The sequence below is a fragment of the Salvia splendens genome, chromosome 4, assembly GCF_004379255.2.
Source record: "Salvia splendens isolate huo1 chromosome 4, SspV2, whole genome shotgun sequence".
Taxonomy (NCBI): domain Eukaryota; kingdom Viridiplantae; phylum Streptophyta; class Magnoliopsida; order Lamiales; family Lamiaceae; genus Salvia; species Salvia splendens.
The window spans coordinates 11,831,363-11,903,451 of record NC_056035.1 but is presented as its reverse complement, the minus strand read 5'-3'; the positions used below and the strand labels follow the sequence as shown (position 1 = coordinate 11,903,451).

At 37.6% G+C, this 72,089-nt stretch overlaps 5 protein-coding genes, 1 non-coding gene and 1 pseudogene across 7 annotated transcripts; 3 read left to right on the top strand and 4 right to left on the bottom strand.

The window, feature by feature from the left end:
* Window positions 1–14,677: 14,677 nt before the first annotated feature.
* Window positions 14,678–15,500, bottom strand: LOC121800663. Its single transcript, XM_042200185.1, has 2 exons — window positions 14,802–15,500; window positions 14,678–14,746 (listed from the first exon to the last, which is right to left on the bottom strand). Exons 1-2 carry the CDS (start codon window positions 15,498–15,500, stop codon window positions 14,678–14,680), a joined length of 768 nt encoding a protein of 255 aa, XP_042056119.1.
* A 2,198-nt stretch (window positions 15,501–17,698) lies between these two features.
* Window positions 17,699–19,299, bottom strand: LOC121797944 (probable inactive patatin-like protein 9). Its single transcript, XM_042196729.1, has 2 exons — window positions 18,100–19,299; window positions 17,699–18,028 (listed from the first exon to the last, which is right to left on the bottom strand). Exons 1-2 carry the CDS (start codon window positions 19,030–19,032, stop codon window positions 17,831–17,833), a joined length of 1,131 nt encoding a protein of 376 aa, XP_042052663.1. The 5' UTR covers window positions 19,033–19,299; the 3' UTR covers window positions 17,699–17,830.
* Window positions 19,300–27,290: 7,991 nt separating this feature from the next.
* On the top strand, window positions 27,291–27,956 carry LOC121800662 (protein FANTASTIC FOUR 4-like). The gene has a single exon (XM_042200184.1). It carries the CDS (start codon window positions 27,291–27,293, stop codon window positions 27,954–27,956), a length of 666 nt encoding a protein of 221 aa, XP_042056118.1.
* Window positions 27,957–37,753: 9,797 nt separating this feature from the next.
* On the top strand, window positions 37,754–44,787 carry LOC121798595 (preprotein translocase subunit SCY2, chloroplastic-like). 2 transcript variants are annotated; one of them, XR_006050074.1, is made up of 14 exons: window positions 37,754–37,886; window positions 38,153–38,668; window positions 38,768–38,856; window positions 39,447–39,526; window positions 39,652–39,741; window positions 40,015–40,106; window positions 40,471–40,554; window positions 41,069–41,210; window positions 42,385–42,501; window positions 42,838–42,967; window positions 43,063–43,186; window positions 43,266–43,372; window positions 43,646–43,886; window positions 44,014–44,787. XR_006050074.1 is itself a non-coding variant. In XM_042197670.1 (13 exons), the coding sequence occupies exons 1-13, from the start codon at window positions 37,841–37,843 to the stop codon at window positions 43,733–43,735; spliced, it is 1,707 nt and encodes a 568-aa protein (XP_042053604.1). In that variant the 5' UTR covers window positions 37,754–37,840; the 3' UTR covers window positions 43,736–44,787. The 2 variants fall into 2 exon arrangements, 1 of the variants encoding a protein (XP_042053604.1); XM_042197670.1 differs by having other exon boundaries at window positions 43,646–44,787.
* A 1,909-nt stretch (window positions 44,788–46,696) lies between these two features.
* Window positions 46,697–46,769, bottom strand: TRNAF-GAA. The gene has a single exon. It is a non-coding gene; the product is annotated as a tRNA-Phe (tRNA).
* Window positions 46,770–47,394: 625 nt separating this feature from the next.
* LOC121798594 (protein trichome birefringence-like 11) lies at window positions 47,395–51,134 on the bottom strand. The gene is made up of 4 exons (XM_042197669.1): window positions 50,481–51,134; window positions 48,848–49,237; window positions 48,348–48,506; window positions 47,395–48,058 (listed from the first exon to the last, which is right to left on the bottom strand). The coding sequence occupies exons 1-4, from the start codon at window positions 50,876–50,878 to the stop codon at window positions 47,698–47,700; spliced, it is 1,308 nt and encodes a 435-aa protein (XP_042053603.1). The 5' UTR covers window positions 50,879–51,134; the 3' UTR covers window positions 47,395–47,697.
* Window positions 51,135–63,329: 12,195 nt separating this feature from the next.
* The window catches only part of LOC121798591, a 12,220-nt pseudogene continuing 3,460 nt past the window's right edge, over window positions 63,330–72,089 (top strand).

Genomic DNA, 72,089 nt, shown 5'->3' with positions numbered 1-72,089 from the left:
GTTCGACAATGAAAGCGCCAGTTGTTAAGGACGTACTCCTTAACCTCGCACGAATTCCTCCGTGAGGTCGCGGGAACGTTTGCCTGTCGATCGCACACGACAAGAACTAGATCAATTCCTCCGTGAAGTCGCGGGAATCTTTGTCCGACGATCAACGACGATAGGAACTAGGGTTTGATATTGAAGAAGAAGAGAAAAGCTAACGTAAATACTGTTCTATTTCATTGATTGCATAATATGAAAGGTTACACACATATTTATAATATGTGGGATGCGATAATATCTTAACAATAAAGTGTATCAAATCTAATAATATCATAAGCAACAAATATGGTAAATTAATACTAACTTAATAATAAGATATGTCTCGTATCACAGTACGTATATTGTCTTTGAGAAACATGACTCATAAACTGACTATTATTATGCTTTTCTCTATTTTAGTTTATTTGCAATCTCAATTTCACAGTTCCATTTTTATGAACTTCCTTTTCCTTTTGTGTTGTTTTGGGATTGTACTACCCCCGAGAATTATAGATTTAATGGTTGATTTGTTGGTATGTTGATTTTATTAATTTTAATTTTGTTTATACTTTGAACTACTCTTATACTATTTGCTCGCTATTTTTTTGATTTGAACATTTGTTCTATGTAAAAAATATTTGAAGAGTTAATGTTTTCATACTCAACACTGGTATAAAATGTTAAATTTCTCGGATTCATAAAGTTGGAGGATAAATAATTTCTTTTTTAAAAAGTTTGCATCACAATGAACACGAATTCGAGACTTTAGGCCTTGAATATTAATTAGTATTGGGTTTAATTGGTTTAGTTCGACTAAGTGCAGTATCTCCTTTTGGGGATAGCTAATTCCAAATTAATTTTATTACAAGAAAAATGTGAAATAATTGCTGATATATTATGAAATTAATTTGAGATGCATTTTATTTTGTCCCTCCACAAAAAAAAAGTACTCCAATATGTCCGAGTATAATTATATCTGCAGTTAGAGGAGACATACCAAGCCGTGCATTTGGAAACACTAGAGTTAGGTATTTTTATCCAACTTATTACTTATGAGGGGCGTTAGGGTGGCACCACTCTTAAAGTGACAACGTGACAACAAGTAACATGCAATCTGCAATACATATGCAAATAATATGCGATACACACGCAAACAATTTGACATATGATTCCAAGCAATATGAGATATAAAATAAAAGCACTATGGTGACACCATAGTTGAAATGACAATCTAGGCAAGGAATCTGCGATACATAGGCAAACAGTCTGCGATACATAAGAAAGCAATACGGCATATGGTTTCAAGCAATATGCGATATGGAATCAAAGCTAATCAAGCAATCTACGATACATAGGCAAGCAAGTCTGCCACGTGGCAGACTAAGATTGAATCTGCTCCTAAATCTAACGTTGTCCTTAATGGTACAGTGTCATCTTAAATGCGGTTGTCATTTTAACACAAACCTATTACTTATTGTTCAACTTTCTCGTCAACAATAAATATGCCTTAATATAAAAAATAAAGTTTAAATTTATCGACATAAAATTTTCAAATAATTTCTTTCTTATTGCTGCATAGTAATATAGGAGTATTAAATACTAATAAAATTATTTTTTATTTAATTTAATTAAATCTAAAAATTAATGATATTATCTACGTGTACAATTTTTACATATATATCTTTATTCTAAATAATTACGTTTATGATAACGAATGTCGAAGAATAATTGCTATAAATGAAAAAGAAATGACATCATGATAATATATTAATATGAATACGAACTTCTTATTATATAATAGTATTATTTTAGTATTAAAAGTGGTGGTGCAATGTGTTGTTTGAAAAACTGAAACGTAAATTTTTTAAACCCCACTTCTGCCTCTGTTAATATAAAATATTAGTAGTAACATTATGTTTCATCATTTGTTTCCAAAACATGCACACATTAACATAACGATTGTAGAAACGCCAAATATGATAACTATGGAGTGGCCTGTGAGATTAAATAATTTCAAAAAACTTACTAGTACTACAGTATTATTTACTATTACACGTCTCAACCAAACAAATTGAAAAACATTGTAATTTGTGAACCATACAGTCGTCCCACTAGCCAAAAACATTCATTCTCAAATCTCAACCAACCTACGTCATAGAAACAAAATATACTAATCTCGTTCATGGAGGATTAACTAATTATATTAAATTTATATATCCTGAGACTTCTTTGTTTGTTATATTGTTGGTTATTGTCAAGGCAATAATAGTAGTATTAAATGGGACTAATGATTTGCAAAGCAAAAAGGCTATGCGAAACGCTTTAGTTTGTAGGGATGTCAATCGGGCCGGCCCGTCGGGTTTCGGGCCAACCCTACTCGGGTTGCGGGTCAATCGGGTGCGGGCTAATCGGGTTGTGATTTCTTTCGGGTTATAAAAGCTCAGCCCTAACCCTAAAAGCTCGGGTTTCGGGCTAGCCCAGCGGGTTGCTACCGATAATATTAACATGCGATAAATCCAATAAATAATGATTAAAATTACTAATATTCATACAAGGTAAAACATTTAATTATGATATATTTGAGATATATGCTTAAACTCAATCATAAACATGATCAAATACTAATATTTGAGATATTTCGTAGAATTTTAAAGCATGTTTTAGAAATTAAAATTTTTTTTGTGTTGAAGTTTTTAATTTATTTATCAATTATTATATTAATAAAGATTCAATTTTTTCATTTATATAATTTGTATATTTAATATAAAATTGAAAGTTATTTTTTAGTTAAAATTAATCAATGAAATGTCGAATTAGGAGTAAAAAATAGAATAATAGAAATTTTATCGGGTTTTCGGGCCAGCCCATCGGGTTTTTGGGTCTGGCCCTAATGGATTGCGGGTTAATCGAGTGCGGGCTAATCGGGTTTTGATTTTATCGGGCTACAAATTTCCAACCCTAACCCTATAAATTTGACGGGCTATTCGGGCCAGCCCACGGATTACGGGGTACATTGACATCCCTATTAGTTTGTTTGGTAGGAATGATGAATTCTTGATATAACCAATTACTTTAATTTGGTCTTAACCAAGTTGTTCATTTTGTTTGTTTGTTTATTGTCCCATGTCCTAGAGAATGTTTTTTTGGCTAATCTGTCGGTTATATTGTAATCTTGTTTGAATAAGGTTTGTTTGTGCTATTATCCTTCTATTTTAGAAATAATTAGCTCCGCATCAATGTGACAAGTCAAATTCTATTAATCCAAATATTAAACTTAGGTATGTTGGAATTCAAATAAAAATTCATTGTTAAGGTGATATCTTCAATATTCTATGTCGAATATTCAAGTTTTTAATATAAATATTTTATTCAGCTCATGACTACCGTCGGACAACTTTATCAATCGACTTCTTATTTCTCAGTTTCTCACAGTAGACATGCCTCCGATTCAAACCTTTATCTTTTTATTGTGTGATTTTTAGGGACCCTTTCATGGTGTATGATCAAAACATGTTGATTTCCAAAGCCTCACCATGGTTACGATTTGAAAATCTGGAATCTCATTATTCAGATAACTATTAATTAAATCATCTTCTAAAACATTCACTTAAACCTTTTGAGCTCGCCATCCCCTCTTGTAGATAGAGATACTCATCATTGAATGTTTTATTGTAGTTTTTTATGTTAATTCATATTCTTTGGATATTTTTTTTTCTCTCATACTAAAGAAGACTCATATTGAATCTATAATAACTTACTAATATTCATTTTCTTTGTTGACTAGAAGGAAAAGACAAATGAAACAATGTCACACAATTATTGAGATTATTTAATATAATATGATATGTAAAGAAAAATACCCCTCCTCCATCCGCCATTAAATGTTCAACTTTTTCTTTTTCGTCCGTCCGTCAATAAACGTCTTATTTCGCTTCTATTATATTTGGTAAGTGGATCCTATATTCCATTAATTCATTCCACTCACTAAAAATAAGTTCCACATTCTACTACTTTTTCTACCATTTTACTTTATAAAGTCAAAAAAAAAATTAAATCCTTACCGGTCAAATATGATACATTTAATCATGGACGGAGGGGGTGGTAGATTTTAAATTGAGTTTTTCATGTAAAATTATTTGCTATATGGAGATAAACAAAGAATTTTATATGCAAGAAAATAGAATTTATTGTTAGTTTGAGGAAAAGCCTTTTGGTATTTAATACTATTATATTTTTTAAAATTCCTACATATTATTGCATTAGCTCTTGAAGGGAGTTACATTTCACTAGAGAGAGATAGAGACACAACAATGAAAATAAGAAAGCGCACTTCCTTAGCGCAAACAATGTCAGACAACGTTGGCGAGTTGTTAATGATTCTATAAACCCAACATTAATTACTTTCACAAGCGATGAGGATATTGAGTCCGCAACAAGTGTTCCTTAATTTACTGTTGATTATCAATTATCATTATGACCGAAGATTATTTCAATGGTTTGGATTCATTTACCCAATTAAACTACTCTCACCTTAGTCCTACTCTCTTGACTTTTGCCAAATTACATACATCATCTTCATAGACTCTTGCTTTCAGGATTTACTTTTTTACTTTTTCGTAAAGGGTATTTTTTTTCATATACATTATTAGAGCATGCGCAGCGGTGGCGTCCGTCGCCACCGCCGTCCGCGCCGCTGGCATGGACGCCATCCGCCGCCGCTGCGCTCGCGCCGCTGGCACGGCGCTGCTCGATGTATCGAGCACGTCCGTGCCAGCGGACGCACACGTGGCGCGCTCCCATTCGTCAACGGCTGGACCGTTGCATTTAAACATTTTTATATTTTTTTAAAAAAATCGGTTTTTTATTAAAAAAACCGATAAAAAATAAAAAAAAATTTCACTTCCCCAAAAAAATATATCCGTTTATAACCGTTTTTTACACCTTTTTAATTTTTTTTTCATTTTTTTTACCCCAAAAATACACACTTTCATCTATAAATACCCCCAATTTCACCCCAAAAATTCACATCAAACTACACAACTCTCATCATCATTCTCCAATATCCATTCTCATCTCCATTCTCTCATATCCATTTTCATCTTCATTCTCTCATACCCTACAACATCACTATGTCCGGCCAAGACGATAACCCTTCGGGCTCCCACGGTTGGAACCCCGAATGGTTCGGTTCACAACCGTTTCCTAGTCCGGAAACGGAATATTCGGCCCCTCCTCAAACCCAAGATTCGGCCGTTCCGGGTGGCTACCGTCCATACCCAATCGACGACCAAGGTGCCTCCGAAGGGCGCTACGGGTGGACACCGGAGCCTAGGCCTCGCGCCCCTTCCCAAATGCCGATTCCTCCATCTCGCGCCGGTGTCCGCACACCGTACTCACCGGCGGAGATGGAAAGATTGTTCAAGGCGTACTTGGAAATCTCCGAAGATGCGGTGGTTGGAACGAACCAATCCGGCGATCACTTTTGGTTGCGCGTCTCTAGCCGGTACAATGCAAACCGGCCGCCCGGAACGATCGAGCGCAACGAGAGTATGGTGCGCAACTGCATCGGCCGAGCCAACGAAGAAATTGGCAAGTTCAACGGCTATTTCATCCAGGAGTCCCGGAATGCCGGGAGCGGCCGAAGCGAGGTCGACATCATCACCGCCGCGCTGAGCACCTACCAATCCATGAACGGTAAGTCGTTCAAACAATTGGGGTTGATCCCGCCGGATGCGTAGTCTTATTAGGAGTTTAATTATGTAATTTTTAATTTTTAGGATTTTAATTATGTAATTTTTAATTTTAAGGAGTTTAATTATGTAATTTTTAATTTTTAGGATTTTAATTATGTATTTTTTAATTTTATTTGTAATTTGTAATATTTATTGTGTTTTTAAATGGATTTTAATATTATGGAAATGTTATTGTTTAATTGAATTTTATATTAATTGTGCTCGTCCTTGCGGAAGAGCACAGTTGTGGGTGTTGTGCTCTTGCCAGAGAGCAGGCATGAATAGTACCGCCCGGGCCCACAACCGTGCCGCTGGCAAGAGCACGGTTGTGGATGCTCTTAATGTATTTGTCAGTGTGGCACCGATACCCTAATTATCTCCGAGAGCATATAGTCTTTCCTAATAGTGTCAATAGTATCATAATTGTCGATTAATGGATTCGAAATATTACTCCCTCCGTAAGCCAAAACCTAACATATTTTGTCATTTTGGGTTGTCCGTCATTTTAAGACACATTTATATTTTTTAAAATTCGTGTCTAATCAAAATGCATATTTAAATGGCAGATAGAGGGAGTAATACCTTTTCATATTAATAGAAATATTCAGAGATTATGATATTATACTACAATTAGAAAATAGTATAAAATAATTAAATAAATTATAAATAGAAGATAATACAATATTTTATTACTTTAAATGCAAACATTTAATGACTTTATAAAAATATAAGAAGCTTTTTTAAGAATGAATAAAATTTTAAAAATTAAAAATATCCCTAGAGTCTCGTGAGATTAGATTACTCCAAAAATTGCCAAAAAAATTAACAAATAGAAATAGTAGTAGAAAACTATTTTTTTCTCTCTCCTCTGCGCACCCCCTCTTCTCTCCCATTTCCGCCTCCCCTTTCTTTCTGCACTGCGACCCTCTCCCTTCCCCTGCCACCACTTCAACTCTCCTATGTATAAATGGGCGGCCGGTGCCAGGCAAGCCCCCGCTGGAGCGGGGGTTTGGCCCTATGTTGGTTCCGTCAGTGGTTGGATATATAAGGTCTGATCTTTATATGACTAGCTGCACATATAAAATGATTATTAAAATATCTAAAAAAAATTATAGCCTTTCAATAAGTTGCATGTTTGGCACTAGAAAAAAAACTCAGCCAAAAAGATGAATTGGACTGACATTTTCTCCACGATTAATACATAGTATGATCAAATGTAGGAGAAGTATCTGAAAATAAAGGTTGGAAACATTAAGGATACAAATGATATGACTGTGATATACTATTCTAACTTTATAGACCTGACATGCATACAGTAAAGATATTGAAGCCACTAAAAAAACAGATTTCATGTATGTTACCTACATATTTATGGATTTTTTTCATGCACAAAATACTTTAAATTTATGCGTAGTATCAGACTGGGCTCTCAATATATTCTTCTTGCAAAAGGTTGAAACCTCAATCCAAAGGACCCCACATCCCAACTCGACAGTATTGTGTGGAGTATTTAATAGAGTACGCAGTGACCCGCTAAAGGGGATGGCCGTAACCCACTGTTATGCCAGGAGTCTCTAGATATATTCTTGTATACACAACAAGCACATTTTAACTTTGAATTCTTTACTTCTTTCCTTTTCTATTCACTTCTTTGTTGTATATCATTATGAGTTCTTTGGGTACTATAATAATCAAAATTAAATTGTGACTAGGTTAGTCTATAGTATTTAGTAATAGTAATATTCAAAATCCTCTGCTTTTAGCCAAGAATTCACACATCGACGGTAAATTTTGGAGGCGTGGCTAGAGTCCTAGTTCATGTATGCGATAATACACAGACAATTCATAACATCAAGCGACTTATCTCATCGTGGTGTTTGTCGGGGAAATCGACGAAAAATGAATTAATTTATAAGGTTTAGGATGTTAAGCTATTAAACATAATGTTTTTTTACAAAAATTATAAATTGAACATATATTCATGACAAAAAATGAACTTTAGCATAGTAATGTACCCATTAAAATGTTTACTTACTTTCTAGTAGTATTAAATTCTACTGGTATACAGTATTCGATCAGTTTTTTACATGGTTAATTAATTTTCAAACAATGTAGCAAACGGGTGATAATAATAGATCAATTTTGAAAAATTAAACAAAAGGTTTTTAAGGTGGCCGTTTTTATTTTTAAGTAGAATTGAGTATTTGTGCGAATTGTTCGGTTCCAATGTTCATTTGTGTTGGCAATTGAAACTAAAAATATAACATATAACTGTCCTACATTGATGTCAAGATAAAACTGAAACTAGTATATAAGTCTAATGAGCCCCTCCTCCTATCACCAATTGGTTTTATAATGGAACCTATGGATTTCTATCATGGTATCAGAGCGGGTCGCCGACTGTGGGTCAAATTTAACTGACCCAGCAGTATATCTGGGCAGAAACAGAAAAAATGACTGACCCAGCAGTGTATATGGACTTAAAAATTTGGGCCAAGTGGTCCAACCGATCGAAAAAAATTGGGCCGATTGTCCAATCGATTAGAAAAAAGTCCAACCCCTCCAAGGTTCACCTTGAAGGGTTTGAGGGAGAGTGTTGGCAAGTGAAACTAAACATATACCTATGGATTTCTATCAATTTGTTTGTGGTCCAAAATTTCAATTTCGGATATATTTTAAGTTTGCTACTACTTGTCTACCTCTTGGATTCCCCCAAATTAAACCATACAGATTATCTCATTAATATACTCAGCAGTTATTTATTCATATCCCTTCATATGGTTGTGAAACATAACTTAAAAAATTATATCGAATCTACATATTGTTAGGTAATCGAATTCGAATCGGCTGTTGGGTGTTTTCTGACACGTCATTCTCAAAATTATTTTTCCTTAATTTTTAATATAAACATTAATTTGGAACACATTTCCGCACATTTTAATATACTCGTAAGACCTATATATGTCACGTGATGAATTTAACATATATTTTTGTTTAAATAATTAAATTGAAGTAATGAATTTATTGATTGACTCATCATCCTAAATATATTACGTGAGTAATAAAAATTGATAACTTTAATAGTTTGATTGAGTATGAACAAACTGATTATAAGATTATTGAGTATATTGATCTTCCTAATCAGTTTTTCACTTTTCGTAGATATGTCTGAAAACTTTAATGGAATTTTGATTTGTGATTAGTAGATATAATAGCGTATGTTATAGATCTCAACATGAAAGTATTTGTATATTAATTAAATTTTGTTGTGATATAAATGATCATATCTCGATTTGTATATTAATTAAATTTTGTTGTGATATAAATGATCATATCTCGCTATCAACCAGTACTAACTATTTTCACGCTTATCTAATTAACTCAAATTTTAATTTTTATTAAACACTCAGGAAGGAAACGAGGTTGAAATATCGATTCAAGAATATGAGTGTTTATTTTAAAACTATCCACAAAGCTATAGCATATTTTCTTTTTTCTCTTATTTGTTTTCAAATTAATTCAGTTCTAATATCGATTTAAAGATTATTAGAAAAATGAAAATTTTATTCATATTGCTTGTTATTAACTTATAAAATTTTCTTTTTTCAAATAATTTCTGATTCAATATTACAAATCAATTAATTTCAAAATAAACAAAAAAATAAAAAGTTAATAATAGTACGAAGTTCATTAAAATAATCCAACCAAATAACCTCTTAAATTAAAATATAGAACAACTTAATGAACAAAAATTTGTAATAAGACCTAATAAAATAAAAAATTATTAAAAGAAATAATAAATAAAATGTATTAGTACAAAATCTACCTCTCTGTCCCTCTGAAGATGGCTTATTTTATATTTTAGTTTCACAATTAAAATGACTTGTTACTAAAAACGGAGGCAATTTTATCTATACTTTATCTCATCTCTCTCACTTTATTATCTCCACTTAACATGAAATAAAATTGCATAAAATCTTGTACCGCCCAAGGAATGAGTCATCTTCCTTGTGACAGAAGGAGTAGTTAAAATATAAATTTGTAAAAGAGACTTAATGAAATAAAATATATTACTAAGACTAAAGACCAAATGTAGTCCTAAACATATGGCGTTTTTACGATTTTGATCCTAGACATTATGTTTTGAATTATTGCATCTCATACATTTGAACTCGGGTCAAAATCAGTCCATTTTGGATGGCTCCCGTTAAAAGTAACGCTCCACGGCTGTTTAGCCAATTTTGACCGGATTAAGCATTTTTATAAAAAAAATTAATTATTTCAAAAAATAAAAATTATTATTCTGAAAAAATTTAAAACTTGATAATCAAAACCTTTCCCCTCAAACCTTTCTCCCATGAGCCACCACTACTCCCGCAATGGAAAATCGTAATAGGCGTGTCACACAGGCTATCCCACCCCAGATTCACAGGCCAAAGGCTTCTCAGCTGTCGTCGGTCCACCGCCGGCCGGCATCGCTTATCCTTAACGGACAGAAATATAATCTCCACTAATCTCTATCACCTACAACCACCACATGGATTAATCCACCACAGATCTAAGTCCTAAGCTCAAAATCAAACACATGAACGCTCAAAAAAAGATAAGTAAGCTTTTTCGAATTGTTTTTCCTTTCTACTCCCCTTCATTCCAGTACTGTTCCGCCAAAGTGTATGCTCCTTTCAAACTCTAATTCAATGGAGTAGTTGGGGATTTAGCACAAACTCTAATTTAAACCCAAACTCAGTCTAAATGCTGGAAATTAATTAATGCGAATTTGAATTGTAATCGACCGGTGTCGCCGTCGATGATGGAGGTGAGGGTGGTGCCAGAGGCTGATGGGAGTGAGAGCGCGGTGGTGGGGATGGACAGAGAAGCGAGGGTGATGACGTCCAGGAGAAGAGGAAGAAAAGGAGGTTCGAGAAGATGATCAGGTACGCATCGAGGAAGGCGTACGAGGCCGAGAATCACGGGGAGATTCGCGAAGCGGTCGGAGCTGGAGGTGGAGTCCGCAACGTATAGTGTCGTTCCAAGCTTCTAGTGATATCCAATCAGATGATCTTCAGCAAGGTTTTTTTGAACCACTGAAGATGATGATGAAGAATAATTTGCGTTTGTAAATATTGTACTCCTCTTTTCAGAAGTTTTCTATTTCTATGAAGATGATGATTTGATGATGAAGGTTTTTTTTGTTTCGCCTTTTTTTGTTTTAATTCATTTTTATGTATTTTAATTTCATCATTTTGCTAATAAAAGTTAAGAGATAATTAGGGTAATAATCACACTTAATAATTTAATTGGGTCAAAACTGGTTTAACAGCCGTTGACCGTTACTTTTAACAGGAGCCGTCCAAAATAGACTGATTCTGGCTCGAGTTCAAATGTATGAGATGCAATAATTCAAAACATAATGTCTAGGACCAAAATCGTAAAAACTGCATATGTTTAGGACTACATTTGACCTTTACTCTATTATTAATATAAATACCTATTTTAGAGCTAAATGAATACTAGCTCGCATATTGTAAAAGTAATTGATATAAGGCCATGTTTGGTTGACGGGAAAGTAAAGTTGACAAGGAAAATGATTCCTAGGAAAATGAATCTCGGGAATATGATTTCTAATAACTTTACTTTCCCGTGTTTGGAAAATATCAAGATTTAAAAGTATATATTTGATTTAAACACTAAACTAAAAATATACTTATCATTTTTTATTTATAAAAAATAATAATACATATTATTTAATAAATTATTAATTACAAATGATAATAATTATATTATTTTATTTATTATTACGATGGATAGTTTAAATATGGATTATACATCATAATATATAATAATATAATAATAAATAAGATTATTATTATTATCATTATATTTAATAATAATAACAATAATGATGATGATAATAATAATGATAATAATAATAATAATAATAATAATAATAATAATAATAATAATAATAAAATGTACTATATTGCATTAAATATGTAAGAATCCTAAAACTGGGAAAAAGAATACCAAAGAAAAGTTAGGATTCAGAATCCTAGAAAGTTGTACTAACTTTCCTTGTTTCAGGATTTTGATTACTTTCCCAGTTTGATTAAAAACCGAAACAAACACAGGTATTTAAAATTTAAGGAATCAGATTACTTTCCCAGACAAAATCCTAACAACCAAACATGGCCTAAGTGAAGCATGGGTTAAAAGCCAGAAACACAACAAATCCAAGAGTGAAATACTGTAATAATTAGCATAGAACAATCAGTGGGCCTATCAGTTACGAGCTCTATTGAAAAAACAAAGTGTACAACTCAACCAACACCATGTACAAAAGACTAAACTGTGAAATTTGACATATTTTTTTTATAGACAACTTTAAATCCCAAATAGAACAATGAATTTTGCACATATTTTTATTGCAACACCAATTCGGTGATTTAGAAAGCACAGTAGTGTTTGTGTATATTTTTTTAAACCATGATGTTAATTGAAAATATATAAAAATCGTCAATTCATACGTAATTATCCGAATGTGGAATGCTCGTACGAGAAGTAACGCTACCCATTCATGTACAATTGGAGTGGAGAGCAAGAGTAGTAAGAATAGAAATAGTAAATGGTTAAGTAAGATTTTGATTGATTCTTCTGATCATCTCCACAGTTTTTTACGGTCCGTCTATTCAATATGTTCATTTTTAACTGCCATGTCTCATTTGCATTTATTTGTGTTTTTATTTACATTTTTATGTACTAATATAAAGCCACTAATTATTCAGAGATTTAAGGTATTTTATGCACAACAATTCTACAAGCTTAAACTAAAAGAGTAATAATGTAATATGGTCTCAATAAGTTTAGAATATCTTTAATTAAGTTAGTCTCATTAATGTTTCAACTTTTAGGTTATTGTTTATTTCTCTTTTATATACTTCTCCCTCGGTCCCGGCTAAGATGACACATTTGAAAATCGGCACGGGATTTTAAGAGTTGTTGATTAATGTGTATAATTGAAGAGATAAAAAGTGGGTGTAAGTAGTACTCCCTCTGTCCTAGTTTTAGAGTGACATTTTGCCAAAAAAGTCTGTCCCAGTTTTAAAGTTACATTTACAATTTTCCATTTTTGGACATAGAAATTTACCCTATTATTCAACGAAATTACACTCAAATGCCATTATAAACACAAAAATAAACCCAAAATAAAAAACAAAAAACATAACCCCCCCACCCCACCCCCAACCCCCCTCATTTGACTTTCATCTATCTCTCGCTCTCCACCATTTCCCGTCTCCCCCATTCCCGAACCCTAATCGCCTCCTACTCCAATCGCCGATCTAAATTGTTGGACCCCTAATCGGCTCCTACTATTATCACTCCACCATTCCCGTCTCTCTCTATTCGCTTCTCACGGCTGAAGGTTGGGATCCATTGTCGGAGTGTGAATCCGTGCTATCTTTCGATGCACCTCCCGAAACCCTAATAGTCCCTGATACACCACCGGAAGTGATTGAACGGTGGGAAATCGACCGTGTGGTCGATTGTTACCACCGATCTGGACATCGGAGATGGTTTGCGGGCGTTGATGGGTCTGAGGTCGTCCATGAATCTGAGCTTTCCCCACCGGCTTGTTTCTTCGACGGATCTGAAATCCAGCCACCGTCTGAGGGCTTTGACGGGTCTGAACGCCAACCGCCGGCTGAGGGCTTTGACGGGTCTGAACGCCAAACACCGGCTGAGGGCTTTGACGGGTCTGAACCGTCCCTCCCCTGTGACGAATCTGGACCTCAACCAGCTTCTTCATCAAAGGTGGAGTACATCGAGAATGAGAAAGCTATGCTGCTTATTTTTTTGCCTGGCATGAAAGATCTCATCTAAACTGTGGGTATTTTCTCAATTCTGAGCCACCCCTTTGCTTGGTTTGGAGGCTGTTTTGGCATGAATTGATCTTGTTTGATGTCATATGATGAAGTTTTTGTGATGAATAACATCTGATTATCTGTTTATTGACTGGATTGGTTGGTTTTTGTGAACTTAGCCACCCCTTTGATGGTTTGGAGGCTTTGATTTGCAAATTTGTACCTCTGTGATGATGTTGTTCTGAGAGTTATGCATGCTCAGCTATGATGTCTCTGTATTGGTTGTGTTTTTGTGAACCTAGCCACCCCTTTGATGGTTTGGAGGCTCTGATTTGCAAAATTACAGCCTTTGTTTGGTTTGTTGGGTCTGATTTGCAATGTTGCTCCTCTGTGATGATATTTTTCTGAGAGTTATGCATGCTCAGCTATGATGTCTCTGTATTTATTGTTTTTTTGTGGTGTGAGTTCCTCAAAAGAACTCCAGACATTACCCAGTAATTCATCTATGTTGGTTGCTACTTTATCATCTTGTAGTGATTGAATGGCCCTAAAAAAGCCTAGGTCCAATACATTGGTGTCTGGGGAGTTGGCTGGTTGGCTGATTAGATGGAACTTAAATCCATCTGAACTTGCAAGCTCATCAAATTGTGAGTCAAAAGATCTTAGGTGAGGTTTGGCATTATCTTGTTGGATATAGATATCCTTGCTTGCATTGGCTGGCCACTTTGCCTTGATTGCTGGAATAATCTGTGCATTATGAATGAATCAATGTAAAAAATCCTAAATGATGACAATATCAATGTCTGATAGGTTGTGTTTTTGTGAATCTAGCCACCCCTTTGAAGGTTTGGAGGCTCTGATTTGCAAAAATGCAGCCTTTTATTGGTTTGTTGGATCTGATTTGCAAAATTGCAGCCTTTGATGAATGAATCAATGTAAAAAATGCTAAATGATGACATTATCAGTGTCTGATAGGCAGGTGAGGTGATAAAAATATCCATACCTGATTCAAGAGACATTCTCTCATTGCTTCCTTGTTAACTGATGGTATAGGTTTAGTCTTTAATGTCCCTCTTGGCCTATTCTTGGACTTCCTTTTGGCTGGAACTTGTTCTGTGAATGGGAATATGCCTATTTTACCATCAAAGATGGTCTGACCATCTGTGCCAAACTGTGGCCTACTTACAGCACACATGAACATCACCTTTGTGATAAATCTTTTTGACTTGCAAGACCTGTAAGGCTCATCCTCATCCGGCAACAGGTAGTATCTGTCTGAAGCTTTTGTCATGTAAAACCATTTCTCATCAATATGAATTGTATTGTGCATAGCATGATAAAAAAGCTTTCCTTCATCCAAAGCTGGCTGAATATGAGTAAGACACCATCTCATTCTACTGATTTTGTTTGCTTCAGTGAGTGCTGGTTTTATGGCATTTGTATATGGCCTTATCAGGTGACTCTTTGCCCATCTACCAACTTTTGTCTTGCTAACACCCATTTTACATGCAAGCTTTCTATAGCAAGATCTCTCAAGAAAAGACAATTGTTTGAACTTTTCATCATCAAAATGTACTTTACCTGTTTTCTTTTTATATCCTGATGCTCTGCCCCTCATGATAACAGGCTGCCCATCTGACATTTGCTGCTTGGCTATCCCCCATAATCGGCTCACTATAATTCTGTGCACTTTGAATCTATTGGCTGCCTCTTGAAATGAACCATGTGGCAGTGCTCCAGCTTGGCATTGCTGTTGTAGGAACTGTACAATATGGTTCTTCATTTGGCTGCTCAACTTCAGGCCTTGTCTCGGCCCTGGCTCCAGTTCTGCATCCTGAATATTCTCCTGCTCCATCTGTTGCTCCATATCTTGATCCATTTCCATTCCCCTATGATGAAATTGCTCTGAGGGGAATTTACATATAAATACCTTTTGGTTGGTGTGTTGGTAGGTGGAATTGGCAATTGTTGGTGTAAATGTGGAGTGAATGTATTTATAGAGGTAGATTACCTTTATTTTGATTTTGGATTTTTCCCTCCATGGGATTGTAAATTATTTTTCCCTCCTTAATTTGGAGGTTTGAGTAAATGAAAATGGAATGAATTCCCTCTTCAAATTTGTGTTGATGTGATGGCTGAAAATTAGAGGATTGCTCCTTGTTCAAATTTTAGTTTAAAATTTAATTTTGGCATAACTTAATTTTATGTAAAGGAAATAGAGTAACCAAGGTGTAAAATTAAAAATAATAAGTCTAACTTATTTAAACAACCAAAATTAAATAAAGTGAAAGAAGAAACAATTTTAAACTAAAAAAGTCAACCTATCTCACTTTCCACCTACTCACTTCATTTACTACACACTCTACCTTCTCACTTCATTAAATACACACTCCACCAATTTCTTAAAACCCCGTGCCATAACTAATTGTTACTCTAAATGTGGGACGGAGGGAGTATTAAATAGAGAGAGAGAAAGAGAGTTGAATATTTAATTGAGAAGAGAAAAAGTGGTTGAGTGTATTAATTGGAGAGAGAAAAGTTGACAAAAATATAAATGTATCATCTTATTTGGGACAAACTAAAAAGGGAAGTGTGTCATCTTAAGTGGGATAGATGGAGTAGTACTTGATAAGTAATTAAAATATTGTAACACTTCTCAAGGGAATTTTTGCAATGAATTTGTATGCATGGAAAGTGATTTTCTTGGTGTGGCATGCATGCACTTAGAGATTCTCTCTAGCACGTTTTTAACTATTCATGTTTCTCAATTTCGCTTTTAATTTTGTTATTCAATTCAATTTCTTCAAGTTTAAATTTTAATTTGTACATATATCAACTATGGTCGATTATGACAAATTTTATTTAGTTGGTGTGACGAATTTTCTTTGATTAATACTCCGTATATTGAAAGTTTGAATGGTGAGATCTCCTCCAACTGATATGTTGGAAGTTCGAACTTGAGCGCATGCAATAGTTCAGAATTGAAGTATTTGTTTTGGCTAATGTAAAAATATGTTGTTATGTTGATACTGATACTCTGGGTAATTACAAAAAAAAATATGTTAATACGGTAATATAACTAATATTTCTAGCCAAATGTGTAATAAAAATTAACATAAAAGATGTATGTATTTACTAATGAAATTCATGAAATATTTGTGTCTTTTGTAGTACTCCATTCGTCCCACAATAAGAGCAGTAGTAATGGGGGCCGATCGACTGGCCTTGCTAGCCAAATGTGTAATAAAAATTAACATAAAGATGTATGTATTTACTAATGAAATTCATGAAATATTTGTGTCTTTTGTACTACTTCATTCGTCCCACAATAAGAGCAGTAGTAATAGGGGCCGATCGCAAGGGCCAATCGATCGGCCCCGATCCCCCATCGGCTTCCACCGGCTCCCATTGTAGAGAGGGAGCCGATGGCCACTCTTGTCGGCCTCTACGCCTCGGCCGATGCATCGACGAGGGCGATTCTCTTTTTTTTTAATTCATTTTTTATACTCTATATATACTCCAATCCCCATCAATATTTACATTTAATCCCATTTTATTTTATCTCACTCTACATTTTACTTCTGTCTAGTCACAATATTTTAATGTTTTTATCAATATTTTTAGTTTATTTTATTCTGTATTTTTATGAATGTAGGATATTTTCTTTTTAATGAAATTTGTTTTTTATTGAGTTATCTTTAATTTATTTTTCTTGCTATTTTATACTATCATTTTATTAATGAAAGTAGCACATGATGTGATAAAATTAAAATAGAACTACCTCATTTCTTGAGTTGTTATTAATTACGACTCTTTGTTATTCGGGAGTATTAAATATACACGCTCGTAACATTAATTGGAAATTGTACAATAAAATTTCGTTAGATGAACACAAATTTATAAGTGTCAGTATACATTTGTAATCACGAATTATATATCCGTTCGATTATTATTAGATAGTCTACCTCAAAGAAAGATACCTATAATATCAAAGAAAGATACCTATACTACTGCATAATGGTAAATAATGAACGATAGCAAGAAAATTCGAGATTAGGATCTAATTAGATGCTAAACAGTCAGTTGTAGCATTAGCCTTTTTATTATTAATTATATTGGCTACAGGTTAAAGTCGAGGGTAACACTAGCCCCACTAATTAAAAACTGAAATTAAGAAAAAGACAAACACACGAAATTCATTTTCAAAACAAAAAACTAACGGCCGTCAACTAGCGGAGTTTCTTTGCTTGGGCTCGGCGGTAAGCTACTCTTTCCCGTTGCAACGAGCCGCTGCACAAACCCCACGATCCTCTCTCCGTTAGTCTCCGTCAGCAACCGCTTCCCGCCAAACGGCAGCGACTCTACCCCTCTCTCCGCCAGCACCTCTGCCGCGCTTGAAACCTCGACGTTAGCCTGAAAGTCAAAACAGTTAGGCTGTTGTCATCAGCGGTCAATGAATTTGTGATTTCGAGAGATATTTTTACCTGAACTCTGACGTAATCATTCGGATTCCAGCAGAATGCGTTGCCGACCAATTGATCGATCGTCTCGGAGACGCCGTCGCGGACGATGCCGACTAGCGCCGCCGTGGAGCAGTCGCCGTCGCGGCGGAGCTTAGGGGTCTGCGGGCTGCTCGAGTGGCCGTTGCCGATCGAGAGCACCAGCAGATCATCGACGCCGGTTACCGACGAGAAGTCTCGCTTGTTGTGCAGGACGTGAGTGACGGCGGCGGCGGTGGGGTTGTTCATGACCAGTCCGCCGTCCACCGCGAGGCAGGAGGTCTTGCCGTCGTACGAGGTCAGACTGACCGGCTTGAACATCGACGGCGTCGCTGACGTGGCACGGATGACCTTCCACAGCTCGAAGTCGAAGCTCGGCGACTCGACGGCGTCGGCGCGGGAGAACACGAACGGCGCGGAGCTGTTCAAGTCGAAGCACGGCACGAGGAGAGGCTTGCACGTGTCCTTGAGCGTCAAATCCTTCCCGTCGCTTCTCCGCCGGAAAGCCGCCCGCAGGACTGCGTCCATGCTCTTGCCGGAGTACCTAATCTTCCGCCGGAAGGCACCGCGGCGCGTCACTCTAAACATCTCCCTCTGATTCTCGTTGACGAAATCGACGGCTTGTCGTGCGGTGAAAAGCGGGCGGCCGGAGCCAGCGTCGGCGAAGAGCATCGCGGCGAGGAGGGCGCCGATTCCAGTACCGACAGCAATGTCGAAGAAATCAGGGATCCGAGCAGAGGAATCGCCGGTTCGGGCTTGGATCTGGTCTTCGAGGTGAACCAATGCGGCGCCGGCGACAATGGCAGTGGTTCCTCCGCCGTCAATGCTCAATAGGCGCGTTTTTTTGCCGTGGCATTGGTAGAGCCAGTTTAGCTCCAACTTGGAGAAAATCTCCAGCGTCATCTGGCTTAACTCCATGGAAGAAGGTAGAGAGGTGAAGAGCAGAAACGGAGAGAGTTTAATTTTGTGCAGTTACAGAGAAGAGTGTGAGAGTGGTCATTTTTTGGAGGGAGGAAGAAGCGGAGGTTTCGTGTGTGGTTATATATAGATCGATTCTTTATTTATTGAGCGAAAGATATGAGGAATTTACGATGCCTGTTTGGGTAAGTAAGTGTAGTCGAATATATTACTTCTGATGGCTGATGCGCTGTTGTGTACTCACTTGATTACACACGCGTTTTCACTTTTACTAAATGCTCAACGCAAAGAACATGACGAGATTGATGATATACGGCAGATTAATAGGTAACATGCATTCCATCTAATTACTTGATTCATAGTTCCACTAATGATAAATGCAATTATTATTTATCATTATACTATAGTACTCCCTCAGTCCATCATTTGAGTTCGTCCTGAATTTTAAGAAATGTAAGAGAAAGTGGATTTAAATAGATAGTTTAATGTGTAGTCCATTTTTATATATTGGTTTCATAATAGAATGTGAGTGAAATGAGTTAGTGACAAGTGACGTCTACATACCATTTACAGTTAAACCAGGACTCTTATTGACGGACGAAGGAAGTTGTAATAAAGAAAACGACGGGATTATTTATTCTAAGATCAATATTTTCGACCAGTTGCGAGATTGTAGTCGCAGGACATAACTAGAGTTTATAAATACTTCCTTCGTTCCTAAAATTTTGTCACCATTTCACCCGACACGGGTTTTAAGAAACGTAATACTCTTTCCATCCGCCATTTATAGTCTCATTTTGACTTGATACATGTTTTAAGAAATTATTTAACTTTGCGAGGAAAAATGTTGCAATGAGTTAGTAGATTATGGAACTCACTTTATATATTGAGTTTTTAGTGGAATGTGAGTGTAATAATTAAGTTGAGTGTTGGATCCACTATCTAAAATGAAGAAAAGCAAATGTAACTTTAAATTACAGACATATCGAAATAGCAAAATGAGACATTTTTCTCGAACAGAGATGATAGAAAATAGGTTAAAAAATTAGTAGAACATGGATCCTATATTTATCTACTCTCATTGGCTTTTATTATAAATATCCATATTAACAAGGTAGCCATGCATTCAATAAGGTTTGATTTATCAAAACTAACCTTTAAAGTGAGTTAAAGTTCGGTTGGGAATTCAGAAGCAGTTGTCCGTCTGTTGACCGGATAATGAATTCGTGGCATGTCCAATGATCTTTTTCCACCTCTATTAAAATGGATGCTTGTATTATAATGTGGGTATTTCTTACATATTTTTAATTTCCACCCTCAATTCATTATATCAATCTTATTGCTGTATCGATTTCTTAATGTACTGAAAAAATTCATGTTATTAAGTAAGGTAATGATTTATGATATTAGCATGATTAAATTATGCCCCATACTCTGTCTAATCAAAAGCCCGTGCATATAATTTTAAAACTTAACGCTCTCAAAAAACAAATACTTGGTATCGAGCCTCGATCTAGCCTAATATGTATTGCCAATTTTACAACAAATGATTGATTTGATCTTTTTAACTTAGGTTATCATATATGTCAACAAATAATAATGCACGTTCTATTATGTCAATGACATAATTTGCAATGTGGGGGCAATAGCGAGAAAAGCATTACTTATTTATGGCTCAATTAGGTATATTATTTGTTTGAAAATTAGCTTGGTAAGTTATTTGTGCTTTAAGCAATATATGGCTTATATTAGCCATTTCCAAACGTTAACCGAACTTGGTAACCGAAAAAAAATACTGTGTGTGATACTTTTGCAATAAATTAATACTAATGAAGTTTTTTTTCTAAACCAAAAATGGGAGGATGTTAAACAGAATTTAATACTATTGATGTTCATAAGTCATAACTCATTGTATGACGAAAAAAAACTACAATCATTATTCAAAAAATCATGAGTGTTAATTGTAAAATTAATGGTATCCCTCCAATTCGTAAAGGGTGAGCGATAATCTCAATCTATTTCATCCCAAATGAACATTGAAAATTAAATAGTATGTAGCAAGACAAATATGAATTATACCTTGGCGTGGGGCCTAATTAATCTAGTAAATTAGTAGTAGGTTAAGAGACATCGATATGAGTCACGTCAACATGGTATAAATGGAACTATGTAAATTGCACTCATAATCCGTGAGTAACAATCTCCAGGAGCCATTTGGATTTGTCAACAGTATTCGAGTAAATATTGGTATTATCAAAAGGTAACTACTTTAATTATGCGATTAGCGAAAAGAAAACAGTTACAGTATATTGCAGAATATTATTCCATTTTCTATCAATACACAAGAGCATAATTTTGTTTATTCAAAATTCAACCATGACCCATAAAATGTTAAATGTTTCTAGTTTCTACTAAAATGAAATGTATATATGGGGTGGTTTTGTGAGTTTGTAAGGTTATATTGCAGCGATATTTTTTAGCATGATTGCAGCAGAAAATAATTACAAGAGGCTGTTTGTCTCATAAATGAATAGTTGGAACTGAGCTTTTAAAATCAAGGGCATGACAGTCAATTGAAGGCTTGAAGCACAAATCTTTGAGCTTTCCAAATCATGCAATAACTGTTACGTAAACGTTGCAACAAATCATTTAGATTGAAAACTTTTTTTGACTATTTATTGCAAACTTCAATTCATTGCGTACATTGTGCTAATAGCATCAAACTACGCAAATAATTACCAGGTTCAGAGCTTCAGTCCCTGTGCTATCATATTCAGTACGTACTTTAATCATTTAAAAAAAAAATTCATGTTATGCCATTATCATAAGTAACATTAGTATACTAAAACTTACACTTAAAACAATTATACTGTATATCTTAATTATTATCTAATTAATCAAATATAACTATACTTATTGGTTAAAGAATATTGCTAGCACTAATAATAGTGGGAAATCAATTGATTAGTTAACACATCACATAATGTTACATTCCTTCACCTCTAAACTAAATTGTACTCCATTTATATTTGTTTGATTCTGCTCTCATAGTTTGGTAAAACTACCCACCATATTTTTGTCCCATTATTGACAAATTAAAATGTTACGTTCAAAAATGGTGCAAACTGAAATGGCACTTTAGTCGTACACAAATTTTTTCGTTCTTATCGATTTCACGTGAAAAATACTACAGTATAAAGTTTCGATATCTTACATCGTCTTGTTAGCACTAACACATGAATTAACTAACAAATCCATACTAATTATTTTTGGTAGACAATGTTCAACGGTTCCAAAATTTGGCTAATAATAATAATAATAATAATAATAATAATAATAATAAAGCATGAAATAAGACACAGCATAATAATAATAATAATAATAATAATAATAATAATAATAATAATAATAATAATAATAATAATAATAATAATGCATGAAATAAGACACAGCCCAACACTTGGCCCAATTTTCGATCCAGTTAAATTCTAAGCAATTTACATTTTAAAAACAAAAATTCACTTAGCCCAATTCCCCAATTTTTTTCACATCCTCCGCCATAGAGATAAGGTTTTGGGCGTTATAAAAAAGTCACCGTGACATCGATTGTCGATTGATTAACATCATTTAGTTTATGTGTGGCATCAAAATTATAAATTCATTTGGGAGAGAGTTTTCCGATGCTTTAAGATAAATTTTAGAGTTACTTTTATATATTGGTTTTATAATAAGATATGATTGGAGGGTCTACTTACCGAATATAATAAAAGTGAAATGTGACATTTATTGATGGACGGATGGAAAATGAAAAATGAGATATTTAATGGCGGACGGAGGGAGTAGTATTACTAGTATGTACTCCCTCTATCTACGAATATGAGTCCCGTTTTACTATTTCAGTCCGTCCGTGAATAGGAGTTTCGGTTCATTTAGACTACCACATTCCACTTACTAATTCCACTTACTTTCTATTACCCATTTTTCTTAACATTTTTTTAAAATTCCCGCTAAAAAGAAATGGATTCCTACTCGCGGACCAAATGGAAAACTATAAAATAGAGTAAAAGGCCAAAATTAGTCCTGAACATATGTCCATTTTATGATTTTGGTCATAAATATTATTTTTTGATTTTTTGCATCTCAAACATTTCAACTCGCATCACAATCGGTCCAAAATTAAATATTCCGTCAAATTTTAACTGTCAACGTTTTAAATCCAGATTTTGACCAAATTAGGCTGTTAAATATGATTACTAGCTCCCTAATTATATCCTTAATTATTTTAAGAATAATGCTATGTAGCCATAATGTGGCCAGCCACACAATGGCATTTTTGTAAATAATTATAAGAGTCAATGTAATAAATTAATAGTAATAGTTAGTGCTAAGATAATTTTACTTAATTACCCTTTTCTCAAATTTCACTTCAAATTTAAAGTCATTCTTAATTACCAGTCCTATTCATTCTTACCGTTGATAAAGTCAAATATTCATTCTTCACGGTCTATCAATATTAATTTCCTCACCCCCAATTTATTTGAACAAGATTCAGCCATCCAAATTTTTGTAAACCTAATTAATTTTTTCATCAGTTTTTGTTATTTAAATTTACATTTTAATTAACTTTGTAATTAATAGTATTAGTTTTTATTATATTACACCAACTTAGGATACATAATTATTTTTAAAAAATCCATTATCACTTTTATAAGATAAAATTGATTATTGGAGCTGATAAATTTAAAAATAAGGTATGTCGTTTTTTTCAAATAAATAATAGTATCATATATTATAAAATTGGAAGACTAAATCTCATTGGTTAATATTCAAGTAATAAATTACTCCAGTAGTATATATTAAAAAATTACGTGACACCGTGTTATGGATCTTCAAATCGTATACCACAACATATTAGTATAATTTAATTGGTGGAGTACTTTAATTGTTTTGTATCCAAATTTCAAACCATAACTCATCTTAATGATTTTAAAGAAGTTGCACCACCCTTTGCTATACCACGTACGTAACTCTAATGATAAAAGGATTTTTTCTAAAAAGATGATGGTCGAATAAATATTTTTAGAAAATTATGATTAAGTGGAAGTCATTTGTTTGTGCTAAACTCATAGTCCATAAAGTCACATTAGTAATTTGATAATTTGATGTAGTTCGCAGAGATAGAAGTTGATGGTTAGGCCAAAAAATTGGACACTAGAAAATTAGTTTTACGTAGTTATACAATAGTATTGCGGTCAAAGACTTAAAATTATCATTCTATTCTATGCAATGGGAATGGGGTAAATTAGTCTTTAAAATTTGATAATTTTAAGATGAACCAATTTCAAGTAAAATAGCATTAAATACATAAATTTTTATTAATATTTTATGTTTATGGCTGGCCACATTATGACCATTTAGCATCACTCTTAAGATTATGATGTATTTAGATATTTAATAACTAGTAGTATATTTTTATTATTTATACCATTATAAAAATTAATATTGTTATTATTATAGAGGAATCATTTTTATGGTCAGTAAACTTGAGAGGGATGGAGGTGTTGCAGAAGGGATATGAGCTGGCATGATCGTTTGTAGGTGCCGGTAGAGTGGGAAAGGCAAGTCAACTCGATGAGGAAGAGGAAGAAGATGATGTTGTTGATTAGTTGGAGATAATGTGAAACTCAAATTTAGTATTTTCTTAATTAATATTAACATGTTGATGTAATTTTGATTCTCACATATATATTAATTTCAGATCTAGGAGAAAAATAAAAACTTATGTTTTTGTATTCAAGTTTTAAAAGTTTAAAAGAAAAATAAAAAAATATAAAGTTCATGTATTTACGTAAAAATAACACATATCAATATTTATTTCGAAGGTTCAAACTAAATACATGCTTTGATACTTATTCCATATATTGCATACTACTCCCTCCGTTCCTAAAAAATTGCACTTTGGGGTCGGCACGAGTTTTAATATAAAATTGATAAAGTAAGAGAGATGCAAAGAGAAAAATTAATTAAAGTATTGTTAGTGGAGAATGAGTCTCACCTCATTAGAGAGAAATGATTTTCTAAAATTAGAAGTGTATATTCTTGTGGGACAAACTAAAAAGGAAAAAATGGATATTCTTGTGGGACGGAGGGAGTATATAGTACTCCCTCCGTCCCTCTGTAGTAAATGCGTTTCATTTTGAGCACTCGTTTTGAAAAAATTATAATAATTAGCTAAAGTGTAAAACAAGTAAAGTAAAAAAGAGAATAATATAGTTAAGAGTCTTCTCTATATTATTTTTTCTCTTATTTTACATTTTTTATTTTAATTATTTATTATCATTTTTTCAAAACGAGTACTCAAAATGAAACGCCTCTACTACGGAGTGACTAGTATTTTCCATAATATAGTCATCCGTATCCAAGATCTTGAGACAAAACAAGATTTTAAATTTTGTACTCCATCATTATTGTAGAGAGTTGATATGAAATTAACCTTAATTAGTAGTCCCTCAATTCCATTCAAGATATACACATTTCCTTTTTAGTTTATTTCATTTAAGATGACATTTTCTATATTTGGAATATTAAAATTTTCTCTCTCTCCTTTCTCCTCATTAAAATATTCAATTACTTTTTCCACTCTATTTTATCACAAATAACTATTCTACCTAAAACTCTGTGCCCCTCAAGTTTGTGACCATCTTGAGTGGGACAGAGAGAGTACTCCTATATACAAATACTCCATCTGTCCCATATGAGTATGCGCTTTTAGTTAGACACATAAAATACACAATTGGTAAAGTAAGAGAGAAATAAATAGAAAAAATAATTAAAGTATTATAAGTTGAGAATGAGTTCCACTCATTAAAGAAAAGACTTTCTAAATTTAGAAAGTGCACACTTTTATGGGATGAACTAAAAAAGAAGAGTGTATACTCTTGTAGAACGAATAAAATAAATGATTTTAAATATGTAGGGGTAAAAAGGTATATGTACAAAATATAAATTTAAATAAAATAAAATATAATGTAAAAATTTCTATTTAAATCCTAGTATCATGGTAATACCAAAATATCAAAAAATTATTTTTCCTATTTAAATTGTTGTCATGCTGATGCAATATTGTAAAAAAATCATTTTCCTATTTAAAATGCGATGTCACCAAAATTTGGTGATGGTATTGAAATTATAAACTTGCCGTCAAAATAGAAAAAATGGATATTTCAAAATAGAAATAAATGAATAAAAATATGTAGTACTCCCTCCATAGGTTATTAGAAGTCTCATTTATATTCGGCAAGTATTTTAAGAAATACTCCCTCCGTCCTCCAAAAATATGCACTCTTTCCTTTTTAGTCTGTCCCACAAAAATATGCAATTTCCAAATTTAAAAGCTTTTTTCACTCTAATAAGGTGGAACTCATTCTCCACTAACAATATTTTAATTATTTTTTCTCTCTACCTCTCTCTTATTTTTTCAATTTTGAATTAAAATCCAAGCCGAAACCAAAGTGCCATATTCTTTGAGGATGAAGGGAGTATAAAAAAAGTGGGTAAAAGAAGCTAGTAAAAAGTGAAACTCATTTATAGTATATAATTAATTTTATAATACTAATAAAAAGTGAATAAATAAGTTAGTGGAAATGTGAAATGTAAGGTCTACCTATTAATTATGGTAAAAATTAACCGAAACTTCTAATAATAAATTGACTGAAAAGGTAAAATAAAGTATGATTACATTTCACATTTACTGTAATAACGCCATGCAATACTTTGGATCAATAAAGATTGCGTGCATAAAATCAAATATTTCATATTTTTATTAGGGTTCGGGTTATGTACGGAAATTAATATTTAAATAAAAACAGGCAGCCTAAATAAGTGTACGTATTATCGACTTCATTTGTATTGTTGACTGTCGTCCTCGTCAGCCAATTTGGTATGGAATGTATCGATGTCTATTTTTGTGGAGAATAAACCATGCAATTTAGTGGAATTTTATGCGACAAATATGGCCATAATTTTATTGGATTTTCTTGTTTGTTGTATCCCCTAATTTAAATATGTGTGGCCGAGTAAAAGCTACTAAGATTCCAACACTTTTTGCACCTATATATTCAACCCTCATCCCCTCCCACAATTATTTCCCACCATCTCTGTCCATCCTCTGTTTTCATCCTCTAAAAATAGGCAAGTCTCCCCTGTTCCAATCTCTTCTCCTCTCGTTTTCTTCAAACTCTCCTTTCAACGAGCGAAAAATGTCGTCCAACTCGAGAACATCCCAAATCTCAAAATCCCGGTGGGAACCGGAACCATACTCCACGGTTTCATGGGCTCACCCGGACAACCAGAGTACTGGTTGTCCGGACAACAACATGAACGACACAAAGGCCACCGGGTGCTGGGATTTCTTGCATAATGCCAAAAACACTAATACACATGGATTCAAACAGGCAGCCACAAATCCATCAATATTCTTACTAAGCACTAAGGGCTTAGACATGTGCACAGAGATATTAGGGAGTGAAAGTGGAAGCCACATTGATCCAAGTCTCGACATATTCTCGGACAACACACAAGAGCGACAATATTCGAGCAACATCAAGCCTCGGGAAATTGGCAAGAAAACAAAACAGACTAGCAGTTTCCCACCACCGCTCACCTCCATCACCAGTGTTAAAGTGGAGGCTCAGCGTGGAGGCGGCCGGCTAGTGATCACGGTCCTCGCCTCCTCATCCGCCTGCAGCGTGGAGCGCAAAAATGGGAGGCTGAGGGTGTTTCTGCACAAGGATTATTACTACATCCCTAGTGACCAACGAAACATGAAAGAATGTGGAAGGAAAATTAGGCGCAATTATAAATGTGGAGATGAGAGTGACAACAAAAGCCTAACTAGTTTGCCACTGCGTGTCGCTTTTACCTAAATAAAAATCTATTGTTAGATCTTATTTCAGGTTCCGCTGTTACAATTGTAAAATATTGTAAGTACTTAATAGGAGATAATATTATTACTACTATTGTTGTGTTAAGCAAATAATAAGCTCAACCATATTTTCCGTATGTATTTAGTGGTTCTAAATTTGTAGGAGTAATAGTAAAAGACAAGAATGGGTTAATTTATGAAATTAACCATTTTCATATACCATAGTTGTAAATATTCCTAGGTCTATATTTAGGGGATGTCAAATCTATTTTCTCGTATCTTTTTCCTTGTTTTTTTCCCTTTTCGTCATTTTCACGATCACAAGAATTTGGAAGTTGAGAATGACAATACATATAACCAACTAAAAAAACATGTTGCTACTATATGGCCACCACCATAATACCATCCAAATATCCAACAGTCCCTCGTTCCCATAAAACATGCACAGATTTTTTTCACATGAGTTTTAAGAAATCTAGTGATGTTTCTATCATGGGTGAATCAAGAATTCACTACACTATTGTTTGTGTCTAGTGAATGGAGAAAAGAATTCCACTTCAGAGGCATTATTATTTAGTGAGTAATTAATAGATTGTGACGTATATGAACTATTCTACTTAGGGTATCTCCAGTGGCTTTCGCCCAACAATAATCCCGTAATAGCCCAGCCATAAACTCCTCCTGCCATATCATCAGCACTAAAAATCCTCCTACCACATCTTCAAGACAAGCAAATAGCCCAGCAATAGCCTAGCCACATCACCCCCTAATTATATAAAACAAATAATTGACAATCACACAAAATACGAAATTAAATGTACGACACAGATACAGGAAAATTCAATAATATTATTTAAATTTAAAAAAGTACAATAAAAAAATACATTAATTTTTAAAAAAATTACATTAAAAAATACATTAATTTTAAAAAATACATTATTTAAAAAAACACGACCTTCGCCTTACTCCTCGTCTCCGTCGCCCCCCTCGCCACCGTCACCGTCGCCGCCGCCTCCGTATCCGCCGGAACCCCCCGGTGCCCCCCCGGTCTTCAAATCGTCACGCATGCTCACGAGCATTGCGTGAAGAAAACTCTTCTCCTCGGGGTCCGTCGCCGTTCGCCATTCGGCTAACATCTTGGCCATCTGAGCGCGCGTTTGTTGACGCGCTAAGAATTTGAGATCCTCTGTCGACTAGCCAAGGGGGAATGCCTACTGTACCTCCTGGGACCCCCCGGCGCCCCCTCCCGTTGCGCCCGCCTTTGACCAACCGGGTGAGTTCGGCGAGCGAATGATGGCGGGGACGGGAGCTCATCCGCATCCTCGGGGAGGTCGTGGGAACCGCCGCTGCTGCCGCTGTAATCACCGGTATAGTTCAGTCGTTGCTTCTTCGGCCAGCCTGTGTCGACACCTGCCCGGAACTTCTCGGAGTCGTTCAGCACCTCGTAGCAGTTCAAGTAGGTGAACTCCTTATACAACCCGGGCTGGGGGAAGGCTTTCTCCGCTATCCTCCAGCAGTCATCCTCCGTTTGGCCACTGCTCTGCATGCGGAGGGCGTTGGCGTACAAGCCCGAAAATCGGGAGACCCCAGCCTTGATTCGGTCCCACCCCTTCCGGCACTCCTCCCCGGTGCGCGGCCTCCCCTCCGGACAAAATCTCATGTAGGCTGCAGCAATTTTGGCCCACATGTTGACGATCCTCTGATTGTTCGAAGTCAGAGGATCATCACAGACACTCACCCACGCCTTGGAAAGCGCGACGTTCTCCGCGTCCGTTCACTTCCTCCGCACCAAGGGGTCGTCCTCAACCGACTGCGACGACTGGCCGACCCTCTTGTCCTTCCCCTTGCCCTTCTTCTTTGCAGGGCCCCGACCCCGCCCTACTCCCCCCGTTTGAACGGGAGTTTCCGGAACACTGAGAAGATCAAACCCCAACTCCTCTAAGGAGAAAGTCTCATATTGCGCGAACTACGCCTCTGTTGGGGTCGATGTGTGCGAAGAATCAGTCGAAAAATCAAAACTGGGGCGATAGACGTTTTTCCCCCGCGGCGTCCCCTGCATCGCCGGTACCTCCCGCGGCGTCCCCTGCGTCGCCGGTACCCCTCCCGGCATCATCTGCATCCCGGGACCCCACCCCGGCATAGCCGGTAACCCCCCGGCATACTCCCCCCGGGTGCCATCCTGGGCATCATCTGCTGCCACGGGTACATGTTGTAGTACCCGGGCATCGGACCCCATCCACCTCCCACGGGTACCGGGGGAGTTTGAGACCCGCTCGTCACTGGAGTACCTTCGTTGTTGTTCTCCATTTCGCGTTATTGATCTTGTACAGAAATTAAGATAGAGAGAGTACTCGTTAAAACAAGTGATGTGAATGAAAATGACGTGCAAATCGCGTATATATAGTGTTTCGAAATTTTTTTTTAAAAAAATTAAATTCGCTCGCCGAACGCTCGCCGGTCCTGAGGCTGCAATGGCGGAGAGCGGACCGGCGAGCGCTCGCGAATCGGCCAGCGCTAGCCGATTTTTTCACCGAAATGGCGCTCGCCGGTTCCAATGGTCGGCGAGCGCCGAAAATCGGCTAGCCCGCCCGCTCGCCGCCATTGGAGATGCTCTTAATAATTTGTGGTGGGATAGTGTTAAAAAATGAATACGAAATGGAAGTGTGCATGTTTCAATAGAAAGGAGGGAGTAGAAGGTGCAATGTCGGAGACAAACTCATGTTTTATTGGAAACGAGCAAGTATTGTTTAGTAAGCATGTTAACAAAGTACTCCTATAAATAATTACAAGCTGCAATGTCGAGCCCAATATTTCGGTTTTGCTTGAATTTATTAGTATTAATTAATTATATATGCGCAATGTGATAATGACATAAACTCATGTCTCTAAATTTAGAGAGCTCAATATTTCTAAATAAATGTCTGTTTTATTGAGCTATGTTATTCATAGCAATTTTTTAATATAATTATATTATTGTGACCAACTTCCAAATAATACTCCATCCTATAGACCGTAGTAGTCTTTTTCATTTGTCATATTTTAATTCGTCCTATAAAATTGATTCACGTCTATTTTTAATAAGTTTCCTTGCTCACAAGATAAATCATATTTTTCACTAACAACACTTCACTTTTTCGTTCTATCTCTATGTAGTATATTGCAAAACCGTATGAGAGTTTTTACGAGGGAAGACCCTCGATTTACTTTGGTACTCCTATAGAATGAGAATTATTAATTTTATAGTTGAAATAAAAATATAGAATCATTTTCAAGAGAATCACGATAGATGTATATTCTGAGATGATTACAACGAAAAATTTCGAGTGTATCACATAATAAACTAAAATTTACATTTAAATATTTCGAGTATAGTTACTTTTACTGTGAATACATTGATTTTAATGTAATATTTTAAATTTATAATACCGCCAATTCTTTTTATTTTACATTATAGGTGAATAACACAATATTTTGAGAGAGAAATAAATTTAGTTTTTGAACTATGCAGTAATATAAACGTGGTCCCTATTTCTTAAAAATATCCCCAGACGAATGTAACTTTTGTTATAATATCGCTATAAGAGCATAAATAACGCTACAGGCCGGGCCGCAAATCGCGAGTCCCGGCCCGTCCCACGCGTTACACGGAGAAGCGGCACGGCCTGAGCCGGTCCCGGGGCCGCGTTCCCAGCCTGGTGACCGTCCCGTGGCCCGGCCTGGGCGCGCGTTACACGGCGCGGGACGTGACGCGTTGCGGCCCGGCCCAGGATTATTTGTGTTCGTGCCGGGCCGCAACCTTTTTTTTATTCAAAATTTTGTGTCTATAAATTTTGTAGTCGTGGCCCGGGTTTCTAGTATTTTAAATTTGCTTCGTCTAGTAATGTAATGTTAATTTCTAATGAACAATGCATTTTCCCGGTTTCAATTGTTCAACGAATTGCGTTTACGAGTTACATATGTTGAAGTTGTGAATAGTGTCATTTATTAGTTATGGCCCGAGTTGCGGCCTGCAGGGTTAGAGCAGTTGGGGCCTGGGCCGCAACTGTAGAGGAATGATGACGTGGAGGGGACTTGGGGCCGGAACTGGGGACGGGGTTATTCATGCTCTAAGAGCATCCACGTCCATGCATGGATGTGGGTCCGGACCCACTTTTATTTATTTTTTATTCCCTGCTCTTTGGCAATAGCACAACACTCACATCCATGCTCTTCCGCAAGAGCATACTCAAAGGTCCCACCATTTTATAATTTAATTTAAATATTTCAATTACTAAAAACATTTCCACAATATTAAATGCATTAATAATACCCGAAATACTATTACAAATTACTAAAAAATTAAAAATTACATAATTAAAATCCTAAAAAAAAAAATTACCTAATTAAATCCTAAAAAATACATCTGTGGAAATTTAAAGAAGACTAGCCCGATGGCGGTATCCCCAATGTTTGTCGAAGAGCTCGTATCATTGCAAAATGTGGATCAAGTTGCTTGGGAGACATCCGAGACGTATCGGCCATATTGGCTTGAGCCAAAAGGGCCCACAACGTGTTGTTGGGGGTGGAGGCAACACAAAGGGAGCGGGAGGCTGGGGTCGCGGCGCAACGGCGGTTGGCCGTCGCCTGTTTCCATCCTGGTGGCCGGCGTTGGGAACCGCTCGGGCCGGCGTCGGGGCTACCCAAGTGAGCTCCGGCAAGCTGGCTAGGCACCTCATCCTCGCCGGCGTCGGATAGGGATACCGACCTCGACCGTTTGCTGGAGGAGCTGGAGGAGGATCCGACGTCTCCCTTATACTTCGGATGATGACGCACCTCGTGCCAAGTGTTGAAATGCTTGAATGGTTTGTAGTGCATTGAGTGGTAGGTCTTCATGGCGGCCATGATGACCGTCGACCTCACTTGTGCAGCTCCCTGCCGACGCTTGTTCCCTGAGGTAATACCCCTGGAACTTTTGTATTTCTTCGTTGGCTCTTCCGATGGCATTGCGCACCATGCTCTCATTGCGCTCGATGGTTCCGTTCGGTCAGGTGGCATTGTACCGGAGAGCGACGCGGGACCAAAACCTGTCTCCGGTTTGGTTCGTGTCTACCTCCGCATCTTCGGAGATTCTCAAATAGGCTTTGAATAACTTCTCAATCTCCCCCGGAGTGTACGAGGTGCGGACGTTGGGGTCACCGGTACTGCCATGAGTACGAACACGGGTGCTACGAGGAGGAGGAGCGTCGGGACGGTTGGAACCGCCCTCCGGAATTTGGGACAACGGTGGTGTTGAGGCGCTCCTTCCCGTGCCTATTTCGGAGCCCACCCGTATTGCCCGTCGGAGGCATCTTGCTCGTCCATCGGGTAAGGCCGGTACCCACCCGGAATATGCGAACCCTGGATTTGAGGAAGGGGCGAGAAATCTGTATCCGGGTTAGGGAATGGTGTTGGGCCGAACGATTCGTGGTTCCATCCGCAGGAGTCGGAGGGGTGATTGCCGTAGTCGGACATTTTTTTGCAAAAGTGAAAGAGTGAGAATTTAGATGGGAATTGATGAGAGAATTGTATTGTGTAGTTTGGTGGGAAATTTTTTGTGTGGAAATTGGGGGTATTTATAGATGAAAATGCGAATTTTAGAGTAAAAATAAATTAAAAGTGGAGAAAAAACGGACATATTTATTGGGAAGTGGGAAAATATTTTTTTTTAAATTTAAAATCGAATTTTCATTTTTAAAAAAAAAAAAGAAAATTGCCAACGGCATTGCCGTTGGCCAATCAGCACGCGACACGTCAGCCTGCTCGTCGGCACAAAGGTGCTCGATGCATCAAGCAGGGTCGTGCCGACGGCAAGAGCACAACGGCGAGCAGATGCATGCCACGCCGTCGGCACAACGGCCCGCCTTAGCATCGAGCACCGATGGAGGTGCTGTAAGTCATTTTTCACTATTGCTTGGTATTTTTAATTGCAATTAAAAACTACTGTACAAAATTTTCCCTTAACCATCCAATAATATCAAACGCGGTCTACATTTTTTTAAAAAAGATCTCCACATAGCTATGCATTTGATGTAATATAGCTGAAATGACTTTTCTACTATTTCATGTTCTTTTTACTGAAAGGGCAAAAATTTAACGAAATAGTGAAAAATGATTTCCAATGATATTCTAATCAAAGTTAGACAATTACTCCGTATGAGATATTTTTAGAAAATAGAGATCACATTAAATATCACGTATACAACAGTAGTTCAGAAACAAAATATATACTAGTATTTTTAAATAGTGATTTTTAGACTCTATCAATAATTTTGTGCATAAATTCATGCCCATAAAGACAGGAATTGATGCTTGAGTGGTGAGATTCATCTTGCCACGGCGGTAATGAAATGGATTAGCAATTACTTGTGGTGGTGCTTCACCCTCCATCCTTTGTCTCCTACTTGGTTTTGGATGTATTTCATTGCTTTCCACAAATACTTACCACTTTCTCTCTCACTATATATAAATATATATGGATACATTTTGCACCTTTCCTAAGTCTTGGGATTATAGCCATTCATATTTATACATAGACGCACTATGGTGTCACCTATCTAATCCATTTCTTTTCCTAATTGATGATCCATTTGCGAATTGTGTCATCATCACTACGAGTATCTCATCTTTCATCGTGTGGACTAATATTCTATAGCATCTGGTGTGTTATGTTGGTGGAATGAAACAATGAACTTTTTAATTTGGATTGATATAACACGATCTTGTATAAATATATACCACTAGTTATCATATATTCACTCCGATTCATAAAAATAAGATTTTTTATTATTATTTTAGTATGTCCTATAAAAATTGATTGATCGGATTGTCGACTACAATAGACGTTTGATATTGTCCGTTTTGAGTCAAGACCGCACGGATTTATTTTTGAGTCACCCCAAAAGGCCTCAAACTAATTAAGGTTGGACATGATTTATATACACCTTCCAACTTCCCTCAGACTCCTGATGTGGGATGAGTCTGTACATAACATTGATAATATTTTATTTTTGTATTTCTTTTCCCTAATGAGGTGTGTCTCTTATTTTCTATCTTTAGCATACTTTAACAATTGTGTATTAAAACTCGTGTCATTTCAAAACTAATGTGCTACCCATATTGGACAGATGAAGGTTAAAATATTCTATAATTAGTACTCCTACATTGCTTGTTCTATTAATTTTGTTCACACAGAGACGCATCGATCGACTTTATAGTTTTTATTCAGTTAAGATTTTTCATTATATCATACTATTTTGAAATTTGAATCATGGTAACACAAAAGACTTTTCCGGTTTAGCTAAATATGATCCGGATGCTATCAAAATATATTACTACTTTCCCCGTCCCATAAAAATATGTGCATTTTACATTTTTGTTTGTCCCATTTATAGAATATTGTCATAAACTCATTACTCTTACACATTAATTTATTTACAACTTAGATGACTATGATTCACTATTACAACTCATTAAACCCTAATAATAATTGAGATTTCACTATCTACTAAACACTAATATTTTAACTATCATTTTCCATCTATCTCTTACTTGATCAATTGTTCATTAATTCTCATCATGTCAAATGCACATTTTTTTGAAAACTCTATTAAATGAATTAGAACCTAGAGGTGGAGGGCCCGCAGTTGCCTCCTCCCACAAATTTTATCATCAAGTGTATCTTCGCCACTTGACCAAAAAATAAAAAAAATTTATTGTTTGTACCATTTCATATATATGCATGCATGATTATAGATAGTCTTCGGATTTCCACTGGTTGAATATTGAAATATTTTCTGACTGCATATCTCAAATATTCAGAACGAAATCCTGCTGAAATAAATAGGGCATATATGATTATATTCACACTCACATGTGCATGCATATAGATTCAGTATGCGTGTGTGTGTAGTGTGTACGAATCCAAGTTGGATTTTCTTTTCCAGACCTGGCTTCGTAGTATCCTGCACTTTTTCAATCTGAAGATTTCACGACAATGATACTTAGATTTATTAATCCCACTTACAATTTAGTGTATACACTTTGACTATATTATCATACAATTTCCATTAAGTTTATTACCGTACTAATAAAAGGAGTTCAAAAAACAAATTCTTAAATATTGTGAGAAAGTAAATTTATTTGTGGTCATTAAATTCTATAGCAGATACACCTCATTGCAAGATGAGTAAATTATAGAGGTTCAGTAGATTAGAACATAACGGTTCTACCAATGGATCTATATTGATATTGTTCTTCGTGCTTTAGGTCGATGAAACCTTGTTGATTCGAAACAACAAGAATTTTATTAGAACACAAATTCGCCATAAATATTTGAGACATGATGCACACATTGTTCGAATCAGAGTTTGCCATATTCGATCCACAAGATTGTTGTGTTTTTCCCAGGAATCTTACAAATATATAATGCTCAAGCAGTTTTAGATAAAGTAAATTAATTAGAATGAAAGATTAAAAAAAAACACTACTATAAGAAAAATTAAGAAGGGGAGGAGAGACAAGGATATAATAAGGTGAACGTTCATGATTGGAGGGTGTTTGAAACCCAAAAATATTCAAGTCATATATTCCAGTGATATTAATATATCAAAATTTAGAGCCGTGCATTGATATTGTTAAAGTTTGGGGACTGTAAATGTGCAAGATGCAAATTATATAGAATAAAAATGTAGTCCTCTCTTTAATTAATTTATTTTCCAAGAGCTTTGCAACCATTATTTATAGTAATAAATTTCAACTATCTATGTTTCTTTACAATAAAGTCTTGTTCATATCATCTCTTGTGGACAATATGATCACCAGTGTGTGACTTCACACAATTCTATATAAAGTACCACTCTTCTTGTATACTGACTACTACTACTAGAAAATAGTACTCCCTCCATTTTGCGCCATAGTTGATGCGTTTCTTTTCGGTACGGAGTTTAAGAAAAAAATGTTAATTGAATAAAGCGTTCCAAAAAATATAGCATTCAACGTATTTCCACTGTCGAATCTATAATATACTATAATTGACTATTTTGAACGTTGCAGACTTGATAAGAAATTGACGAAACTAGATCCAACAATTTTCCTAAAAAGAATTGGGCTTAGAAGTGGGCTGGAAATGAAGCAGTGCTGATATTTTGCTTGAACGATATATAGTGAAGCCCACAATCTTCTCTATTTCCCGTAGTGCTTATTTCATATGTCCCCTTCAAATTTCCGATAAAAATAAAAGCTACATTTATGAGCAATTAAAGAAAGATATTTTTCGTTTACCCTGCAATTAGAATGTAAAATTATCATAAAAAGTGTCAATTATAATGTTTGTGCCTGATTTATCCGCATTTTATGAGCATATACTCACTGGCATAAGTCCATCTCTTACTAAAGAAACTTATTTAAATCAAAATTTTAACCGCCTATCTAATTATAATCCAATACGTACTTACATTATTTTAAATTAATTAATAAGTACTCCGTGTTGTATATGTAGAATCTCAATGTTCATTGTGATTCAATATGTTCTTGCGTACTACTATATACTAATATTAAAACTTAATCGTATGATAATAAGATGTGCACGCTAAATAAACTTAATAGTATAATTTGCATGTGTGCCCGAGTCAATATTTACCAATAATTTAATTAAATTCAAGCAAAATCGAAAAAAAAAACAAAACTAAAACAGGAAAACCCTAAAACCCGCCGGAGCAGAACGATGTCGTTTGACTTCTAATACTTAAAATTTTGAACCATTTAAAGATTTTATTTTGGGGAGCACGTACTCCAGAAGCATCGGATTACTTGAACAGATAAGTAGCCGATTTCTTCGATTTCTTCCAATTCCATAAGTTTGCCAGCTCCATGGAAGCTACACTTCTTAGAACTCAACCTCATTTCTACGTTCAAGGTTAATTTTAGTTTCCAAGATTGTATTTTTTTTTATTTATATGACAAAAAATGGGCTGCTAATACTGGACGAATAATTTGCGTTTACTGCTACTTTAACTGTGTTTGCTGATATAGTTTATTGAGGACTCATGGTGTTCTTGGCCCTTTGCTTGGCAATATATATATTTTTTTGTATGGTGCTCGGTTTTAATATTATTGAATGTTGTTATGCTTTCCCCCAGCGCTTTGTTTGTAGCCAATTTGTGGTTTTCATGCTTTTTGCAGGGGGTAATTCGTCGTGCAATTCCCAATTTCACAACACTGGATTATTCCGAAACCGTATATGTGCTAAACCAGTATCTCTGCAATTAAGCAGAAAACGGTTTTGTTCGTCAAGAGATCACGTGTTGCTGAAAGAAAACAAAGGGTTTTTGTCATTGAATTGTTTTCGGCAGAATTCTGCAATTGTTCGAGCTGCTTCTGCGGATCCAATAAATTATGAACAGTTTACTGATACATCAGAGAGCAGGGAAAGTGCTTTGAATGTGAACGGTTTCGAAAATTCAGCAGCATTGGATCTGAAGACTGAGCCATTCAGGAATCGGTTTTTGAATTTTTCACGGTTTGGAGCAATCCTTAACAATGCTTTGGAATCCTTTTTTAAGAGTGAAATAAGGACAAGGTTGTTTGTGACTGCTGTCTTGTTATTTGTGAGTCGTCTTGGCTACTTTATTCCCTTACCAGGATTCGACAGGAGGTTGATGCCAGAAAATTATCTCAATTTTCTCTCTGGCTCTACTGGTGAGAAGAATACCTCCTTCTTACTTGCAGACAGTTGAATATTGACGTGATCAATCTTGTCGGATTTTATAACATTAGTTGTGATTTCACTATTTGCAGAGGAGCTTGGTAATCTCACACCGGAACTTGAGCTTTCTCTTTTTCAGCTCGGGCTTAGTCCTCAAATAGCGGCATCTATCCTTATGCAGGTTAACATTTAGATGTACTTACTGTTAAGTGAAAACATAAACCTATGAATTGCTCGATAACGTCCACCATAAAAATGATCTTGTAACCTTTGCTGAGTCTCTGTGCTCTGTCAGATAGTTCTCTATATACAGGAAACCTTTCCTACGCTTATTTATTTGCAGAGAAACCTTACTAACTCAATGTTGCAAAGATGTCACCTTTTGGTAGATAACTGTCATGCCCAATCCCAAGATTTTTAAAACTCAATCAATAATCATGTTGCACGAATATTTTCTCATACTGTTCATGTTAAGCAAAAATACATATTTTCCAAGCTGAACCAGTTTGCTTGTGGTATTTAGAGGGAAAAGGTTTGCTACAGAGGAAAAGATGGCTCTCCTAGAATCCATGATAACTTGAGGACCATGTTGATAAAAAAATCTGCGATCTTTAAATTTAGAGATCAGTTTTTATAAAGAGGTGGAATAGCTAACATCATATTGGCTCCTTTGTATGGATCTAATTATTTTTAGCGATGTCACAATGTTATGTCACTGCCTCACTTTGATCTATCTCTTATATCATGCTAACTACAGTAATTTTGATTCAGATCTTATGTGTCCTTCTCCCCCCCTTAGTGAAGCTTCGGAAAGAAGGCTTAGATGCTAATGAGAAGATCAAGAGATATATGTGTGTCTAGTTATTCATCTCAAGCAGTGAGACAAGCCCTTGTGAAATATTTTGTTGGTTTCAGAACATATTTTAGTAGCCACAAAATGATTTGAGTGTTTACTTGTTTCTGATCTATTTTTCAGATGGTGGATTTCACTAGGATTTGCTCTCATTCAGGCTTTTATTCTTTCTTGTTATTCACTTCCCTATTCTATATATGCAGCTAGCCACAGGTAATCATGAGAGAAGACATTTGTTCTTGTTCTTGAGCTCTATATTTGCAATATAACATAGATTTGCTAAAACCATGATATAATGAAACTCAGTGTTCACCTCTAAATGGAATTTCTCTTTAAAAAATCTCAAAAAGGTGACATATCACCATCATATGATGCTCCTGACTGATCACTGCATGCTGTAATCAGTCTTACAAGTTGTGTTGACACTAGCACAATTTTTTCCTTGTTCTTAAAGTGATGGGATTTCCTCTGACCAAAAATATGCAGGGTAAAGCATGTGATGATCACTACTTTATTTCTGGTGTGTGGTGCGATGACCATGGGTTGGATATCTGACAAGATATCAGAGTCCGGATTCGGTATTTATGTTCCTTTATGATGCATTAGTGCATTTTCGATATCTGCATGGTGCAATTCATTATATTTTCCACTATTTCTATTTAAGTATCTTCTCTTCGTTTGTTATTTGAAATTTTGAATGCACTTTCTCATTTGTGGAGTTCTTTAGGCATAAATTATCTAATGACATGTAAGAGTCCTTTGACCTAAAACCATAAAGAAATAAAAGAATGTAAAGAAACCCAATAACTAATAGTGAAGCGCATTATAGTATCATGATGGAGACACAATATGTTCTGATTTCTTAGAGTAGTTCAGAAATTAAATATTTACATGGCCTAAAATTATGTTTCACTGATTTTATAACCTGCTATGTATGGCCAGGTCAAGGATCATCTTTAATTATCTGTGTCAACATCCTGACTGGTTACACTGATACATTGTACAAGATGTTGGCTCAGCTCTCAGGTGAGCCTGGAGAACAAAGTCACTAAGATCTATAATGCTCTCAGTTCATTACGCTTTGGTTTCTCTCTCTAGTTATCTGGTATTATCATATGACATGTCTATCTGTGAGCCTTTCCTTTCCTGTTTTGTTTCGTCTTAGTTCAAGAATTCCCTTAAATTTTCTTGTGAAAGACTAAAGATATATATTTAGGTGTCGTTTGGTTGCTATGACTCATTATCATATATTATCCATCTAGGATTAAGTTATGAGATTATTTTAGTTGGAGGAGGATTACTATGTCTCGTTATCATATGATTATTCATCAAGGATTAAGTTATGAGATTCAATCTCTTGAACCAAACATAATACATATTCAATCATGAGATATAATCTTTCAAACCGAAGGGACTCTTAGGAGATCAAATCATTTGGGGCGACACACACACACACATTTATATATTCATAGTATATGTTACTAATGCAACTCAAGTTGATAACGGTGATTCCATTTTGGGGCTTACTACTCAACTGCAGGAAGTTCTGTGAGCTGGTGGCCATATGTCCTTGCAGTATTAGGTGTCTTCACCATAGTTACAATGTGGGCAGTTGTTGTAACTGAGAGCTTCCGAAAGATCAAGTTACAATATTATGGTTTCAAACTTGCTTCCGCCACCAGGTAACCATTGTGTTTTTTCAGAGAATAAGTCTTGAGTTGGGTTGTAACACAAAATTTCATATTTAATTCAACAAACAAGAAATTGGATACAAATCAATATTTTTTTGATAAAAAATGTGTGTTAGTTAGATCTCTATCTGTCATCTGATTCTTCCCTTCGATTTGCTTCTTGGACGACCTTTGAATGCTTGTTGAGATGCTTGAATTTGACAACATCAATTAATAGGACTATCTTGTTTCCGGACTGAACGCTATAGTTGATCAAGAACGCATTGATGATCTTCAAATATTTTGGATTTCACAACATCAATCAAGAGGACTTTTGTCTTGTTTCCTGATTGAGCTTTAGATTTGGTTTGGTTAGAATAATATAGATGGTTTTCACCTTACTTCCTTATTGAACATCATTCTTTATATGATTTTGAGAAGATTTAGACGAATAATATGATGATTTGCACAAAGAACGCCATGGATGTTGGAGGAAATACTTGAGTATTAGGTAGAGAGCTCCCCCCTTCAATTGGGGAATAAGGTTGAGTATTAGAGAAAACTTGTAGAGGTCGCCTTCCTCTTCAATATTTCACCCCCTTCACTTATCATTTATGCTCACCCAACACCCCTATTTGTAGATGCATAAGAGTGGGGGCTTGTGGGCTTTGGGCCACCATGTCATTGGCCTTTAGGGCTTATATGGCATTTGGTGCTTAGTTGGCACAATTTTCAATGGCTCTTCTTCTCCAAGTTTCATTGCCACGTGTCGCTCTCCCATCGGTCAATAAAAATTCATAAATTAAATATTAACTATATATCTATTTATTCTTTGGAATACATTCCATTAATAAAATAGAAAATATGATTGAATATTTAATGGCGCAAACAAATCTTGATGCCTGACCTGAGTCACCTGACCAATGTCCCAAACTTAAGATGAACAACAAAATTTGTCGGTGACAATTCTTTTGCTTTCTTTTTCCTTATTTTGTCTGTTTAGGGCAGAGCTACAGCTACTCAACATTGCTATCCATTATTTTATTTAGTTTTATTTTCATGTAAAACAAATGAAACACACAATACAGTGATACAGAGAAAGGGTTTAGTTTGAATCTTATATATTCTGAAAAAGTTCTGGCTATTAACTGGACCAGTTTTTTATTTTTCTTCCTTCTCTTTGCAGAGAAGATTCTCCTATAACCGAAGTTGAGCCTTATCTTCCGTTCAACATAAATCCTGCCGGGATGCAACCTGTACTCACTACTTCATATTTTCTGGCATTTCCAAGCTTGATTGCAAGGTAGTGTGGCTCTTATTTCTTACAGTTTCTCCTATTTTTTGTTTGGTATGTCAATTCAATTAGAAAGAGGTGTCCATGATTTTTGTTGATACTTCATGTTAGCATGTGGGGTATTTCATGGCTTCAAGCAATTATCTTATTAGACCATCATGCATTGCATAAATATGCACGCATGCATGTTGATTTAATGGGCTAGGGACCTGCTTCAGACTACTCTCTCTCTTCCTAAATACTACTTGCATGTTGAACTGATTGTTGTTCTATCCACTCCCTGGTTATGTACATTTTATTGTTTTTATGTGTTTTAAAAAAACTTAATATGTGGTTTTTTCTCAGTGTTTTTGGCTCACGCTTATGGGAACACGTGAGAGATATCCTGAATCCTGATACATCGCGCGGTGCAGATCCTTGGGTTTATTATATGATATATGCATTTTGCGTCTTCATCTTTAATATAATCGACATAGTAAGCAAAATTTAAGGACCTTTTCACACATGATAATTTCCATATTAGGTCGTTTATATGGGTTTTAATTAACGGAATGTTACAATCTCATTCAGGCCAATGTGCCAAAGGAGATTGCTGATTACTTGAATAAGATGGGTGCAAGAGTTCCAAATATAAAACCTGGAAAAGCCACTGTCGACTTTCTCACGAAGATCCAAGCTTCGACACGTTTTTGGGGTAAAATGCTTTTACTACATTATTCAGTGTGTGCGCTACTACTATTCATCTTAACTGTACTCTGGCAATTATATTGCAGGTGGTGTATTGCTAAGTCTTTTGGCGACTACATCAGTCCTTCTAGATCATTATTTACGTAGAATCAATGAAGGGTTTCCGATTGGTTTCACTTCAATTCTCATCATTGTAAGTATACATATCTCAGATGACTTCTCTTTGCTAGTAAAATAGATGTTCCCAATCTTTCTCTGAACTTTGGCCAATGCATATTTAGGGCCTCTTACTTTTGAATTAGTTGGTGTAAAATCTGAAGTCCCCTTAGGTATATTTATGTTGGAATTGGTCCTTGTACGACATGAGAAACAAAGACCTAAGTTTAACAATTCGTAAAAGTAGATGGGTTAATTAGTTTTTGCAAACAAAATAGAGAGTTGATGTTCTTCGACATGGTATTTCCAGGTGGGTTCGATCATTGAACTGCGAAGATCCTACCAAGCATACAATGTAATGCCGAGTCTTGCTAAGGCATTGCAGCGCTATGGACTATGATTATCACGTTAAGGAGAACGAGGCCTTGTGATGTTGAAAAATTCTTGATTGCATAAATGGATGGCGAGATCTGCTGTTTCAACGAGATTAGAATCATCAACGGTTAAATCGAGTACTCTCGTTGTAGCAACCAATCACCGTAGATTGGCAGGTCAGTTTTTGAACAAGGTAGCAAGTTTGGGAGCTGCTGATACAAATGCATTACATTGATTCTTGTAGAAATGTAACTTCAGTTCGAGTCTCTACACACTTGTAATACTAATTTATTGGATATGTAGATGTACAACAGCCGAGGGACAAAAATTTGTTAGGGTCACATGATTTTTACAACACTAAGGAGCCGTTCAGTCTGGCGGATATAGTCAGTTAATAGCCTAAATCTGAATATTTCTGGTTGTTCAGTGTACATGTTTTTAAAAGGGTCAGCCCTCTATTACCAACATGGCCCGGCACTGTTCACCAGAATATGACCGGATGTAAATCTTCCACAAAAGGTGGTATTAATTTCTGACTCATCCAGATTACTTCATAATAGGTTGTTTTTTGACTACTTTACCCCACAAAATTTGATTTCCCCCAAATTTGATCGTCATCCCCTCAATCCAGCCCTAACTCTCTCTCTCTCTATCTCGCACGCCTCTCTGCGATCGACCTCGGAGGAGTGGCCGCCATTACCGGCCTCGAAAATTACCTCTGTTACATACATCACTCCATTTCTTACCCAAATCATACACATCTTTTCAGAATTAAAAAATCTCTATCGACTCACAGCATTAGCATCTGCTCTGTTAATTTTGGTTGTTGTTTCCTCACACATGGATGTCTTGAATTTCAGCAGCTCACCACGGCACAACTTAGACCGAGATTTGTGTGTCTGAAAGTGAAGTAACGTCGATCCTGTTCTCACAGTCGACAAGGTATGCACTCATATACCCTGCTCATAATAGTTCACTAATTAGGTAAAATTATGTCTGTGGGAGTATAATGTTTATAAAGATGTTCTGATCCATAGGGGATATTGTAATTGGTAATGATAAACCCTTGTTTTGACTCGTTTCGCTTTGTTTCCATATGATTACTTGCTGCCCGCATTTGTTATTTGGTTTACGCTTGCGTGACTCTATGCTAGAATCCTGAATCCGCCCTGCTAAATGCCGACTTCATGGGACTTTACTGTGGGTGTATCATTTAGCTGTTACCCAAGCAATTTCTAAAGCATTTTTTCCAATATTAACACATAAGATGAGATCCCCTTCGCATAATTCCGCACGGCTGTGCATGTTACTCGAAGACATTATGCTCATTTACCACACTGAAACGTACTTCATCATTCATCGATATGCGAGCGCACGGACTCGAAGAGCGAAACGTGTAATTTTAGAGCATGCAAGACGGTATAGCGTGCTTAATAAAATACCTGCACAATTGGAACACCTATCCCGACTAGTCGATGTAACCGACGCAGATTGTCTTGCTAATCTACGTATGGATCGTAATACATTTGGGAGATTATGTCGAGTTCTAGTTGAAAGAGGAGGGTTGCGGACTGGTCAATGCCTCGGAGTGGAAGAACAAGTGGCTATATTCGTCGGAGTACTTGCACATCATACCAAGAATCGGGTGGTGCGTTTTAACTTCCAGAGGTCAGGTGCAACAGTGTCTTATTACTGTATTACTGAATGTAAATAATTAATATACATGTAAATGCTAGTAACAGATATACAAGACAATTTAGGTATAATCAAAATTTAATTAAAAATATATCATAAGCAAATAAATACTATAAATAATAGTACTTCCTTCTTCTCATAAAAATATGTGCACTTTCCATTTTTGTTCGTCCCACAAAAATATGTGCATTCTATTTTGGGAAAGTTATATCAATTAAATATTGTAGGTTTCATTATCTCTCTTACTTTATCAATTTTATCTTAATTCCCTTATCATACTCAATGCTCGTAATATTTATGGGACGGAGGGAGTACTATATTGCATGGAGTGTATGATAGGTACATGTTGCGCCAGTTACGTTTTGAAACAAGGTTTTCTAACATGTGTGGAAGACTTTATTTTAATAAGGTTTCGTGACGGAAGAATGAACCTAAGCAGAAGTGCATGTAATTTGGGTAGCATTTAAAGCTTAATTCACATCGATAAATACTGCCACATTATTACAAAAGAACACAACATGTGAATCGGCCTGAATGTTCGTACATTGAGATTTTTCTCGAGCATAATTCAGTACTACAATATTTCGTTGTAAACAATTAGGATTCTTGTCTTAGAATGCCAAATATAAATGAGATTTTTCTCAATATTAAGTATTTTTATAGTTATATTCAGTACACACTGAGAACTGCTTACACAACACGAATTAGAAAATCTCAAATTAACCCTAATCAACACCATCTCTGCCATAAGCCTTAACAAAGTAAATCTGCAAGATATGCATTTTTTTTACACTACTTTACAAATAAAAAAATCATTATCGAATTCAGTTCACGTTTTACATAAATACTACAATAGAAATATTTTGAGTAGTTGGAGAAATATATACCCCATATGGGGTGCATGCATATTGTCTGCGTTGATAATTAATTCTTACTTAAGATAGACACAGCACGTGTTAGGAAATCTCAAACCCTAATTTTGTCAGCGCAAATTAAGACATGAAATTGATTGATTAAGATTAATTCTGCCGACATTAGATTGCAACAAAAAGAAAACGAAAATTTTGTTGAATTATGGAATACATATTTTAGTTTATGGAAACACTGTGAATCATATACATTATCATGTTGAGTACAAACCCATAAGAGAGAGAGAGAGAGAGAGAGAGAGAGAGAGAGAGAGAGAGAAAGGGGAAAGGGGAAAAATAATAAACATAACTATAGTAAAAAAAGGGAGAAAAGAGAGTCTAACTAATAAGAAAAGGGAAGAAACAGTAATAAACTTGAAAAATGCGGTGAACGTGGATCGAACACGTAACCTTCAGATCTTCAGTCTGACGCTCTCCCAACTGAGCTATCCCCGCTTTGTATATATGTCAAATATATTTCATGTATTCTATCAGCTCCGAGTATCAAGGCCGTAGTTAGTAGTTACTCACTTGTTTGCTTAATAATTTTCTGTATCTAACAATCATATACTTACTTAATTAAGTTATTGAATCAAATTTAGCTAAGTGATACATGTAATGACAAATTTTCGGAATATGTATCAATGGCTCTCTTTATTTGAAAAAAGAACTTCAATCGTCGGGGTATCACAAATAGAATTTGTAGTACTAGAATAGAGTAATTTGTTGATTTTGAGAATATTAAAATCAAATTTATTTTATCCATATTCTAGTTAGATCTGTGCAGTTATTGTCGGTCTACTAAATAAGGTGACCCTAGTACATTTTTGAGTGCATGAAATTTAATTAAAAAAAATACTATAATTAGTACTAATAAACTTTTAACTGACTCCTAATCAGAATAAAACTCATGATAGGAGTCAGTTATTGATCTATGACTATGTATGTTCTTTATTGTACTCATTTTTATTTACTGAATCTGTATTAAGTTGCTGAACATAATCGAATAAATGAGATTTCAACAAAACCAAATTCAAACAAAGTTCAACAACATAAATTCATAAACAGGACTCAACTAAAATTTAGCTTTAAATCTGTGCATTTCTTGGCAATCAAATTTGTATTTCTCCAATAATGCAACGATAAGAATATATATTTACCTAAAAATAATCTTAATATTACTCCCTGCACATCTTCCTAACATCAAAGCAACTGACCTAAACCAGTGGCGTGCGCTTCTTTGCAGTGTCGAATGCTCAATTGATCAATCCGTGGAAGAAGCATCCCTCATCTTTCATACGAACAGCACAGATCACTGCATCAAACTTCAAGTTATCATCACTTGATGGTTTTGCATCGAAAGCCATTTTGATCTTGTATTGCGCTAGCCAGGGGAATGAGGAGTTTTTGTTGAATTCCACCCCTCTCGTTTGAGTAAAACAGCATACAGAAGCTCGTTCCACGAGTCAGGGATGCCAGGGAGGCACCAGTGGCTGCAGTCTTGATGCTGAAGAGCAGAGGGTTGGGCTGCAGGACCTAAGTAGTAGTATGAAGAGTGCCCGTCTCTTCTTTGGGACGTCATGCTAGTCACGTTCAATAATTCTATAACTGGGAGTCTCTGACGTTCGGACAAGGCATCAACAACGGTTTTGAACCCCACCAGTGTTTCAGGTGACATCGGAGATGCAGTCAAATCTGGGAACGTCTCTAGGTCACAGCCACCACCGGTGTTCCAGTCCCCTCCACTGTCCAAGCAACAAGACATTATACGAACAGCTCTCATTGCATCATTTTGCAACATCTTCTATTACATCTATGGATGATTACCAAATCTCGAAGAATACAAAAAAACTAGCAAATTTCGCTAATGGGAATTCTTAGTTATTCTATTTAGATGCAAAATCTAGCACTTTCATCAGTAGGTTTTTGGTGACACAGTGAAAACCCTGTTTGTGCAGAATGATGGTACCCAACTGAAAGGCTAAGGAAGTACAGGTAAAGTGGGAATTATAAGATTGAGTGTATGATTGATACCTGAAATGTACGGGAGCATAGGTTCGGAAGAGGATATGTTTTGTTGAAACATTTACTTGACGGCCGATCCAGTCCATTACCGTAAATATAGACCTACGGAAGGCATCTTCGACGCTCATCTCCATCTTAATCTCCATCCCTTCTTGGAAGTAACATCCCCTACGTGTAATAAGAATTTTTCTGTTCAGCCTTTGATCTAATAGGTACTGAGTCATATTATCTCGTTGAGATTGTTTTGCAAACAAAAATATTGAAATTCAAGGTACGTGTAGGAAATGATTCAAAAATTAACCAAATACCGGTTCCGGGGCTAGGAACTAAACTCAAACATTCAATTAGATGATCTAATGGCTGATGATTGATTGAAAAATTCTTGAATAACTTCTAAGGATACCTAGGGAATGTGATGTTTTCTCTTTTGCACTTTTGTCATTGTTCATCAGAATAATGTCAAAATCAAAATAGAAACAAGATAATAACAAGGATAGGACAAGGCGTACACTTTGATGGTCTTCTCGTTATTCCACCAGTGTCCGGTGTTGAAAATCAGTATATCCGCGTCCTTCCACTTCGACGAGCTCCAATCCATTTGATCCAGCTTCAATGTCATTTTCACGTTTTTGGGGGCGCCAGCAGGTGCCCGGCTCTGCAACACTAGAAATGGAGCTCTATAGTACTCAACTGTGCAGTTGAAGTCTCTAAATTTAAAGATCAAAAAGCCCATATGCTTTGTAATAGGGTTCCCATTCACTTCATAAATCGAAGTCTTGTTTGGAACCGCTGAGGATAGCATGCAAAGAAGCGACTCCCATTGGTTCCGACCTATAGAGTCTCCAACAAATGCTAGGCGCTTGCCTCGCAGCTTCTCCAGCATGACTTTCGCATCAAATCTGCACCAAGTCAAGAAACGATTAATGCTGTCTTTCACCAAATGATAGAACCTACTTGGTTTTATAGTCAAAATGAAGATACAGTACAGAATCTACTATGTGGAAGGATAATTCAATCATTTCAACAAACAATTTAGAAAAATATTTGACGGAATACATGTCTAACTATATACTAGTGCATATTTGGTAGGGAAGATAAATAAACAACATTATAAGAACTTATCACACATTTTAGGTAATTTTTGGTCGTATAACTCCAACATAGATGAGTTATCTACCCTACCAAACTGCTCCCATATGCTAAAATTCAGTACACCATGCTTATGAATTACTACTACCAATGATATTATATGGAATTATTAAAATATCTCAAGCTAGTTGACAGTCTAAGATAAAGTAGTATATATAGAGCACATTAACCTAGCAAGTTTATGAGTTGCTATCAATAACATAGACACAGGAAAGTTAGAATATACCAAGCGACTAGAGTGTGTAAACTCAAGAACAATGGCCAATCTACCACAAAACAGTAGAAAAGAGTGAATCTATATGCTTACTGATTGTTATCATTAAAACTACTCAAAAAATTATTAGAAATCCAAATAACTGCCACGAATACAAATAACACGCATCACCATACTTTAAAATCCATCCTCACGCTACCACCATTCTTGACCGGTTCTAATCAGGTAAATACAAGGACTCTTCTTGCATTAGGTGGTTTCTAGGCTATTTAATGCGACCGAAATGTATCCAAAACAAATCAAAGAGCAGATTCCCCCTCGTCAAAACAAAATAGAGAGATAGAAACTCAAGACAACCACCATATAACAGTGAACTGCATACCAAAATCCAGAATTAGCTTCTACTACAAAATCTGGTATCTGTTTTCTTTTCTCCTCAACAAGACAACAATAAATCAGAAATTGAGCAAGAACATCAAATTCCAATCATCCATCACAAATTTGGGGACAAAATTTCAAGCCAGCATAAATAAAGACTACATGGCATCTCATTCACTCAACAACTTCACAAATTTTTGCTAATATGAACTCACACACCCACACAAGCACACACATTTCGAATTGCATCGGCATCAACTAACCATACAGCATATAATCAAGCAAAAAATTTTGCACAAAAATAATTGAAGCCCACATAAATAAATGGCATCTCTTTTACTCAACTCAACATCTCCAGTTTGCCAATCTAAACTCTCTCTCTTTCACACACACACACAAACCTTGGCAAGTTGCAATGATTGGGCTGCCAGCGCCACTTGGTATAGAAATTATCGGGCCTGCCGTTCTCACTACACCTGAAACCCTCATCCAAGAAAGCGCAATCCCGCGATTGGTAAAGCGGATACCTTTCATCCCACTCCCATCTCCCATTAAATACATCACACCCATCACCGCCTGCTTCGAGAAATCCCACCATCTCCTGCCCCGGCAGCGAACCATTCGGCTTGAACCATGCCATCAACGATGAATTCCCATGAAAGTTCTCCACAACGCTGTAGTCCAGCAGGAAGAAGCAAAGAATCAAGCAGAGGCAGAAGGAGAAGCAGCCCACAACGCCCAGCGTGGAATCCGGAGGTTTCAAGAATTTGAATTTCATGGAGAAATCGGAAAGGGGCATCTTGCAAAATATTCTTAGTTTCTATTGGTTTGGGATTTTATTTAGAGCAGACAGGAAAAATGGACTAATTATGGCAGAAGAGTAAAGAAGTTAGAGAGGAGAAGTTAGAGTAGAATGAATTATTGAATTTGAATGAAAAGCAGAGCACCTCTGCCTTTACTAGATTCCCACTCCTCGACCACGACTATGGAGAGAGAGAGAAACATGAAAAATGATGACACATTCTAGAATTCTTTGCTATATTTTATTGCTCTGCCGCCCGCGTTTACGAGATGGGACGACAATCGCCAAATGCGTGTTACTAGGCCAGAATTCAAGGGGATGGGATCCTCTGCTGTGCACAAGTGCACAGCAGCCCATGCGGTTCCTCACAATGTAATAAAATAATATTTATTTATTTAATTAATTTAATTTAATTAATTTGATTATTTTATTTATTTGTATGTAACAGCAGGAGCTGCTGTGCACTTGTGCACAGCAGAGGATCCCATCCCGAATTCAAGAGCATCCAAGTCCGTTATCTTGCCAAAGATTACGGAAATGTGGGCTTGAACCCACATTTATTATTTTTTTACTTCCTACTCTTTTTCAAGAGCACAACACTCATGCTCTTCTGCAATGACGTACTTAAGGGTCCCATCATTCTATTATTTAATTTAAATATTTCAATTACTAAAAACATTTCTATAATATTAAAATGCATTAAAAATATCTGATACCATTACAAATTACTAAAAAATTAAAAATTACATAATTAAAATCCTAAAAATTAAAAATTACATAATTAAATTCATAATATAAAAAAAAAACACATTACTCGTGGCCGAATTTCGCCCAAATATGTTTGATTAGGTCTTCTTGTAGCTTAGTGTGTGTTCTGGTATCGCGCATTGTGTGTCTTGTTTCGGTCCTCTCACCCACCGTCGTATGCACACCTTGGCGTGAGGGAGACCTCGCGGTTGAGCTTCCGGCTTCATCCTTGTCGTAAAAGTTAGCCGCCCTCGGTCCTTTCTTCAGCTATAAGCACGTTGTGCAAGATAATAGCGTGTACATGATGTCGGCGGTATTCTTAACGTACCACAACCGAGACATGGCCTTCACAATGTTGAATCGGGCTTGAAGGACCCCAAAAGCTCTTTCGGCGTCTTTCCGAGCTGACTCTTGATGATGCGCAAAAAGAACTCGTCTCGAGTCTTGTGGATTGCTGAACGTCTTCACGAAAGTAGACCACCTTGGGTAGATACCATCGGCGAGATAGTAACCCATGTGGTATGCATTTCCGTTGACGGTGAAGTCGATCGCCGGTGCTACACCATTCAAAACATCATTGAAGAGTGGTGAAGAATATAACACGTTCAAGTCATTGTTGGATCCTGCAACACCGAAATATGCATGTCAATCCATAGGCGGTAGTCGGCGACCGCTTCAAGGATAAGCGTTGGGCCTCCGCCTTTGTGGCCGCATATTTTTTGCCCCCTCCAAGCAGTCGGGTAATTCTTCCACTTCCAATGCATGCAGTCAATGCTGGCAAGCATACCGGGAAAACTGTGGACTGTTTCGTGAAGATGAAGCAGCCGTTGACAACCTTCGGTGGTGGGTGCCCGAAGAAATTCCTCACCGAAAGCAGAACGAATGCGGTCGCAGAAATTTTTGAGGCATAGGATTCCAGTTGACTCACCCACATGCAAATACTCGTCGAAGAGGTCAGTCGTTTGCCCAGTAGCAAGTTGTCGGATGGCACAAGTACACTTTTGCAACGCCGAGAGACTTTGTCGACCGGTTGCGTCTCTACTTGATTAAAAGTATTCAACACAGGCGGACAATGAGTTGACAATACGCATAAACAACCGTTTTAACATGTGAAAATGGCGCCGGAAGTAATCTTCCGGAAACCGTGGCTGGTCGGAAAAATAGTCGGCAACGAGCCTTTCGTTGGCTCCCTCTAGGTCACGAGGGATGTAACGGCGAATTGATCTAGTTGGTCGAGGAGGAGGGGCGGGGGTGGCGGCGGCGACATAGGCTTCATAGGCGGCACGATATTGTTCATAGTATTCTTGTTCTTCGCGCTCCGCTTCAGCCATGATATTGGTGAAATCCATTTTTAGAGAGGGTTTGAGTGAGAGAGGAAGATGTAGATGAGTGGTATGAAAAAAGATGAATGAGAGATAAATTTGATGTGAAAAATGGATGATAAATGTGTGTATTTATAGATGATTTTAGGGTTTTAAAAAATAAAAAAAAAATCAAAAAAATTCCAAAAAGGTTAAAAAATGGCTATATTTTTGGGAATCTGAAAATATATTTTTTAAATTTTTTGGTATTATTTTCGATTTAAAAAAAATTTCAACGGAAAATCCGTTGGCGAATAGAAACGCGCAACTTCGCCTGCTCAGCGCCACGAACGAGCTCGATGCATCAAGCAGCGGCGAGCAGGGAGGTGCCGCGCCAGCGGCACGGACGCCGTCCGTCCCAGCTAGCACCGAATGCTCTAATAATTTTAACAACATTATCTTAGAACATAAGCATTTTATTATTATACAGAGTTTTAATTAATAAATAAATACTATTGTACCACATTGTTTATCTTTTATTTGATCACTTATATACACACATATTTAATTATGGCGAAAACTCCCTCAATCTATTAATTTAAGTGGAGTAATACTTACCAAATTAATGATTATTTATATTCGGATAATATTTTATTACATTTTTAATTAAAATGTAATTAATCAGGACTAATTATGTAGGATGCATCGGATTCTCCATACCTTAATGTTGGGTACGGACTATATAGTTGAATTTATAAATATAGTTGGACATTTTCATTTATGAATTTTTGGTGTGCTTCAATAACACAGCATTAAATAATTTATGGGTTTTTGCAGGTCGAAGCAACCCAAAGTTTTAATCACTTTAGTAAAAGAGTTTTTTTACAGTTAATAGTACCAGAATCCAATTTTCTCACTTTGGTTTATCCAACTAGTCAACTACTATACCTTCTGTCTAAGTTGGTATTGATACTCTTTTGCGGTATATACTCCATGATGTGTACACGTGAATCCGTAAATCTCCAATAATCATGACTTTATTGGATTGCAATGTTTAATTATTTTTACCCGGCTTTAAAAAAAGTGTATATTTGGCTTCAATCAATGTTTAATTATTTTTACCCGGCTTTAAAAAAGTGTATATTTGGCTTCAATCAATGTTTAATGAGTGGGCCCTACCAACAATGGACAATTGAATGAAGTGGGATGCATCTAGATGCTAGCCTAACTATATGCATGTTTTGTGGGGATGATATGGACACCAAAATTCTTTATTAGAGCATCTACAGTGGTTATAGCCCAGCAATATAGCGCAGTCATAGCCTAACCACAAACTCCTCCTGCCACATCATCAATACTAAAAATCCTTCTGCCACATTAGAAATAGCCTAGCCATAGCCTAGTCATATCATAAATAGCCCAGCCACATTAATAGCCACATCACTAATAACACAATATACGGAATTTAATTTACGAGACATATACGGGAAACATTAATAATACTATTTAATTTTAAAAAAAGTACAATAAATTAAAAAAAGTACAAAATTTTTTAAAAAGTACATTAATAAAAAAATGACATTCAAAATCGCAAAAAAGTACATTACTTAAAAAAAATCACTCGTTAATACAAGTGGTGCGAATGAAAATGAAGTGCAAATTGCGTATATATAGTGTTTCGAAAATTAAAAATAAAAATAAAAAATCCGTTGGGCTATGCGCTGGGCGATCCGGGCGCTGCAATGGAGCCGAGCGGATCGCCCAGCGCATAGCCCAGCGGATTTTGACCGCCTAGCGCTAGGCGAAATTGATTTCCGGAAAACCGCTCGACGGTTTTCGGCTCCTCCAATGGTTCGCCTAGCGACCGCCTAGGCGGTGCGCTAGGCGCCATTGTGGATGCTCTTAAGACAATCAATGAGTGAATCTCTCCCCATTTCATTTAAAATGTCGTCCTTTCTTTTTTAATTTATCTCATTCAAAATATCAATTTTTTATATTTTAAAATAAATTCATATCTCTATTCTTATTAAAATATTCAATTATGTTGTTCTCTCTATTTATTTCACCTAATAAATCCTCCTAAAATCTCGTGTCATTCAGAAATATGAACATCATGAATGGGTCGAGGGATTACAATTTTGTCACGCGTTTGTGTCTATTCAATCAGCATAAGTGTAATTCATAGATATTGGACTGGCTATGGCCCATAGATAAAAAAAATTGGACCGACTTCTTGGTAGACACCCAATCTCCAACGATCTTCAATTATCCAATGAAAGGATGCCATCCATATTATAGTCTGGTTGTGTGAGAATAGTTTTCAGCTTTTATAATAATATATATTTTTATGCACATTACGAGTATATTAGAAGTAGCATTAAATAAAATCATGTAATCCACAAAGGGATATTAATGGAAAAGTGGTTATGTGGGTTTTAAGAAATAAAAACTGGACGGAGAATGAAAGGAGATGAGATCCTATGTGGATTGTATGCTAATTTATGAATCTATTCAATTTTATAGTAGTACTACTGTATCATTTGTTTTTTTTGATAGATTCATTTCATTTTCTCCCTCACCTCGTCTACATCTAAAACTCGCAACTCTAAAATGTTTTCCAGCAATAAAATGGACGTCACTAATCAAAGACGAGTCAATGTACACAAAAAAATAAATACAAATCCATATAAACTAAACAAAAATCTACACCGGCCGACAAACAAATTGTAATTTATCATGTTAAAAAATGAAATTTGGAAACGCCGAAAGTAATCACACATCAGACACGACACTCAAACAAAATGCCAAATTCATCAAAACAGAACCGAGAACATAAAAAATAAAGGCCACATTAAAGTATATTAGTCGATTAACAATTAACTAGAAAATAACATAATCGGCATAATATAAACGTAATTAAACCTAAATCAAAACCTAGGAGTGACTAATCATCGGTTTTGTCATCGCCTTCGTCGGCGGGGCGGGGCAGGTCGGCGTCGTCGGGATCGGTGTCGTCCATGGCGGAGCGGGCCTTGACCATCCATGGCTTCAGCGCCATCTCGATCGCGAGCCAGCCGAAAGCCAAGGCTCCGAACACAATCGCAGCCGATTTCGTCGAACTTGACTGCGCCATTTTTTAATTTAACGGAGAAATAGAGAGCGAGAGCTGTAGCTACACGTTTGGGGGTTTTTTCGATTGCGATTAGGGTTTTTATAGCATAAGTAAAGAAGGCAATAAATTGTGCAAGCTACCATTTTATATTTATCGTATATTTTAAATATTACACCATTTGTCAATCAAAGACTCGTTCCTAAGAGCATCCATAATGGCTTTCGCCCAGCAATAACCCAGCCATAAACTACTCCTGCCATATCATCAGCATTAAAAATCCTCCTGTTATATCATCAGGACAAGCAAATAGCACAGTAATAGCCTAGCCACATCACTCAAAATTATATAAGCTGAATAGTTGATAATCACACAAAATACGGAATTAAATTGACGACACAGATACGGGAAAATCCAATAATTTTATTTAAATTAAAAAAAGTACATTTAAAAAAATTACATAATGAAAAATAAACTAACGCCGTGCAGTCCTCCGCGCCCACAACTCTTCAATTAAAACCTTTTGGAGTCGAATATGAGCATCCGCTTGGCGCATGTCGGCATGTGCTTGGAGGAGGTCGGCTTCATCGTGCGGGACCCCACTTCGTACGTTGGGGACGGCCATGCCGTGGCTTGGACCGGCTTCATTATCGTCGTTGGCCAACTAGTCAGTTGTACACCTTCATCTTCGACAATCATGTTGTGCATGATAATACAGCCGTGCATTATATCAGCAATGCAGTCGATATGCCACAAACACGTTGGACCCCTAATTGCCGCCCATCGAGACTGGAGCACACCAAATGCGCGTTCCACGTCCTTGCGCGCCGACTCCTGCCGTTCCGCAAAGTAGGCCTTCCTCTCATCTGATGCGCATCTGATCGTCTTCACAAAGACGGGCCACCTAGGGTATATCCCATCCGCCAAGTAGTATCCCATATCATGTCGGTTGCCGTTGGCGACAAAACTAATGGCCGGACCGACGCCCTGGCACTGCTCGTTGAAAAGGGGCGACGAGTTGAGGACGTTGAGGTCGTTGTTCGACCCGGCAATCCCAAAATACGCATGCCAAATCCACAGCCGGTAGTCAGCTACGGCCTTGAGGATCATCGTAGGATTCTTTCCCTTGTAGCCGGTCGTGTAGAACCCCTTCCAAGTAGCAGGACAGTTCTTCCACTCCTAATGCATACAATCTATGCTGCCTAACATACCCGGGAACCCATGCTTCTCCCCGTGCATCTGCATCAGATCCTGGCAGTCTTCGGGGGTAGGGCTTCAAAGGTACTGATCACGGAAAATTTCAATCACGCCCTGACAGAAATACTTCATACATTCAAGGGTAGTCGTCTCACAGATGTGGAGGTACTCGTCCCACATGTCTGCCGCGCCTCCGTAGGCCAACTGCCTGATTGCCGCAGTGCAATTTTGAATAGGTGTGTGGCCGGGTATGCCAGCGGCATCGTGCCTGAAGCGGAAATACAGATATCGATGCTCCAAGGCGTTAACAATACTCATAAACAGGGCTCTGCTCATCCTAAAACGGCGCCTGAAAAGGTTGGCGTTGAACCACGGCTCCTGTGCGAAGTAGTCTTCGTATAGGCGCTGATGTGCAACTACGTGATCACGTTCAATCATTGTTCGGCGGTGGCCAACTGGTCGTGGTCGAGGTCGAGGTACCGCCGGCTGCAAGGCCCTCTACATCAGCCGATCAATCTCACGGTTCGTATAGGCCTCTAACGCTTCGTTCATTCGACGATCGTACTCCTCAGCATCCCCAACACTACCACCACTACTACCACCAACGTTGCTCATTTTCCATTATTGATCTTGTACAGAAATTAAAATAGAGAGAGTACTCGTTAAAACAAGTGGTGCGAATGAAAATGACGTGCAAAGCGCGTATATATAGTGTGTTCGAAAATTAAAAAAAAATCGCTCGCCGATCGCTCGCCGGTCCGGAGCCGGCAATGGCGGCTAGCGGACCGGCGAGCGCATCGGCGTGCGCTCGCCGATTTTTTCACCGAAATGGCGCTCGCCGGTTACAATGGTTCAACGAGCGAACCGGCGAGCGTCGGAGATCGGCTAGCCGGTCTGCTCGCCGCCATTGTGGATGCTCTAAAATATATTGCATTTTAGTTTCAACAAGAAGAATTTGATTTAGTTGAATAAAAAATATTTGTAGTACTAATACTTTCGGCATGGAAAATATTAACCGTAGACCTTTTTACAAAATATTTTGAAGGTAAGCTTAATTGTAATTTAAATGGCTGCTTCTATGGATGAGGGTGCTCTTATTATAATCAATCCTCTAAGCTTATTGGATGGTACAATTCCTCTAAAAACTGTTGTTGGAAAATCATGATCAAGGCCAACCGATAGATTTATTGCATTACTAGGTTCTTGGATAGGCTGATTATTGGCATTTTGTGGGATAAGAACATTTTGCAGGAACCTTGCATTGTATTTTGGCCTCACTGGAGTCTTCGACTTGGACCGGTCACCCACTTGTTGCTTCGATGGTGTGCCATATCAAAAATTATCAAACCCAAATCCATATTTAAAATCAATTTGATAAATGTAAGAATCATGGATTAAATATGCACGGTCAATGGATTTTGACCAAATAATAAATATGACGAGACATTTAATTTTGTGAAATTAAATGATATAGCGTCGATCTACATTTTACGTAGATAAATGTAGTATATTCACTTTCTCAAATTCGATTTCCGGTGAGTGAGAAATAGTGGATTAAAGTTGGGCATAATTAGCTTTTAATTAAAGCTTGGAGTTTGAGCTTAGGGAGTAATTAACTAGTGTTAATTATCCAACATAGGAGAAGTAACACATATTTTAATGTGTTTAAATTAAGTGACTTTATGTTACTTAATAATTATAGTGGACCAAGATGGGTGAAAGAGCCCACACGCGCGCACACGCGCGCGCCGCCGCCCGCCCGAGCCCGTGCTCGTGGTCGCCGGGATCCCAATCTTCCACCCGATCCCGATCTTGGACTTGGACTTGGATCTTGGCAATTGGTCTTTGGGTGGTCTTTGGGCTTGGTGCTTGGCCAAAACTAATCTTTTTAGACCACCGCCGAGTCAGCAATCCAAGTGGCTTGACACATCGTCAAGCGAGGCACAGTCACGACTGCCACATAAGAAATCCACACGCGAAAGGCACACTCCTGGCAAACGCCTGTAACCGACGACGGTTACGAATTTGCCATGATGAGCCTTCAATGGCTTGGTTGACCCTGCATGGTGGCTTGTCCTATAAATAGGCTAGCCATACCACTGCATTAGCTACACAAACAAGCATTCTCTGCATTCATAAGCTCTCTCCCTCTCTCTGCATTGTCTTTCTGTCGAAGCTCTGCCCTCTCCTCCATCCAGTTCGCCGGAGCTCTGCTGATAGCGGTGCTGCTTCACCAGAGACGTAGCCGTTTTACCTTTGGGGACGACACGCCAAACCGAGAGTACTACCGGGGCGTATCTCGTCTTGCGGGAAGATGCCTCCTCGACTCGGCTAATTCACGGTTTAGTTGTTTCGATTTTCCGTTGTAATTTTAAGTTCAATTTCTCCTTTTGTATTCTTTCTTTTGGGTTGTATTACGCCCGGTTGTATCTCTTGTAATCCTCATAACCCAACAATAACAGTTTAGATAATGTTCCTATAGGTCCAAATTTGGCATAGTCCCATTTCTTACAGGGACTAAATCACTAAATTGGATGCGATCCGGCATTCTACGAGACTACGACTCCTTCATTAATAACGTATTAATTATCTTCCAACTACAACTATAAAAATGAATAAGACAACATTTAAATTTCAAATTAAATTTCTCAAAAATAGAGAATTATATATGGAGATACTTATAGAATCGCACACCCATTATTGTCGCTAGAGGCGAATCTAACTTTTCCCAATTTTCGTTTGCTAGAATAATGAATAAGAATTCGACATTTTTCTAACTTTCAATTTTCAACCTTAGTGCGGATGTCCCGCCGGACATCCCAAAAACACCTTCTGTCATGTCATATGAGCATCTCACTGCGGATGCCACGTCATACGGATATCTCATTGCACAATGGTGGACATCCCCAAGGACATCCCGATGGACTTCCCACAATAAAAAAAATTAATGCAATAATCGGGACGTCCGTGCGAGTCAACGCAATGGCGGACGTCCGCACGGACGTCGCGACGGATATCCGCGGAACGCCGCGGAACTCCTGTGTCCGCAGCGGATGTCCGTATCAGTGCCTCCCTTGCACAATGGCAGACGTCTCGTGCGGACTTCCGGCACGCCGGTCGGAATTCCGCCGGGACGTGCTGATGCTCTAAGGGCATCCACAATGGGACGCCCGATGCGTGCCATCGTCCGCGGGCGCCATCGTCCGCCCCATTGTGGGTGTCCGCCATCGTCTGCGCCATTGTGGGCTCGGCGGACGATGAGCGCGGACGATAGGCCATCGTCCGCGCCATCGGGCGCCCCATTGCGGGATTGGCGGACGATGGTCGCGGACGATGCCACGCGTTTTTGATTTTTTTGAACAACAACATCAACGTCCTCAACTCCTCCACCCTCTTCGCCGAGCAATGCAACGACAACAGCCCGACCATCGAGTTCACTGCCAACAACCGCCGATACCACATGGGGTACTACTTGGCCGATGGCATATACCCACAGTGGCATGTTTTTCTGAAGACGATCAGTTGCCCAATGGGTGAGAAGAGGGTTTTATTTGCGCAAAAGCATGAGTCGGCGCTGAAGGATGTCGAGCGGGCATTTGGTGTGCTCCGATCACGGTGGGCCGTTGTGAGAGGGCCGACTCGTCTTTGGTTCAAGGAAATCATCGCCGACGTCATGTATGCGTGCATTATCATGCACAACATGATAGTCGAGCATGAAGGTGGGAGCATCACAGAGTGGAACGATGATGACAGTGCAAGTAGCTCGTCCAGCACGGCGACCGAGCCCCTCGCTAGAGGATTGCCGTCGGGCTTCGACGAGGTTCTAGCTAGACATGCCTCAATGCGCAACCAACAAGACCATGCGCAACTCATGAACGACATGATTGAAGAAGTGTGAGCCCGTAACCGCCGTCGTTGAGTTTGCTTATTTTTTTTTAATTCGTATTGTAATGTATTAATTTTTATATATGAAATGATGTTTTTTCCCAATTTTTTGTAATTTAAATATTCAAATAAAATAAAATGCATAGTGCGCGCCATAGGGTGCGTCTTAGAACGCCCCATTGCAGGTGGGGTTAGGAGGATAAAACTGGTGATGTGGCGCGCCTTAGGGCGCCCCACCGTGGATACCCTAAGGGTGTCCACTATAAGGCGCCCGCGGCTATAGCTGCGGGTTAGGGCGGAGGGCGGGCGGCTATAGTTGAGAGCGCGGGCGGACACCGAAATGGGGGCAGTAGGGGGGCGGACGGGCTTCAGCCGACTCCGGGGCGAGGACGCGGCGAAATGGGGGCGGACGCGGCTATAGGCGCGGCACCTATAGTGGCGGCCCCGACAGCCGCGGCTATAGCCGATTTTTAATTTTTTTTTACATTTCAATTCACTTATAAATACACCCACTCCATTCATTATTTTCACACCATTCCAACTCTACATCTATAAAAATTTCTCTCACTACAATTTGGGGTCGAAAATGAACAATTTCATTAATTCTACTTCGTATAGTCGTGCTCTTCTAATTACGTATAGCCCGATAAATTTGTTCATAATTACTTGAAACGTTATAAAATGAAAGTTGATTATAAAATTTGGTGGCTATTGGAGGTGTCCACTATAGTGGCGGACACAAAATTTTAGGGCTATGGACAAAAACTGGGGCTATGGATAAAAACTGAGGCGGGGCTATTGGGCGTGTTATAGTGGACACCCTAACCATTAAATTACAATTTGCAACGATAATTATGTCGATTCAGGAGAATAGCTCACGCTTCCCAACAGCCCAAGTACTGAAACTAAGAGCATCCACAACGGTGGACGGCGGCCCCGCGTCCGTCCGTGCCAGCGGCGAGGACGCATACCGCCGCCGCTGCGCTCGTCGAGCAGCGCCTTGCCAGCGAGCAGGCGACGTGGCGGCTTACGATTGGGCAACGACATAGCCGTTGCCTTTGAATTATATTTTTTTATTTTAAAATTCAATTTTTAATTATATAAAATGATAAAAAAATTAAAAAAAATATTTTCCAAATCCCAAAAATATGGCCGTTTTTTCCCGTTTTTTCTGACTTTTTTTTATTTTTTTATATTTTTCCCCCCAAAATCATCTATAAATACACACATTCATCATCCATTTATCACATCAAATCATCTCTCATTCATCTATCATTCATAATTCTCATACAAACTATCAACACATTCATCCCTCACTCAAAACCTCAAATGGATTTCACCCATATTATGGCGGAAGCGGAGTGCGAAGAACAAGAATACTACGAACAACATCGTGCCGCTTACGAAGCATACGTCGCGGCGAATACCCCCGCTCCTCCTCCTCAACGAACCAGATCAAATCGCCGCTACATCCATCGTGACCGGGAGGGAGCCCACGAAAGGCTCGTTGCCGACTACTTTGCCGACCAGCCACGGTTTCCGGCAGATTACTTCAGGCGCCGTTTTCGCATGTCAAAGCGCTTGTTCATGCGAATTGTCAACACATTGTCCGCACGTGTTGAATTCTTCCAAGCAGGTCCAGATACAGCCGGCCGGCAAAGTATCACGCCGTTGCAGAAGTGTACGTGTGCCATCCGACAACTCGCTACTGGGCAAACGACCGACATCTTCGACGAGTATTTGCATATCGGTGAGTCCACTGGAATCCTTTGTCTAAAGAATTTTTGCGAGGGCGTTCGTTCAACTTTCGGGGATGAATTCCTTCGGGCACCCACCACCGATGATTGCCAACGGTTGCTTCGGCAACGCTTAGTGGTTTTTTTAATTTTTAGTATTTTAATTATGTAATTTTTAATTTTTAGGATTTTAATTATGTCGTTTTTATTTTATTTGTCATTTGTAATATTATTTAGATTTTTTTAATGAATTTTAGTATTATTGAAATGTTTTTGTTTAATTGAATTTTAAATTAATTGTGCTCGTCCTTGCGGAAGAGCACAGCTGCGGGTGTTGTGCTCTTGCAAGAGAGCAAGCAGAAAAAGTGGGGCCCGACCCACAATCGTGCCGCTGACAAGAGCACGATTGTGGATGCTCTGAGAAAACTTGCTATGCTTATTTGAAACCACAAGAAAAAAACTGACGGCAAAATTGTGAAAATAATCGGTGCAAATACTCTGGAATCAAGGTATGTTTCTCGTTGGTGATCTTTCATCTTTGTGTATCTTGTCGCGTTGAAGTGTTTTCGTTGTTGTTAGTTGTATATTTCAGCTAGAAAATTATCCAAGTATTTGTGTAGTAATGTGCATTTACAGAATGAAATGCATGTCGCTTACTATGCTTCTGTTGCACGAGGATGATGAAACTGTGATTTTTTGTGTGGTTGTTAGAATTGCTCGGGTGTTTTGATTTTGGTGTACTTTTAGTAGTGTTTTTTTTGTGTGATTTGCTGAGACTTTGTGTTTCAAATACTATATCTTTTGTGATGGACTTTTTCCATTGAGGACAAAAAACTGGAAAAATCGGGTTTATGGGGCACTTTGCCTTTAAGATTACGTAAATGTACCCATTTTGTTATCTATTCCATAAATGGGAAAAACGCCTATGAAATTGGCGTGTCTTTAAGTAAAAACGCCAATAGTAATGGCGTGTTTTCACGTAAATACGCCAACGTAGTTGGCGTTTTATACTTGTGTCGTATTTTGGGCGTATTCTCTCCGATTACAATTACGATAAAAAACGCCAACTTGGTTGGCGTGTATAACTGGAAAAACGCCTTTGTAGTTGGCGTGTTATCGTTGTTGAAACGCCGAACAGATTGACGTTTTTACAAAAAGACGCCAACACGAGTGACGTATTACGGACATTCCCGTTGGCGTTTTGAGCTAACACGCCAACGGGAATGGCGTGTTATTTAAAAACGCCAATGTCATTGGCGTGTCTAAGTTAGTCTTTTTTTTGCTCGCTTTTTTCCACGACGAGTGCGGACATTCTGAATAAAGACGCCAGTCCCGTTGGCGTTTCTAAGTTAGTCTTTATTTTGCTCGTTTTTTCTACGACGAATGCGGACATTCTGAATAAAGACGCCAGTCCCGTTGGCGTTTTTTAGCTAAAAGACGCCAGTCGCGTTGGCGTGTTTAAGTAAAAACACGCCATTTAAGTTGGCGACTCTTTAAACACGCCATTCCCATCGGCGTTTTTCAATAAAAAACGCTACCCCAGTTAGCGTTTTTAGCTGATCATTTCATCATTACTCAATAAATAAGTACATACAAATATTACCCAATACATTAGTCCAAATATTGCTAAATACAGAAATCCAATATTACACAATGCATACGTTCAAGTGTCTCGCCTTTTCCGCGTAAAAAAGCTACGGATCCCCTTCCCGATTCTGGCGGTTGAGAGTCTAGAAGGAGGAGTCTCTCGCACAACGACATTCTCTAAATCAACCCCGAAATATTCGTCTCGCACAGAAGACCGAGGTGGAGAATGTGGGACATCACTGAGACCGATGTCTTCGCCTGTACCACCAGTGTGGCTGACAGAATGACGACCTCGAACTGCAGATCTTGGTGGAGGTGGAGGCATAAAATCGTGACCGACATCATCAGTGTGACTGACAGAATGACGACCTCGAACTGCATATCTTGGTGGAGGTGGAGGCAAATAATCGTCAGCGGCATCATCTACCAACTGAGTATCCATCCTTGGTGGAGGTGGAGGCATAAAATCGTGATCGGCATCATCAGTGTGACTGACAGAACGACGACCTCGAACTGCATATCTTGGTGGAGGTGGAGGCATAAAATCGTCAGCGGCATCATCTACCAACTGAGTATCCATCCTTGGCTAAGCATTCGGGCAGTTGCGCCTGTCGTGACCTGGTTGACGACAATGTTTACATCGGCGTCGGGCTCGTGGCTGATCAGCTTCACGGACATCCATCTGATTAGGAATCCTAGTAGTACGGTATCGACCGCGACTTTTAGGCATTAACTGTGCTCGTGAACATTGCAAAGTCCATTCAGGCACGACCCAATAATCTTGGTGTCTGGGTGGATTGAACACCGTAGAATATTGGTGTACCCAAACACTTGTGCGGTATACGGGATCAACAAGCGACAGCATGTTGTCATTTCTAAAACGCGCAACTGCCGCTGCATGTGAACATGGAAGTCTCCACATCTGCCACTTTTGACATTTGCAGTGCGAGTCCAAGTACTTTACCTTCCACTTATTAGCGCCCTTTCCACCAATTCGACGCTTTGTTCGAACCACATAATGTCCTGCAATTGTGTTGGGTGCTCTCACATTATGTAATTGACCTTTTGCATCATTTTTGCACACCTTTTCATGCGCCCACGGGGTAAGTGGTGTGGCACACTGTGTTGATGCAATTGACCGGTCATTGAACCATTCTATTGTCCTCCAGAATATCATATCAATGCAAGCTTTAATTGGGAGTTGTCTTGCGCCTCTCAACACATTGTTGTAAGATTCCACCATATTAGTGGTCACCTCACCCCATCTTTTGTGTTTGTCATACGCCAGATTCCATTTTTCTAACTCCACGGCATCAAGGTACTGCAAAGCCTCGTTGTTGACGTTTCGAAGTAAACGACGTCTGATCTTAAACTTGCGCTTCTTGGTAGCAATACCAATTTTCCAAACAAGTCTTTTGACCATGATACCTTTGTGATTCTGCAAAACATTCTTTCTAACATGTACCAAGCAAAATCTGTGATGACCTACATTGGGTTCTTCTTTCCATATGGGAGAATTCATTGCATCTATGATTCCCACATGCCTATCAGATATGACACATATTTCATGCTTTGCTACATGAAGTCTAATGCGTTCCATAAACCAATTCCAACTTTCTTTGGTTTCCTCATCAACAATGGCATATGCAACAGGCAAACATTTCTTATTAGCATCAAATCCAACGGCAATAAGAATTTTACCTCGACATCGTCCACGTAGATGAGTTCCATCAACCGTTAAAACTGGTTTGCATAGTTGAAAAGCCTCCACAGCTGGTCCAAAAGCCCAGAATACGTACTTGAATACCTTGTTCATACCATTGCTTAATATGTCATCGTGCATCCATTCCACAATTGTGCCAGGATTTTGTCTTTGCATTTCATTCAAATAAGCTGGTAAAACTTTGAACGACCACTCCCATCCACCGTATACAAGCTCAATCGCTGTCCTCCGAGCATACCATGCTTTCTTGTAACTAACTTTGACATGAAATCTATTTTCAATATCCGCCACAATTGTTTTTACCTTGTAGCAAGGATCGTTTTCTATCTGATGGCGAACACTCAACGCTATCATACCCGACGAAAGATTAGCGTGGCCATTATAGTTACGATCCCCCATGCAAGTATGAGCAGTGCTAAACACTCTAATTTGCCAGTGTTCATCATGCTTCCTCAGTGTTGCTCGGCACTCCCACAAACATTTAGGTAAGGACGTATCTTTCGGATTTCCTTGTGGCCACTTACAAACTGCATGCCATCTCTTTCCTTTACTTTCAACAACTGTATATTGTCGGATTTTTTCCAAATGCCAATGAGTCACAGCTGCCTTCAATTCCAACTTCGTTCTAAATTTAGTATGCAAACCGACATTGGTAGGATCTTTTTCACTCCAATAATGCACACTGGGATCATCACGCTCAAAGTTTTTGGGATCAAAACTATCATATGGACCTGGTAAGGTGCGAAAGTAGTTGATTCCAGGCTGTGGGAACTGTGGAACTACTCTTCCTCCAACTGCCCTTCCACCAACTGATGTTTCTCTAACTGCTGTTTCTCCAAGTGGAATGGATGGTCTTGAAGCAACAAATTGTTCATCATCCGACGGATCACCATCTGAGTCTGTACTAACCGTGTCGGAATCTTCAGAATAATAAGGTGATTGTGGATCAAGAAAGTCGGCTTTATCAGGACCTATTATGTCCTCAACCACATCACAATTGTCACGTTCCCCTAAATGCACGCCTCCAGCTTCAAAATCTTGTGTTGCAGCTAAATATGGTTCTTGGGCTCTCGTAGACGTACCAACATCAAAATCTTGTGTTGCAGCAAAATATGGTTCTTGGGCTCTCGTTGACGTACCAACATCATAACTTATGACATGATAACTATGATGTTGAGTAATTGCCGAATACTCAACATATAATTCAATTACACCTCCAATAATCATACTCTCACTAAACATTAGTTGCATGCATACTTCTTCTAGTTGAACACCTATAAACGTGACTCCGGATCCAAAGCATATAGTACGTTTCCATATTATTTGAATATTGTTTTCATATATGCTTATCCCCATCCTTTCACAAATTTTTTCCACAAGCTCATCGTACGAAATTGTTTCATCCAACATAATGAATCATTTAGCAAAAGGAGGATCATACGAAATAACTGCTCCGGGAATTATCTTTCCACCCCAATATAAATTGACACACCACGTCATACTATCTGCAATAATGTAAAACACAAATAAATATGTATTATTTTTACATTCATCATTATGTAGAGTCAGCCAAAAAATTGACAAAATAATTCTATTAAATACACTACAATATATATTATCATAACAATCCATTAAATATTGGTAACAAAATTAGATATACTACAACATATAATAGCATAACAATTGGTCAAAATATTTCTATTAAAATATATACTATCATAATAATCCATCAAAATATTAATGTGCCCATAACAATTGGTCAAACTATTATATTAATTGCACTACAATATATATTATCACAACAATCAATCAAATATTGGAAGACTAATGTTTAGAAGAATGAGTCTAAAATTTGATATACTAACCGATTAGAAGGACTAATGTTTGGAATAATTAGCCAAATTCAAAATATCCACGCTTAAATCCACCACCGGGTCGACCCGAGCGAAAGGTTTTTCCGCCTTGGGAAGGGTTTTCGCGTTTTGGGGAGGGAAAGTGTTTAGGGTCGCGATGTTGGGGGAGATCTGATAAGGATATGGTTCAACAGAAACACGCCGACCGAAATGACGTTTTTAATGTAACACGCCAACCTCAGTGGCGTTTCTATTATTAAATACGCCTACTGCAATGGCGTTTTAATAATTAAACACGCCGACTATATTGGCGTTTTAGCCTAAAACACGCCAATTAAGTTGGCGTTTTTCATATAGCTGTATTTGGCGAAAATACACCTACAATACGACGCGATAATAAAACGCCAATGATGTTGGCGTATTTACTAATAGAAACGCCAATGTGGTTGGCGTTTTTCCCATTTTTGGAATAGATAACAAAATGGGTATATTTACGTAATCTTTAGTGTAAACTAGCCTATATACCCGATTTTCCCAAAAAAACTGGTGTCTGATTTATGATTTGTTCATCTGATTCTCATACAGATGGATGGGTGGGATTTTATAAATGAAGTAGGACCTAGCGGCGTCAAGGATAAATTTTCTAATGGGTCGACACAAATGGAATTTGATGATGATGTAGACTTCAACTATTCTGATTCTGAAGATGAGGTGGATTGTGCCCTGCAAGAACTGGACAAAGGCTTCTTGAAAGGATTCTGTAAGAAGGCTTCAACGGCGTTCTTCGAGAAATATGGTTTAATTAGCCACCAGATCAATTCTTACAATGACTTTGTTAAGCATGGGATCCAACAAGTCTTTGAATCCATTGGGGAGATTATGATAGAACCTGGATATGATCCTACAAAAAGAGGAGATGGTGAGTGGAGACGTGCAACTCTTAGGTTTGGAAAAGTCACACTTGATCGCCCAACATTCTGGACCGGTGAAAAGTTTTCATCGGTTGATGGTGCTAAAGAGTTTTTGGAGCTTTTGCCCAGGCATGCACATCTTCAAAATATGACGTATTCATCCATGATTGAAGTTGAGACTTTTCTTCAGGTAATAGGTGGTTTCATTCTTCTTCATTGTAGTATATTCCTCTGTGGTTATGTAGATCAGTTGCACTGTGTTTTATTTTCTAGTTTTCCGAGTTAAGCAACTGATTCTCCGCTTAATGTGGTAAGTGGATTTTATAATAGTTAAGGGTTCATAAATGTTTTACTTAGGGAATCCACTTGCATATTGGACAAACTCATTGTAATATACTTATATACTAGTAAGTACTCCCTCCGTTCCATAGTAATGGAGGCGTTTCTTTTTGACACGGAGATTAAGAAAAATTGTGTTAGGTGAGTTAAGGAAGAATAAAGTGGAAAATGAAAAAGGTAGAGAGATGAAGAGAGAAAAAAGTAAGAGAGAGTAAAGTAGGTGTGGAAAAATGTGTTGACTTTTACTAAAAAGGGAAATGACTCTATTACTATGGAACGGAGGGAGTAGTTGATTTACTGTGCAATTCGATTCTTGGTTTCATTCTCATACACTCAAGTGTTTTGATGCTCCAATTCCAAACAACTTTAGTTGCTTTTACTTTACCAATGGAACAGTGTAGACTAGTATCTCAGCTAAATCTAGCTTTTCCACTTGGAGGAGCAACACAAAGTCATGCTAATTTGTAGATGTCCATAAGTATTTGCAAACCTTTCAGTTTATTTCCACTTGGAGGAGCAACAAAATGAAGGTGGCGTTCTAACACCATCTTTATTTTGTTTCTCTTATGTTCTTTCAGATATCATCTGTTTTGACAATCTCAATATTTCAGGTGTACACAGAAAGCCCCTCGAGAAGTGACAAATTTAAAACTGGTGTAGATATAGTTGTTGAGAAGACAATGCTGAGTGAGACTCAGACTGATGTTAACTTTGGGAGACTCCCTGTCATGGTGAAATCGGACTTGTCATGGTGAAATCGGACTTGTGCTGGATGAGTTCACCTGAACCTGATAGTAAAGAAAAAGAGATTGTGAAATTGATCAAGGGGGTTATTTTGTTATCAAGGGTGCTGAGAAGGTAAGACTAATTAGGTGTCACTGTTTCATTAATTATTAGTTGGGAAATGCCGAAATGTGATAGTGAGTAGAAACTATTGAAATCTGATTTTTTGTATTGCTTAATCTTATTATTTCTGTCTCGTATTCCAACTGATGGATAACTTCAGTAACACCTTGGAAATTCCATTATAGTCACTAAATATGCCACGACTTGGTTGATCTTAGTAGCCTACGTTGGTGGCATAATCTGTTACTGTTGATATTTTGCTACACTCTACTTTATTATTACAAACCCTTTGACATTTTAAGTTGTACAAAGGTCTTTCTGTTTTCTGTTAGCTTAAAGTTATTGATATAGTCTTCAACTATTGTCGTAGACATTCATTGCTCAGGAGCAAATATGCCTTAAAAGGCTGTGGGTGGCTAAGGATCCTACATGGACAGTTGCATATCGTCCAGTGGCAAAAAGGAATCGAGTGTATATAAAGTTGGTTCCAAAAGTGGAGCATTTGATAGCTGGAGACAAGATCCTCACTGCCTACTTTTATGTCACGGAGATTCCTATTTGGCTTTTGTTCTTTGCTCTGGGTGTTCCAAATGATAGAGAGGTGGTTAAGCTGATTGGTCTGGACACTGATGAAGACTCTGCAATTTCAAATATACTCGTGCCATCGATATATGATGCTGATAAGAAATTTGATGGTTTCCGTAAGGCAGGCAATGCTGTTGAGCACATCAAGAAACTGATGCAGGGCTGCAATTTTCCTCCTACAGAAACAGTGGATGATTTGATTGATACCTACCTCTTTCCCAATATGAGGAGCCGGAGGCAGAAGGCTTCTTTTCTTGCCTATATGGTCAAGTGCCTGCTGGAGGCTTACAGAGGGCTCCGCAAAGTTGACAATAGAGATGACTTTAGGAATAAGAGGGTGGAGTTGGCAGGTGAACTCCTTGAAAGAGAACTGAGGGTCCACATTAAACATGCGGAGAGGCGAATGGTGAAAGCCATACAGAAAGACCTGTACAAAGATAGGGAGGTGCAGACTATCGATCACTACTTGGATGCCTCAATAATCACCAATGGTCTTTCCAGAGCCTTCTCAGCTGGAGCTTGGGTGCACCCTTACAAGAGGATGGAAAGAATGTCTGGTGTAGTTGCTAATCTGAGGCGAACAAATCCCTTGCAGGCAGTCTGTGATATGCGAAGAACTCGACAGCAGGTCTCATTCACAGGCAGAGTCGGTGATGCTAGATACCCGTAAGTTTTTATTATCACCTGGATGCTAATGATGAATAGAAATTTCTTGCCCTATGTTCAGTAACAAAAGTAAATTTTATATTCTCTTTAAGGCTGAACCTTATTAACTCTAATATGCTAACTGGACCTGTTCTGAGTCATATCCTGAAGTTATTGGTGATTTATCATTTATTTAATTATGTCGCAAGTGGTGATATTCTGTTTATAAGGAGCGTGTATCAGCATTCTTATATTTGGTATGAAAATAAGTATCTCATGATTGTCGAAATGGTTATTGCAGGCACCCATCTCATTGGGGGTAAAGTCTGCTTTCTCTCTACACCAGATGGAGAAAATTGTGGTCTGGTTAAGAATCTGGCCAGCCTGGGTCTTGTCAGTACTAAAATCCTGTAACTAGAAAGCATTCTAAAGAGGTTCCATGAGTGTGGAATGGAGAATTTGGTTGATGATGGCTCTTGTTTGCTTGATGGAAAGCACAGTTTTTCTAGATGGAGATTGGGTTGGAGTATGCAAAGATTCTTCCTCATTTGTTGCTAAGCTGAGATGCAAGAGACGCAAAATGGAAATACCTGATCAGGTGGTCTTAAACTCGTATAATCTTCTCTTCTAGAGTATCATTTATGTGGTAGATGATATATGTGTTGAATTGTATCATGTCCCAAAGTTGTAGAAGGTTTAATCATTCCAGAAGGCCAGAATAAGTTAGACTTGCTGACTTTGGCT

Excerpts from the sequence above, each read along its gene's own strand:
- LOC121800663 (XM_042200185.1), bottom strand. The coding sequence starts at position 15,500 with ATGGAAATGGATCAAGATATGGAGCAACAGATGGAGCAGGAGAATATT. Across the intron at positions 14,747-14,801 it reads AGGTGATGTTCATGTGTGCT|GCATATTCCCATTCACAGAA; the intron begins GTAAGTAGGCCA and ends ATGGTAAAATAG.
- LOC121797944 (XM_042196729.1), bottom strand. The coding sequence starts at position 19,032 with ATGGAGTTAAGCCAGATGACGCTGGAGATTTTCTCCAAGTTGGAGCTA. Across the intron at positions 18,029-18,099 it reads ATGATTACGTCAGAGTTCAG|GCTAACGTCGAGGTTTCAAG; the intron begins GTAAAAATATCT and ends TTTGACTTTCAG.
- LOC121800662 (XM_042200184.1), top strand. The coding sequence starts at position 27,291 with ATGTCGTCCAACTCGAGAACATCCCAAATCTCAAAATCCCGGTGGGAA.
- LOC121798595 (XM_042197670.1), top strand. The coding sequence starts at position 37,841 with ATGGAAGCTACACTTCTTAGAACTCAACCTCATTTCTACGTTCAAG. Across the intron at positions 38,669-38,767 it reads TTTTCTCTCTGGCTCTACTG|AGGAGCTTGGTAATCTCACA; the intron begins GTGAGAAGAATA and ends CACTATTTGCAG. Across the intron at positions 41,211-42,384 it reads AAACTTGCTTCCGCCACCAG|AGAAGATTCTCCTATAACCG; the intron begins GTAACCATTGTG and ends TTCTCTTTGCAG.
- LOC121798594 (XM_042197669.1), bottom strand. The coding sequence starts at position 50,878 with ATGCCCCTTTCCGATTTCTCCATGAAATTCAAATTCTTGAAACCTCCG. Across the intron at positions 49,238-50,480 it reads AATCATTGCAACTTGCCAAG|ATTTGATGCGAAAGTCATGC; the intron begins GTTTGTGTGTGT and ends GACTTGGTGCAG. Across the intron at positions 48,059-48,347 it reads TATGCTCCCGTACATTTCAG|TGGAGGGGACTGGAACACCG; the intron begins GTATCAATCATA and ends TTGCTTGGACAG.